Source organism: Xenopus laevis, chromosome 5L, assembly GCF_017654675.1.
Source record: "Xenopus laevis strain J_2021 chromosome 5L, Xenopus_laevis_v10.1, whole genome shotgun sequence".
Lineage (NCBI taxonomy): Eukaryota > Metazoa > Chordata > Amphibia > Anura > Pipidae > Xenopus > Xenopus laevis.
In genome coordinates this window covers 137,627,932-137,688,879 of record NC_054379.1, presented here as the reverse complement: position 1 = coordinate 137,688,879, position 60,948 = coordinate 137,627,932, and the positions used below count along the sequence as shown (strand labels likewise).

General features: G+C 41.6%; 2 protein-coding genes across 2 annotated transcripts; both read left to right on the top strand.

The window, feature by feature from the left end:
- The first annotated feature begins 4,431 nt into the window (after positions 1-4,431).
- On the top strand, positions 4,432-12,052 carry hes6.2.L (hes family bHLH transcription factor 6 L homeolog). The gene is made up of 4 exons (XM_018263923.2): positions 4,432-4,970; positions 7,422-7,517; positions 7,759-7,837; positions 11,322-12,052. The coding sequence occupies exons 1-4, from the start codon at positions 4,914-4,916 to the stop codon at positions 11,639-11,641; spliced, it is 552 nt and encodes a 183-aa protein (XP_018119412.1). The 5' UTR covers positions 4,432-4,913; the 3' UTR covers positions 11,642-12,052.
- Positions 12,053-42,825: 30,773 nt separating this feature from the next.
- Positions 42,826-48,102, top strand: hes6.1.L (hairy and enhancer of split 6, gene 1 L homeolog). Its single transcript, XM_018263921.2, has 4 exons — positions 42,826-43,013; positions 45,540-45,626; positions 46,404-46,485; positions 46,629-48,102. Exons 1-4 carry the CDS (start codon positions 42,921-42,923, stop codon positions 47,000-47,002), a joined length of 636 nt encoding a protein of 211 aa, XP_018119410.1. The 5' UTR covers positions 42,826-42,920; the 3' UTR covers positions 47,003-48,102.
- Positions 48,103-60,948: the final 12,846 nt, after the last annotated feature.

The following is a 60,948-nucleotide window of genomic DNA, read 5'->3' as shown; positions in this document are numbered from 1 at the left end:
TAATAAAAAAACAATAACATTTTAGCCTCACAGAGCAAACATTTTTTAAAGGAACAGTTCAGTGTGAAAATAAAAACTGGGTAAATAGATAGGCTGTGCAAAATAAAAAAAATCTTTCTAATATAGTTATTTAGCCAAAAATTTAATGTATAAAGGCTGGAGTGACTGGATGTGTAACATAATAGCCAGAACACTACTTTCTGCTTTGCAGCTCTCTAACTCTGAGTTAGTCAGCGACTTGAAGGGAGGCCACATGGGACATAAATGTTCAATGAGTTTGCAATTGATCCTCAGCATTCAGCTCAGATTCAAAAGCAACAGATATGACCCATGTGCCCCCCCCTCAAGTCTCTGATTGGTTACTGCCTGGTAACCAATCAGTGGAAACCAAGAGAGCTGAAAAGCAGGAAGTAGTGTTCTGGCTATTATGTTAGCCATAAGCTTCCAGGGTCGAAGCGGAAGAAGAGGAAGTCAAATAATTCAAAGTTTAAAAAAAAATTAAATGAAGACCAACTGAAAAGTTGCTAACAATTCTATAACATACTAAAAGTGAACAATGCCTTTCAATGTCTTCCATGTCCATGTACGATATAGAACCTGAGGTGAGATCCACTGTCACTATTGTAATGTTAGAGGGGGGTGCATCATTTTGATTTTCAGGAATATTAGGGGCCTTGGACATGCTGCAGTGGTGAGCAATGTAACCCTCTTGCAAAAGTGACGTTAATAAGTAAGGTAGAAACTATGGAATTTCCCTGGTACATTGCCATCAGGATGCCTAGGAGCCCATGGTCTATACAGATGCTATATAATGATGCTATATATAATGATGCTATATATAATAATGCTATATAATGATGCTATATAATGATGCTTCAGGAGACCTTTGCATTATCTACCATATAGAGACCTGTGGGCCTTTGCCTAGGGCAGTGATCCCCAACCAGTAGCTCGTGAGCAACATGTTGCTCTCCAACTCCTTGGATGTTGCTCCCAGTGGCCTCAAAGCAGGTGCAGGCGTGGAGGCAAGTTTTTGTTAAAAAACCAGGTGTACAGCCAAGCAGAGACTTAATGTAGGTTGAAAATCCACATAGGGGCTACCAAATGGCAATCACAGCACTAATTTGGCACCCCAAGAACATTTTTTATGCTAGTGTTGCTCCCCAACTCCTTTTACTTCTGAATGTTGCTCACGGCTTCAAAAGGTTGGGGATCCCTGGCCTAGGGTGTCCGTTTCAGTGGGGCAGACCACAGGTGCATACATGGTAAATGGGATCTGTTGTCTGGAAACCCATTATCCAGAAAGCTCCGAATTATGGAATGGTCATCTCCCATAGACTCCATTTTATCCAAATAATCCACACTTTTAAAGATGATTTCCTTTTTCTCTGTAATAATAAAACACTACCTTGTACCTGATCCCAAACTGAGATATAATTGATCCCTATTGGAAGAAAACCCAGCCTATTGGGTTTATTTAATGTTTACATGATTTTCTAGTAGACTTAAGGTCTGAAGATCCAAATTACAGAAAGATCCGTTATCCGGAAAACCCCAGGTCCTTAGCATTTTGGATAACAGGTCCCATACCTGTACTAAAAAAAGTTCCCAAATTCTGTCACCCGATACTTGGTGCTAAATCTGATGGCAGAGTCGAGAGGGTGGGGTACTGGTTTTCCCAACGACTGGTACATGTGCAGGACAGGCCGAAGCATATGCCAACCATGGGAGAAGGGAGTGGGCTCAGAAATAAGTACAGCCCTGACAACATCCAAAATACAAATGGTGCTGCTGTGCTGGATGGTTCAGCTCCCCTAAGACACTGCTGAATGGGCAGAGAGATCAATGTTCCAGAGCAACCCCATCTGTAAGGATGGAAAGAGAAGTTTAATGTAGTTGGCAGTGGGGCACAGCTACAAATCCCTGCTACTAAACACCTGCAATAGCTGAGCTGGCACTACATGCCCACTGTCCTGCATGAGAAGCACATGGCACTGTGTATACAATATAAGGAGTTCATGATTAAAATGCAGAGCTGGGTTTGTGTGTGCGCCCGGCACAGTCTCGTTGTATTCCCAGTCACATGCACAATACTTTTCCTGCTCTTTAGAAAATCACTTTGTTTTTCAGTTTTGGGCTTTTTTCTTCACCAGCATCTGGTGTCCAAGCTGTTGCTCCTTCACGGGAGAGGGGGGCATGGCCCAAAGTCTTGTCTCCTTCGTATGCCAAACACTGCTCAGAATTAAGCAGCATAAAATAGAATCAGAATTAAGCAGCCCTTGCTGGGAAGGAATAGAGTCAGCCAAACACAAGGAAGGTGAGCTGGGCACTTTCCCCTAGGGCTGAATTCTTTACTTGTTGTCCCAGGCTTCCCAGCAGACATCCACCTGGGTCAAAACATGGAGTCCGAAAAAGGAAGAACCGAGGCTTCACTATCACTAATAACGTGTAACAGTCATAGTATTCCTGGGTCACCCCACCCCACCCAGGGAAACATTAAAGGGCACCTGTTGGGCAAAAATATTATCCCCCACCAAAGGTGTGGTCTAATAGAGCTTGGACTCTGGTTGGGGGTAACTGTGTGTTTTTGTTTTTAAATTGCCCCCCTGCCAGCACCAGGCAACCTGCACTATGAGGGAGCTCCCGGTTTGATGGCCATGTTGGGGCACACGCATGCGCATAATGAGCAAATGCACCAACGTATTTATTATACGCATGCGCTATGTATGACATGGCCACTCCAACCAGGAGCTCCTTCCCGATGCGAATGTCCTAGTGCTGGCTGGCAAAAAAAAAACACTACCGTTACCCCCAACTGGAGTGCAGGCTCTATTAGCCCACACCTTTGGTGGGGGATAATATTTTTGCCCAACAGGTGCCCTTTTAGCAGGGGATGTCCAAGCCATAGGGGATGATAATAATATGGGCCCCTACATTTGTAACACTGTTATGAGCTGAGGGGGCCCAGAAAAAAGGTTGAACCTCATGGGGAGGGGCTAAGAAAGGTCTGGTTTCCACTGTTCAAGACTATCTGCAATTATCATTAATAATTTTAATGGATTTCACCGGGTACAGAGTGCTGGCAGATAATGGAGCAAATTCCCATCTTATTCTCAGAGGAAACTCAGAATGATTACATTTTTTCTCATGTGTCGAGATCTCAATTCGAACACTACAAAAGCTGAGTTTCTCATTACAAAAACTCTGAAATGCTGCCCTTCAGGGAACTAGTGGTGGCTTTTTGCCTTCCCTGGTAAAGTGCCACCTGAGCAAAAGTTCTTAAAGAGGTTGTTCAACGTAGAAACACTTTTTCAATTCAATTGTTTTCAGATTGTCCACCAGAAATAAAGACTTTTTCAATTGATTGACCATTTCTATTTGTGACTATTTGAATGTTTGTTTGTATGATAACTGGATGTGTGTATGGAAATTTTGAAATGTTTGAAATGTGAGTGAAATAATGTGTTGAATGTAGTTTGGTGAAAACGGCACTAGGTGGCAACAAAGGATTAAGTGTAATATTTACCTCCACCACTAGAGGGAACTAGAGGAACCAGTGGGAGTGGTTTTGTTTCCTGCAGGTGCAGATAGTTAGGTTTCTTAAGTCCAGGCACTAGGTGCCTTAGCCAGACAGGGCTAGATTAGCACGAGTAGCTGGTACCCCAACAAGGAGGCAGAGGCTTAGAAGCCGTGGTTCGACCACAGATGGGGCGCAGTGTGAGTGCAGGACAGTGTGGACAGTGTGAAGAAATTTCTACCCGGAAAGGCCAGAGGAGGCACTGGCACGGTGTCAGGCTGGCTGAAGGAGGAAGGTGGCACAATAGAAATTTCCTATCTGGCAGTGATGGGCAAATTTCTCCCGCTCACACCATCGTGAAAAAAATCGTGAAAATCAAGTGACGCCCACTTCCAATTTTGGAAATTTTCGGAAATTCGTTGCGAATTAGTGACAGTCTAATTTAATCGCCCATCATTACTATCTGGTGCTAAGTGGAGGGACGTCGTCCGCACGTCGGACTGCTTGACCACTGGGTGGTGCATAAAAATCCTTGGCTTTTGTTCGCAAGTCCAGTAATATGTTGGGATTGTACTTGGCAAATCTGTAAGCCACAAGAAGAAAAATTGGACCCACTTGTAATTGTAAGGAAAGTGAGTACTGCTGTACTAAACCAATAAAAAAAATATTTGTTCAAGTTTCACTTGTGTGTACTGTGCCTTTAAGAGTCGGACGGGCCCTTACATGCAGGGTTGGACTGGGGGGCCCGGGCCCACTGGGACTGCTGTCCATGGCCCCCCATCCCCCTACTCCGATGCGCCTCCTGGCGCATGCCCATGGAGGCGCTCATGCGCGAACGCCATCACGCGCATTCGCTGACTGCGCGGCTTGGGGCTCATGCACTGACGGCGCTGAGGGGTCTTCCGGAGAAGGGGTCTGGCCTGGTGGGTGCCCATGAGGGTCGGGGCCCACCGGGTTTTTTCCCGGTGTCCCGCCGGGCCAGTCCGACACCGCTTACATGCTTTAAGCAAATCCAGGTTGGGAACAAGTTTTTCCCGGAGAGCTCAGCTCACAGGACAAGCACTGCCTTCCCCATATACTATTTTATTACTTTGTTTACCTTCAAACCTTAAGCTCTTTATTGGCAGCTGCCTGGCTGGCCTGCATGGGTTACACTGTGTGGGGGGTGCCTGCAGGGTGGTACTCATCAGCCCAAGATGGACATCTGCCTCTCTGAATAGAGTAGGAAAGGGCAGCTATTCACATGCTAATGAGGATCTGTATATATAGCTAGAGCGGGAAAAGAAGACTCAGAGAAAGAAAGGGCTCCAAAGAGAGTAAAAGCAATATATGAGTGTAGCCATACTGGGGGGAGAGAGGGGACATCATACAGCTGCAAGTGACAGCAAGAGTGACCATGTCTGGGCCGGGCAGGAGCCACCTCAAACCCTGCAGTGCCAACGAGGAAAGGAAGGTAAGAGCTGCAGCTACCCACTCTGGTGCCAGGGAGGAGAGGGGACTTTGGAATTTATATATACCTATATACAGTATAGCAGCTGATCTCTCTTTGGGGAGAATCCCCCTAAATCTTCATCACACACACACAGCTCATAGCTACAGACTGACATACATGAGAGTGCAGCACATGCCGGTGGGCACATATACTCTATTACGTCATAAAAACGAAATGAAACTGCCCATTATTGCTCAAGGGCAGCACCTTGTACTAATCTCATGCTTGATACCCCTAAATTTCTGTACAATATATTCAGAAATGAGCACTGGAGCTTAACATAAAAACATTAGTAGTGCATGGGAAGGTGCAGCAGTTATACTTGCATTTGTATTTATGAGTTGGCACTGCCATACTGCTTGCCTCTGCTGAGACATTCTCTATTCAGCCATAGAGCTCTACCTGATTATGTCAAAGGCAGAAGTAGCCATGGATTAATCAGAGGGAAACAGTATGGCAGATCACACCTGTAAAGCAATAACACAGGTAATACCTACAATAGCTATGAACTCATGTAACCTCTCTATACTGTATTTAAAGAGACAGTAACTTGTAGCTTCTGGTTGTACAAAAAAATAAGCTAGCCACACATTTGATCCCAACATCATGTACCCAAATCGTTAAGCCCGTTCATCCTTATGGATAGACATAATGCACTAATTGAGACTGTGCGGTCTCTTGGCCAGACTTCTCATGACATTAGGGAGGTGTGGCCTTTTTCATATCCTGTTAGCCAGGGACCTCCCACATAATCTGATTGGGCATTTCCACTGACACTGACAGGACCTTCAGTCTAGCGTGTGTAGGATTCCATGGGAATGCACACTGGCCAATCCAAACCTCCACAAATATTTAGGCGGTGCTGCCATACAAATTCCACCCCTTTATTAAATGAGATCAGCTTTTGTGAAATAAAGGATTATTAAGGCCCTCCTATTACCTGCTCCAACCACCTGGTATGTCCATAGGGTGCCATTAAGTGTGAGACCCTGGCAAAGGACAAGGCCAAATCAACAGGTTATAATAGTTTGTAATTCAAGAAGAATTCAATTATAAGTTATGGAAATATGTGGCTGAATACATTTACAATAGCTAAGCCCTATTGTAATTAAACAAGCTAATTGCTGGCTGGTACATTATTCCCTGACTTTATTCTTATCTAAACCATATGTGTCTGCTAATGTAACCACCATGATTCTTCCTAGTGTGTGTGTCGTAACTGATGACAGTTGCTCTTGGGCCTGGCACCCTTGGGGCTCTATAAGGAGGGCATTTGATTGACTGCATATTCCCTTTCTTTAACAGGGTTTTTCACCTTTAAATTAACTTTTAGTATGTTATAGAATGACCAATTCTAAGCAACTTTGCAATTGGCCTTTTTTTCTTTTCTATAGTTTTTGAATGATTTGCCTTCTTCTTTATACTCTTTCCAGCTTTCAAATGGGGGTCACTGACCCCAACTAAAAAAAAACAAAAAAACTCTGTAAGGCTACAAATGTATTGTCATTGCTACTTTTTAATTCTCATCTTTTTATCCAGGCCTCTCCTATTCATATTCCAGTCTCTTATTCAAGTCAAAGTTGGACCTTAACAACCAAATAGCTGAAATTGCAAACTGGAAAGCCGCTGAATAAAAAGCTAAATAACTCAAAAACCATAAATAATAAAAAATGAAAACCAATTGCAAATTGTCTCCGAAAATCACTCTCTACATCATACTAAAAGATAATTAAAAGGTGAAAACCCCTTTAACATTGAACCTAGAAGTACAATGCAGTGCCACCGAGAGTTCTGAAAAGCACCAACTAAATTTATAGTTGCCATATTTTCCAAAAGGGAGTAACCCCTTGACTCAACACATCCTCACATACAGTATCAATTCTGGCAGTCACCCCCTCAACCTTGAACAGTCAGCTGACTTCTAAACTGTCATTACATTATCTTTAGCCAATCATATTCCAAGTGATAACATGCCCATACCTTAGAATAGGAACACAGGCTCGGACACAATATTCAAGCCTATGTCTTTTGCCTCCTGCTGCCCAAATTAACATTATGTCTGGCAAAGTCTGTCACTTAATCACACCCATTCTATCGATTTTAAGCAGCATCAGCCTTTCTTTGTAGGGATGAGCAGGTGTCCCTTTAACAATGCAGTTTATGTAAGACTTTGTGCCCAGTCAGCCCCCCTGGACGCAGTAGCGGAAGAACTTTGTACCCCCTGCTGTTACATTCCTTTCATTATCCATGGATCAGTATGTTACTGGGCTAAAAAAAAAAATAAGGGCAATTAGAAGCTGGAAACACTTAATGGAATACAAAGGGCCATGAGTGTTTTTTGTATGTCTGACACATTGTTGTCCTGTCTCTGCATTGTCCCCTTACAAGTCTCTATTCTCTTTCCCTTTGCAGCTCAGAAAGCCTCTCATTGAACGCAAGAGAAGAGAGAGAATCAACACTTGCCTGGAGCAGCTGAAGGAGACGGTGATCAAGGCATTCCATCTAGATGTAAGTCATGGCACTGGGACTTGGCAAGGGGGGGAGATGGCAATTATGGGCCATTACATCATGGAAATAATTAGTGACATGAGGTTAGAAAACATCTTATTGATATGATGTGCTTTACATCAGCAATTGTGTCTAAGCATCACTGTGATATTCTTGGACACTTCCTCGGGCTGATGTAAATGAGACTAATCCAAGTTTGGGCATGGTGGTTTCCGAATTATAATTATCCTCTGTTTTACAGCAATCCAAGTTAGAGAAAGCCGACATCCTTGAAATGACAGTCAGACACCTTCAGAACATCCAGACAAGCAGGAGCGCAGGTAAGGGAATTCAGAAAATCCAGCGCAGACGCTCAAACCCACCCAGCTAAGGTCTGTGACCAGGGGTGTAACTGGCAACTGCAGAGGAAGCAGACCCTGGGGCTGCAGGGGGGCCCAGGAGGTATAGGGGGCCCCATGAGGCCCTATTTAATGAGCAATTTCAATATATGTTGGTAAAACTGGACAACCTCTGGATATTTTGGGGCCCTAAAATAAATTTGCTGTGGGGCCCAGTAACATCTATTTACACCACTGTCTGTGACAGTCAGGTACCATAACAGGTGCATATTTGAGACAGAAGGTGTAACCAGTAGGAACCGCCAAACATTGGCTTTTAATATTATTACTGCTAACTGCCGATTGGTTAATTAGGGAACCCCATAGTAAAATTACTGCAGCTCCCCCCATCCTAAATTACAATAAATTCTTTAGGCAAATAACACAATGGCGACCATGAACTTTAAAGAGCAACTAAAGCCCATGGCAAAGTTAAAGGAGAGCTAAACCCTAAAAATAAATATAGGTTAAAAATGGCATATTTTATACACTGCACTTCAGTGCTGTGGGGGTCAAGAAATTCTCGACCCACCCCTGACCCTAACCCGCCCCCTCCCAACCCACGCCTGGCCCGCTGTTCCCCCTCTATTTATAGACCCATCCTGCAGTGACATCACAAAAGGAGTGGGGCAGGCGCTAGTCTATAAATGTAGGCGTTGGAAGCTGGTAGTGCTAGGTTGTGGGCAGGGAGAGCAGGAGAAGAGCTCAACCCGGACCCGGAGATTTTTTTTTTTGCTGTAGCCGGTCTGAACCCGCGGGTTTCGTGGGTTTTGGGCCGGCCCACGCATCACTACTGCACTTGTTGCACCAGCCTAAAGTTTCAGCTTGTCAATAGCAGCAATGATCCAGGACTTCAAACTTGTCACAGGGGGTCACCATCTTGGAAAGTGTCTGCTCTGAGCAGCTGTTGAGAAGCTAAGCTTAAAGGTCTAGCAAATTATCAGAAAATGAGGTTTGTCTGTAATATAAACTGATGCTACAGGGCTGATTATTAAATTCTGATGCTAATTGCACTGGTTTCTGTGCTGCCATGTAGTAATTATCTGTATTAATTACTAATCAGCCTTATATAGTGACATTACTATTCTATGTATACTGTATATTGTGAGTGGGTCCCTAAGCTCAGTAAGTGACAGCAGCACAGAGCATGTGCAGTGAATCAACAGAAAAGAAAATGGGGAGCTACTGGGGCATCTTCAGAGACACAGATATTTACTGCTAAAGGACTGGTACAGAAGCCCAAACCATGATGCACAACATTTCTAGCTACTTCTTTAGTTAGGCTTTAGTTCTCCTTTAAGCCATAGACATTAAGAATCACAACTTTAAAGGATAAGTAAACCTTAAAGCAATATAATATAAAATCACTTAGGGTGCTTTTCGAAGCACTTTTGACATCTTCATTAATTATCATTTTTCAGTTTCATAGCTATTTTAAGTATATGAGTTTTATAGCTTCAGAAGGAAAACAGAGAGGTGCTCTGGGAAGGTATGACTCATTTGACTGTATAATTACAGAAACTAACCAGCAGGTGGCACTTTTGCTAAAAAAATTCTTTATACGAGCAGTTCATAAAAACGTAAATAGCTCTGAAACTGAAAAAATAGATAAATAATGTAAATTGCAAAAGTGCTTAGAAAAGCACCCTGGGTAGTCTTACATTCAATTTGTTCCTTAACAAGTTTGCAAAAAAAGGATCTTTGGCAAATGATCAGCTCACAACAGGGGTCATGCTGACAGGTTGGGGAGAATTGTAGACATGGTTAGATGCAGAGCTCATCTTACACCTGCCTGAGAGAACCTGGATGATCATGACTAGATATTGGTGAGAAAGGCTGACTTTTTGACAGTTAAGTTGCCAACTTACTCTGAGTCTGCAGCCAATTTTGGCCTGAGTAGAGGCAGTTTTAGAGTCAATGTAGTAACACTGGCTGTTATATGAGCCAGCAGTAATGTCAGATGGGACTGTTGTGGTGGGATCACACGTTTTTATTATATGGCTGCTGTACCTATGCTCTTATACATTAACCCTCCAACATGGGTTCCCAGACCCGGACTGGCAATCTGTGGGTTCTGGCAAATGCCAGAGTGACTGCAGTAAGAGCCGTAGAAAGTCCCTATTTAGTGGGCTGGTGGGGGATTTTTGGGCCTCTGTGTACTTGTAATGCCAGGGCCTGTTTTGACTCTTAGTCCAGACCTGTGGGTTCCTTATACTGTCTGTGAACTTTAGGTGCCTGTTTTATATGATCGCTAAGGCATAAGGCACAGCTAACATACATGTATCTAGTTATTGTTTAATGAGCCATTGCAGTGCTGGCAGCTGGCAAAGACAGTCCAGGATATCACAGCTGGTATAAAGCCTTTAACTCCCTTTGTAAAGCATTAACAACATAAGCCTAATCCACTTATTTGCAGGTCTTATATAACCTGTTTGTGAGCGCATGCTCATTGCACTAAATGCAGTTTTAATTACCTAGAGATAATGGTGACTATGTGCTGAGGGGCAACAGCAAAATGCACATACAACAGAGCCTATACAATAATTTACACTAATTATTCCAAATAAATAAAATGTTTTTATTAGCATAGCTTTGTGCACAACCACCACCCAAGTATTTAGTATGTAGAGCATATAACTCCCATTATAGCGATATTAGAAGTCATCACAGAATTCCATGACCAATTAAAGGCACAAAGCTGCAGGTCAAGTGATCCATTATGTAAGGGTACCTTGTCTCTTATGATTGCACAATAAAGAGGTTGTTCACCTTTAAATGAACTTATGATGTAGAGAATGATATTCTGATACAATTTGCAATTGGGTTTCATTTTTTATTATTTGTGGTTTTTGAGTTATTTAGGTTTTTATTCAGCGGCTCTCGGGTTTGAAATTTCAGCAATCCAGTTGCGAGGGTCCAAATTACCCTAGCAACCATGCATTGATTTGTATAAGAAACTGGAATACGAATAGGAGAGGCCTGAAAGAAAGCAGGGTGATAAAAAGTAGCAATAACAACAAATGTGTATGTAGCCTTAAAGAGCATTTGCTTTTTTTGATGGGGTCAGAGACCCCCATCTGAAAGCTGGAAAGAGTCCGAAGAAGAAGTTATACCATTCAAAAACTATAAAGAAGAAAAAAAGAAAGTCATTTGAAAAGTTGCTTAGAATTAGCCACTCTATAACATACTATAAGTAAATTTAAAGGTGACCCCCAACCCTTTAGCAGGAGCCTGCATGGGAAAGATATAGATCTGGATGGAGACTGTACGATCATCAGTGACATTTTGATATAGAAGGTGGGAGATACATTATATTTTATCCAATATGCGAAGCTCATAACATGACTCCATTGGCTCTTGGTAATAAAGTGGTTCTGAGATTATACTTTCCTCTCTGCAACCTGTATTCTGTGTATTCTCCCAACAGGTGAAGCTTCCCGGGGGGTGGATGCTCAGCAGAGGTTCAGCACGGGATATATTCAGTGTATGCATGAGTTACACAGCCTGCTGCTCACATGCGACTGGATGGATCCAGCCTTGGGGGCCCGTCTGCTCAACCATCTCCTTAAATCTCTCCCCCGGCCGGAGGGCAGAAAGGCAGAGCTCGTACAAGATTATGAGGTTGACACTTCTTTGCCTGTTGAATATGAAGCAGAGAAAACCTCTGTCCCCCTCCACAGTGATGTAGTGCCAGGGCCAACACAATGCCCTCTCCTGAGATCCTTACACATGTGGAGACCATGGTGACACCTTAGGGAGTTGTGCACAGCAGCAGAGACCCTGTGTCCTTTCTGTGTTGTTATTCTTTATACCAGCATCTCCTCATTCTCTCTGCCCCCCTTTCCAATCCTTAACGTACCCTAAAGCAGAGAGTTGTTCCATGTGATTAGACTGGGTATAAGAGCAGAGAGGGAACCTGCTGTCAGTCCTAGATTGTCTATAAATATATGTATCTTATAGATATGATATGCTTTGTATAACACGTTGGGGCACTCACCCCATTAGGTGTACTAAAGACCAGGCGCTTCAGTGCCGACTTTGTAGCCTGCATTGTAGAAGGCCTACCCACTATTTATTGCAGATATTTACTAATATAACTATTCTATTTTCTACTGTCGGATTATTTACATCTTTTTTAATAAAAAATTCTGTATAATATGGCAGTTTCTCCTTGTACATAACCTACAATGATTTCACTGCTAATAGCAGCCGAATGTTAGCAGGAATAACACACATTGGGGTTTATTTATCAAAGAGTGAAGTTAGAGATCGCCACAGTCCTCAAGTGAAATTCCACCACTCTCCATTCATTTAAATGGGATTTTAAAAGAGTATTTATCAATGGGTGAAAGTAAAAGTTCACCCTTTGATAAATACGCCTTTCAAAATCCCATAGAAATGAATGGAGAGTGGCGGAAATTTCACTTAAGAGGACTGTGGCAATCGTTAACTTCACTCTTTGATAAATATACCCCCGTTGTCCGTCCCAGCACGGAATGAGGGGCCCTAGTCCAGATCATTATTCCTCCTCAACCAAACAGGTGGCATTATACATTGAGGCATTTTCCTGGCTCCTGCCAAACCTAGACTCGGCAATCTAACATTAATGCATTTTCACTGTTCCAGCCGCTGCTTTCCATTAAATAAATTGCCAATAAAAAATGCTCCAAATGAATGGTGCGTGTGTAAGTGCAACATAAGGCATTAGAATTAGCAACCTTCTCTTCTATAGTTTGGAATACAGCGCCATCTGGTGGTTGTTATGAATTCTGGCTAAAAGGACCATTCTTCATCTGTTTTATCTTCTAAATATAAAAAAGGACAGTTACAATTTACTTTGAATCCTGCCTGCCATTATCTTGTGTGGGTACAGGATGGCTCCGTGTGCTCCATTCTTTTTCTTTCAGGATGAATATGGTGTCTGCAGTCGGCATCACTGGGATAGGTTTGTAGTTTCCCCAATGTCAGTCCCTTCCAGGCGTCTAAACTGGCACGTTATTCAGACACAAAAGTTAGGGAGCCCCAGCCAGTGCTGTCATCAGTAATCATGACCCCCACCATTACACTATAACCCCAGATCCCACCCACTCCAGCACAAACAGTGACCTATAAATCTCACCTCCTGCAGTATTCCCTGATGGTGGCATCTAGGGCATTATAATGTATTATTTTAATAGTGCCAGAGTGTTACAAACCACATGCCTTTAATTTGATTAGACTAACTAGCCCTGAATGGAACAAAACTAGCCCTGAATGGAACTGCCCCCCACAGCAGGTAGTTTGGGGGCAGATATTGGTCTTTGGTCGCCCCTCTCTCTGTCTCTGTAGTTCAAGGTCCTTGGGGACAGGGTCCAATCAATGACAGTACAATAAAAGATTATGGATAATATTCTACAACTTGGAAAAAAAAGATCTGAACCCTACACATGATCTGGCCTGCAACGTGGTGAGCCAAATGTGGCTAATGATCAGATCATAGGCACTAGCTGTTTACTGCAATGTTTGGTTTTGAAGTGTGAGAGGAAACAGGTGACCCAGAGGAAACCCATTCAAACACAGGGAGAACATACAAGTGCTTGAAGCGCATTGGCTGGAATTAAACTCAGGTACCCAGCACTGCTACGCAGCAATAATAACCACTAGTGAACACTTCCCATGCATCTATTACTTCATGTATTATGGCAGCCAAAATATGGGCCAAAAAACCCCACTTGTATGTATAAACTTTATAATGCGTGCACTTTGTTTTTATAAGCCTTGAGGAAGTCTGCACTGGCTGACAAAACACACCGGGTCACACAGGAGTGCATGGAGGGAATCCGCAGTGGCTGTTTGTATCCTGAATAAGGGGCCAGTATAAGAACTTGCAGATGGAGGGATATCCATGGGCAAGGCCGCCATCAGGAGGGCACAGGGGGTTCTCCATACCGGGCCTGGGCCTTAAGGGGGGCCTGGCTGTGCTGCACTTTTCGAAAGAGCCGGGCCCCCCTTGACAGCGCCGAAGTCGCGGTGTCTCTTCTGAAGTCCCGAACAGCCGAAGACCCGAAGCGGCGAAAAGACCATAAGCCTACGACAATAGACGAAGTTGAAATCCTGAAGTGGCGAAAAGACTCAAAGCCACAAAAATAGCTAAACTTGTAGGGGGGCCCTGACCACCAATGTTTTTGTAAAAACTTTTATGGGGGCCCTGGCGCAATTTTTTATTTTTATTCATAGGGGGGGGCCCTGACCACAAATATTTTTTTTTTACTTGTAGGGAGGCCCTGACCCCCAGGACCGCCATCAGAAATAGCAGGGCCCCATACGTCAAAATTTCCTGGGCCCCCTGGGCTGCGCCCACCGCAAGCCCCACCTACAGGTCCGCCCCCCCACCACACAGTAAAAAAACAAAAATAATATTGGTAGCTAGGGTTCCCACATGTTAATAAAAAATATAAAGATATTGGTGGCCAGGGCCCCCCATTAAAAAATATTGGTGGCTAGGACCCCACATGATAAAAAAAATTGGTGGCCAAAATTGGTGGCCAGGGCCCCCACACATTATAAGAAAATTGGTGTCAAGGGCCCCTTAAACGGCCATGCCTTCCCGAAGTCAGCAGCTCTCAGAAAGATGTGGGACCCGGCTAATCAAGTAAGTGTGGCGTGGCCGGGCACCCCCTTACCCTCAGGGGCCCCCTACAACTCTCCCCCCTGTCCCCCCCTGATGGCTGCCCTGCTGACCACCAATGTTCCTCTGGCCACTATTAAGAAATGCGCATGTGCGTTGATGCGCCGTGGCGTCGGCGGGATAAACTTCCATTTATCCCACTCCAAAAGTACCAAGGTTCTATTCAACAGAGTCAGTGGCACCGTCCAAGCCACAAAATGTCTAAGGTAAAAGTAAAGTTCACTCTGGAGAACCACATTCGATTCAGTGTATTTTATTTAATTTAAACACAACATGTTTCGGACAGACATGTCCTTCATCAGGTGCTAATTACAATGTGTATTCACTCAAACTATTTATTAACCCTATACACCAACAAGTTCGTCAGCTCACCCAATTTAGCCAGACGAGCATAATTGCATAAAAACAATACCCAGCAGAATACTGCCACCTTGTGGCCTACTCCAAAAAGGCATAAAGAAATTGCACCAATAATTTACAATGTATCAGAGGACGTAATTCACATAAATAGTTACAATAAATAGTACAAAAGTTATCATATGAAGTAGTTACAATAAATAGTACAAAAAGTATCATATGAAAAGAGTATTCAGTGATCATACATATGAAAATAGCAACGTCACAAGTAATGTTAATAATAGTAAAATAGTTTCAAAGTCCTACCCTTAAGTTATATTCGATCCAATTTCATGTCAATAGTTTTTCTGTAAGTAAAGATTTCAATCTAAAAAAGAACAAAGTATAAACGATTATAGAAAGCACTTAAAGCTAAATGCATCATTTATCCCCCATGGTTCTAATGTATTTAAACTATCGATCCATTTGGCTTCACATTGAAGAAGCATTCTTTTTCTATCACCACCCCGTCAAGGCAATTTAATTTCTTCCAACACTAGCCATCTTAAACTATTGTGTTTATGTTCAAAAAAGTGTTTACCTACAGGGGTATGGGTTTTAATATTCAATGGATCATAATTTGAAATCGATCGCTTATGTTCACCTATCCTTATACGTACTTTTCTTTTCCAACGTACATCTTCCCACATGGGCATTTCAGGCCATATACCACATATTCAGAATTACAGGTGCAATACTGCTTAATCGGTAACCTGTTTCCTTTTAAAGGATGTATCACATATGCTCCCTTAATTATAGAATTGCAATTACTACAGTTTAGGCAAGGGAAGGTTCCCATCTTAGGTGGACCCATAAATCGAGTAGTATTTTGGGTGTATGTTATATCAGATTTAACCAATTTATCAGCCAAATTACGTCCTCACTTGTAAGAGAAAATAGGCCTTTCTTTGCAATATCTGTTTAAAGTTGGATCTGTCTGTAACATTGGCCAGTATCTGTATACAATTTTCTGAATTTCTTTGCTATTGGGGCCAAAAGTGGGATAAATGATGCATTTAGCTTTAAGTGCTTTCTATAATCGTTTATTCTTTGTTCTTTTTTAGATTGAAATCTTTACTTACAAAAAAACTATTGACATGAAATTGGATCGAATATAACTAAAGGGTAGGACTTTGAAACTATTTTACTATTATTAACTTATGACTACATTACTTGAGACGTTGCTATTTTCATATGTATGATCACTGAATACTCTTTTCATATGATACTTTTTGTACTTTTTATTGTAACTACTTCATATGATAACTTTTGTACTATTTATTGTAACTATTTATGTGAATTACGTCCTCATTGATACATTGTAAATTATTGGTGCAATTTCTTTATGCCTTTTTGGAGTAGGCCACAAGGTGGCAGTATTCTGCTGGGTATTGTTTTTATGCAATTATGCTCGTCTGGCTAAATTGGGTGAGCTGACGAACTTGTTGGTGTATAGGGTTAATAAATAGTTTGAGTGAATACACATTGTAATTAGCACCTGATGAAGGACATGTCTGTCTGAAACATGTTGTGTTTAAATTAAATAAAATACACTGAATCGAATGTGGTTCTCCAGAGTGAACTTTACTTTTACCTTAAACTCCCATTATCTATAAACTGCAATTTTCCTAGTAAGCTTTTGCACAAATTCCATTTTAATATATTGATCAGGGTGAGTGTAGTGGTTATATTTTGACGCCGGTCATTTTTATTTTGACACACAACGCCATACAAGTCTATGGGCGTAATTTCCTTAGCGAAACAAGGCGAAAAATTTGCCCATCACTAATAATTAATCTTTATTGGAGGCAAAACAATCCTATTGGGTTTATTTAATGCTTAAATAATCTTTTACCTGCTTACGGTTTGGAGATCCAAATTATGGAAATATTCATTATCTGGGACACTCTAGGTCCCGTGCAATATGGATAACAGGTCCCATACCTGTACATTTGGCAAGTTCTCCCTATTGGGCTGAACTTTGTGTATGTGGCCAGTAGAGGGCACTCCCATCCCATCCACTTTCATGACTTAAATAGCTCTTGTGTATATTTGATATGACCTGCCAATATTCCTGCTCTACCATGCCCAAACAGCTAATCAGGGATCAAGGAAGGGTGTGATGCTGAGGCAAACATTTACATCCCTCTGCCCCATTATCCCAACTTTTATTTTTTTTTCTTAGATCTGCCCCATTATCCCAACTTTTATTTTTTTTTCTTAGATCTGCCCCATTATCCCAACTTTGATTTTTTTTTACTTAGATCATATATTATTCTCATAAGCAACACCTGGGCCTCACCCATTTATTCACTGCCAAAATTACCATTTAGGTCACAGGTGTGCATATAATGTATATGCATTTATATAGCACCAAAGAAAAAAGCTGGAACCAGAACAACAATCTCTGTTCTACAGTATAACAACTACCAAGGACTCTGACAGTGTTGGAGTGATAAGGCTTAGGACCCATACAGGAAGCACTTGCACCCCAAACATTGGGAGGTGAATGACATGCAGGCTGCGGGTGTGCCTGGGGACATGTGGGTATGTAAAGGCAGTAGGTGCCACTGGTATTGTATACATCAGGGTCCCTAACATTTTTTACCCATGAGCCACAATCAAATGTAAAAGGAGTTGGGGAGAACGCAAGCATAAAAAAAGTCCCTGGGGTGCCAAATAAGGGCTGTGATTGGATATTGGGTAGCCCCTATGAGGACTGGTAGCCTACAGGAGTCTGTTCGGCAGTACAACTGTTTTTTATGCAACCAAAACTTGCCTCCAAGCCTGGAATTCAATAATAAGCACCTGCTCCAAAGGAGCTCAGGAGCCACTGGTTGGGGATCACTAGTGGACATAAACTAGTGTGAGAAGAAAGAATTCTAATGCTCAAGCAGGGAAAATCATAGGGGCAAGGTGGATTTTGCCCCTCCAAATTCTTATTTTAGTATGCTGTATATTGTGGCATGTAGATAAATACAGGCAGATACAAATGATCTATTAATAGATAGATAAACAGACAAACAGATAGATAGACAGATTAAGAAAGATAGATGATAGATAGATAGATAGATAGATAGATAGATAGATAGATAGATAGATAGATAGATAGATAGATAGATAGATAGATAGATAGATAGATAATAGATAGATAGATAGATAGATAGATAGATAGATAGATAGATAATAGATAGATAGATGATAGATAAATAGATACATAATAGATGATAGATAGAAAGATAGATAGATAGATAGATAGATAGAGATAGATAGATAGATAGATAGATAGATAGATATAGATGATAGATATAGATGATAGATAGATGCACCAAATCCAGGATTCGGTTTGGGATTCGGCCTTTTTCAGCAGGATTCGGATTCGGACGAATCCTTCTGCCTGGCCGAACTGAATCCGAATCCTAATTTGCATATGCAAATTAGGGACGGGGAGGGAAATTGCGTGACTTTTTGTCACAAAACAAGGAAGTAAAACTGTTTTCCTCTTCCCACCACTAATTTGCATATGCAAATTAGGGTTTGGATTCGGTTCGGTATTTGGCCAAATCGTTCGCGAAGGATTCGGGGGTTCGGCCGAATCCAAAATAGTGGATTCGGTGCATCCCTAATAAAAACGAAAACTAATTGCAAATTGTCTCAGAATATCGCTCTCTACATCATACTAAGAGTCAATTTAAAGGCGAACAACCCCTTTAATATTCCATTTACCATAAAGATTGAGCTGCAGAGCTGGGAGATGTTTTTAGGGAAGGGAAGAAGTAGATCAGGAGCCATTGAGTGAAGGTGCAGTTGTAGATAAAGAGGGGACGTTGGGTACAGAGCAGAAGAAAGGCAAAGCAGAGAGACGTCTGGCACAGCGGAGAAGAAAGGCAGGCAAGCAAAGAAATGCAGAACAATGCAGCGCAATTTACTGGCCGCAGAACAATCCAAAGCAGTAGAGGTTCCAGCAGATGGGTGAGAGCTAACAGATGGCTTAACTGGTACACAGTATAACAGCCACACCATATTTATGAGGGAAAGGTCTGTAGGGCACTTCATGTGCAGAATAGAATAGGATTTGGTCCCTAGAGTATTATGTGATTAGAGTGCTCAGCAATGTGCGAGCAGGACTCTGTCTCTGACTTTTGGATGGCAGTAGTGTAGTGCAATGTGTGCAGCTCTATGTGCAGCCGTGAGACATTGTAGGGACACATGAAATGAAGCAAGTCTGGGGCCCCCCATCTCTAAGGGATGAACACATCAATCAGGGATGTGCAATGTGTAACCCTCCAGCTACTGCAGCTCTACAACAGTGTTTGGCTGCCAGTGTAATACTTAAAGCTGCAGTTTAACAACAGCAGGAAGGATGCAGATTGGGCATCCCTAATGTGTATACAGGTGTGGAATTAGAATAGAGTTAGAGTTTTCTGCATAATACGGAACACTCTCTGTTGTATCACATTTATAAGGGCTCTATGCACTCTAAGTACAGCAGCAGGGCTATCTCACCAATTTTCTCTATGGAATAGTGATGTACGGGTATGGGACTTGTTATCCAGAATGCTTGGGAACCAGGGCTTTCTGGATAACAGATCTTTCCATAATTTGGATTTTCATACCTTAAGTCTACTAGAAAATCATTTAAACATTAAATAAACCCAATAGGCTGGTTTTGCTTCCAATACAGATACATTATATCTTATTTGGATCAAGTACAAGGTTCTGTTTTGTTGTTACAGAGAAAAAGGAAATCCTTTTTCAAAATTTGGAGTATTTGAATAAAATTGAGTCTATGGGAGACAGCCTTTTTGTAATTCGGAGCACTCTGGATAATGGGTTTCTGGATAATGGATCCCATACCTGTACAACTGTATGCCTTTTATGCTCTTTTCTACGTTTGCCCCCCACCCCAGGGCCCCTGAGAATCAGAACACCCTGACCAGCACCCTTTCTTCTGAAAAAACAGCTACTTAAGTGAAGGTACAATGACAAGTGGGGAGCCGGCTCTACAGATTGCGGAGAAAGCATGTTTACACCCAAAAAAATAAACGTTTTGAGTAGCGATGCACCAAATCCAGGATTCGGCCAGGATTCAGCCTTTTTCAGCAGGATTCTGATTCAGCTGAATCTTTCTGCCGAACCGAATCCGAATCCTAATTTGCATTTGCAAATTAGGTTCGGGAGGGAAATTAAGTGACTTTTGTCACAAAATAAGGAAGTAAAAATAGTTTTCCCCTTTTCACCATGCAAATTCGGATTCGGTTTGGTATTCGGCCAAATCTTTAGCGAAGGATTCAGGGGTTCTACCGAATCCAAAATAGTGGATTCGGTGCACCCCTAATTTTGAGTTACATATGAGTATTAACTGCAGGTCATGCCACTCTCATACATACCATACATATACTGATAAAGGTTAAATAAGGAATAGTGGGATCTGTTCAAGAGCTTACAGTTATATATGTACAGGCCTACAGACCTTCTCCAGTTGGTGCCAGAGCCTATTACAGTGACAGGGGTCATACAAAAGAAGTCTGTGGAACCCGAGGGGAAGTTCACTGCCCCATGATCTGCCACATCAGTGTATTAGTAACATAGTAAGCTAGGTTGTAAAAAGACTCTACCAAGTATAACCTTTTTTTGTCTATATATATATACATATATATGTCAGGGGTCCTAGCGGCTCCCAAAGGGAGTAGTCCGGACCAAGGAGGAAGCCAGGAACAAGAGTCCAAGATCGTGGTATCCGAGGGGTTAAACAAGAGAATAGTCAAAGTCCAGGCAAAGTTTCAGGAGACAGGCAGATCAGGTTTAAAGTCAGAGTTTCAGGCAGGAATCAGGATCAGGATAGCAATAGCAAAAACACACACAGGTTCTATAGCACAAGAAACCTATAATTGGGCAGGGTTTCAGTGTCCAGGGCGCCCTTTTATGACAATGATGACGTCATCATGCAGCGACGCTGCACCCATGTGTTCAACATGGGTGCCGCAACCTTGGATTATCATTGGGACCGCCGGGAAGGTAAGCAGCGCCGTCGGGTGCTTCTGGCAGTCCTGACAGTACCCCCTCCCCCACGGGGGGCCACTGGACCACCAAGTCTTGGCTTCTAGGCAAACTATTTGTAGAACTCCCTTACCGAAGGGCATGAACATCAGAGTGTTTCTCCCAAGAGCATTCTTCTGGACCAAAGCTATTCCAACTAATAAGGAATTGAAGAGAACCTCTGGAAATTCTGGAGTGTTATCTTTTCCACCTCGTACTCTTGTTGTCCATCCACAGAGATAGCAGAAGGGGGAGTCTGATCAGCAGAGAAGCTATTGGAAATTGCTGGCTTCACCAGAGAAACATGAAACACGTTGGGAATTCGCATCTCAGGGGGAAGCTGAAGTCTAACGGCCACAGGATTGATGATTTCCATGATGGAGAATGGACCAACAAACTTTGGACCCAACTTGGGAGAAGGTACTTTCAAACGAAAGTTTCTCGTGGATAACCAAACCTTGTCACCAACTTTGTATGGAGGAGAGGGCCTGCGTCTCCGATCAGCAGGTCTTGTGCACAAGAGCACTCTTCTCCAAATTCGATTTGGATGCAGCCCAGATAGCAGACATATGGGCTGCGTGGTCATCTGCAGCAGGGACATCAGACAATACAAAGTCTTGCGAAAAGGCCTGGGGATGTTGACCATACACAGTCATAAAAGGAGACCTTCCAGTGGAAGTGTGGCATGCATTGTTATGAGCAAATTCCGCCCACGGGAGGAGATCAGACCAATCATCTTGACAGAGGGAAACATGATTTCTCAGGAATTGCTCTAATGCTTGGTTAACACATTCGACAGCTCCATTCGTCTGGGGATGGTAAGCCAAGGAAAACTGGAGAGCGATACCCAAGTCTTTACATAAGGAACGCCAAAACTTAGCTGTGAACTGAGATCCCGTCAGAAACCATCTCAGCCACGAAGCCATGCAAACGGAAAATAAATTGGATGAAAAGCTGGGATAATTCCACTGCTGAGGGGGAGTTTTCATAAAGGGATGAAATGTGCCATCTTGCTAAAGCGGTCAATCACAAACCAGATCACAGTGTTCTCTCTTGCGGGTGAAAGTTCGACAATGAACTCCATTGCTAAGTGAGTACATGGACGAGAGGAGATAAGTAAAGACTGTAATAACCCACTAGGACGAGTATGGCTAGCCTTGGAAGTGGCACAAATGGTACAGGCAGCAACAAAGTCTTTAACGTCTTTACGGATAGTTGGCCACCAAACTAGACATCATAGCAACTCAAGAGTATTTTCAGGACCAGAATGTCCAGCTTGTCTGAAACAATGAGTCTTTTGTAGGATGGGCAGACGAAGCTCAGAGGGTACAAATGCCATCCCAATGGGAGTATCAGCAGGAGCAGAAGACTGGCCAGCCAAGATTTGTTCAGCAAATTGAGGAAACAGAGATGCAATAATCTTGACAGGAGGAACAATTGGTTCTTGCCAGGAACAAAGATAAGTCGTGGAGAAGCTTTGGGAAAGAGCATTAGCTTTTCTTTTCTTGAAGCCAGGGCGATAAGTCAGGATAAAGTTGAAGCAAGAAAAGAAGAGAGCCCACCTTGCCTGTCGAGGATTCAGTCTCTTGAGAGATTGTATGAACGCTAAATTCTTATGATCAGTATAGATCGTGACTGGGATCAAAGATCCTTTAAGGAGGTGACCCCACTCTTCGAGAGCAAGCTTGACTGCCAAGAGTTCACGATTCCCCACATCGTAATTCTGCTCTGCAGGAGAAAACTTTTTGGAGAAATAGGCACAAGGGTGTCGTTTCCCATCGACAGAATGTCTTTGGGACAGGATAGCGCCAGCTTCAACCTCAGAGGCATCCACCTCAATGAAAAAGGGTAATTCTGGATCAGGATGACAGAGGACCGAGGCAGAAGTGAAGGCATCCTTCAGGGACTGAAATGCTTCTATAGCTGGCAGGGGCCATGAGTTGGGTTTACCCCCTTTTCGGATAAGGGAAAGGATAGGTGCAATGCGAGAGGAGAACCCCTTAATAAACTGTCGATAATAATTGGCAAATCCAATGAATCTCTGAATCGCCTTGGTACTCAGCGGAAGGGGCCACTCCTGAATTGCAGACACTTTGGCGGGATCCATCTCGAAACCCTCTGGGGAGATGATGTAACCTAGGAAAGGGATCTTGGATACCTCAAAGACACATTTCTCTAGCTTGGCAAAGAGAGAGTGCTTCCTCAGACGAGAGAGTTCTTCCTTTACCTGGGAGCGATGGCCTACTAGGTCCTTGAAGAAGATCAGGATGTCATCTAGGTACACGACCACAGATTTACCCAAGAGATCCCGGAAGATGTCGTTCACGAATTCCTGGAAGACAGCGGGGGCATTACAGAGCCCAAAGGGCATCACAAGATATGCATTGTGCCCATCTCGAGTATTGAATGCCGTCCATTCATCTCCTTCACGAATGCGAATGAGGTTATATGCCCCGCGTAGATCCAACTTAGTGAAGACCTTTGCCCCTTTTAATTGGTCAAATAGTTCTGCAATCAGAGGCAAAGGGTACCGATTCTTGACAGTAATTTTATTAAGTCCACGGTAATCTATACAAGGACGTAGACCACCATCCTTCTTCTCCATCAAGAAGAAACCAGCCCCTGCAGGAGAGGTAGAGGGACGACTAAACCCCCGCTGGAGATTTTCTTGGATATAGTATTTCATGGTGGAAGTCTCCGCTGGAGAGAGAGGATAGGTGCGACCTCTAGGGGACATGGTTCCAGGAAGAAGGTCGACTGGACAGTCGTAGTGTCGATGAGGAGGGAGAAATTCTGCAGACTTTTTACAGAAGACATCAGAGAATTCCTTGTAGAAGGAGGGCAGCGTTTTCAAAACTGTCATAGAGATATTCACCCTCTGGAGGGGTTTAGCAGGAAGACAGTGCTGTTGACAGAATGGACTCCAACGAGAGATCTGCCCAGAGGACCAATCAATGGTGGGGTTATGCAAACGCAGCCACGGAACACCCAAGACGACTGGAACAGAAGGGCAGGAAATAATCAGGAACGATAACTTTTCTTTATGTAAAGTCCCAACCTGCACAGGTAATTCCCCAGTCGTCATGGAGATAAACTTGGATGCTAGAGGCCTGTCATCAATAGCAGTAACTTGAATGGGAGTAGACAATGGATACAGGGGAACATCCATATATTTAGCAAAGAGAGTGTCCATGAAATTCCCAGCAGCCCCAGAATCAATGAAAGCAGAGGCGACAATAGTCTTAGTGGTCAGATGAATCTGTAAAGGCAGAAGGAACCGGTGAGAATTCTCTTGGGAACTTGGGGTAACACCTCCCACATAAGTCTTTCCAAGATTACCTTGAAAGAGAGGGCCCTTAGGCTTTACAGGACAAGAGTTGGCAAAGTGAGACTGACCACCACAATATAGACAAAGTCCTGCCAAACGCCCCTGGAGTTTCTCCTGCTCAGAGAGACGTGCTCTTCCTATCTGCATAGGTTCCTCCAGAGGAATCACAGAAGGCTGCTGGGGAGAAGGAGGCAGCAGAGGTCTTTGGAAGCAGGGAGCCAATATAGGTTGGAATCTCTTGACTCAGTCCCTATCAACTTGATGCTCTCTTTGACGAGTGTCCATCTTGACAGCCAAAGCAATAAGGTCTTCTGCCTGTGTGTGTAATTCGCAGGAGACCAGGTCGTTTTTTAGGCGGATAGAGGGGTTAGAGAGGCCATTGTAGAATGCAGCATAATAGGCATCATTGTTCCAACTAGTCTCTGCAGCAAGCGTACGGAATTCAATATCATATTCCGCCACGCTGCGATTCCCCTGGCGAATCTGGAACAAGCGGGAAGATGCAGTCGCAATTCGACCGGGAGCATCAAACACCGTCCGGAATTCTTGGAGGAAAGCCTTGGCATCATCAATTAAAGGAGACTCTTTCTCCCAGTGTGGAGATGCCCACTTTAGCTCGCTCGGAGTCTAATTCAAAGGGTTGCAGGGCAAATTGGATCTAGCACTGGTTCACAAAAGCACGACAGGCTTGGGGATCACCACTGTAGAGAGGCGGTGCCGGAATACATGGACCAGTAGTGGAAGACTATGGAGCCGCGGCTGCAGCAGCAGCAGCTGCAGCTGATTGTTGTTGGCGTTAGAATGGATAATTTTTCCAAAATCACCTCGAACATAGGATTGCCAAGCTTCATACGCCTCCATGCAAGTGTGCAGACCACGAATGGCCCTGCCGATACCAGGCTGAGCTTCCTCAGTGGGGTCCATGGCCCAATTATAATGTCAGGGGGCCTAGTGGCTCCCAAAGGGAGTAGTCCGGACCAAGGAGGAAGCCAGGAACAAGAGTCCAAGATCGTGGTATCCGAGGGGTTAAACAAGAGAATAGTTAAAGTCCAGGCAAAGTTTCAGGAGGCAGGCAGATCAGGTACAGGTGATTTATGGTAATCAATATGGTGGTTAAGATTTGAGGGTATGTCCCTTAAAACACTAATAGTGAATGTTTTGTCAATAATGTGTGTAGCTATAAAGCTTCATGTTTGAAAAAGAAATGTTATACTCTGAGGAAGTGCCAAAGGGCACGAAACGCATCAGTAGTAATGGACATTACGCACTTTTAATGTTTGGTAAAATAAAGCTTTAATTCATCAGCATTAGTCTGTTCAACTTTGTATTTTAGATCAGGTTCAAAGTCAGAGTTTCAGGCAGGAATCAGGATCAGGATAGCAATAGCAAACACACCCAGGTTCTATAGCACAAGAAACCTATAATTGGGCAGGGTTTAAGTGTCCAGGGCGCCCTTTTATGACAAAATCCCGGCACCAGTGATGACGTCATCACGCAGCAACGCTGCATGTGTTCAACATGGGCACCGCCATCTTGGATTTTCATTGAGACCGTCGGGAAGGTGAGCAGCGCTGTCCGGTACTTCCGGCAGTCCAGACAATATAAACGGCCTAACTGCTAGTAACATAGTAACATAGTAAGTAAGGTTGAAAAAAGACACATGTCCATCGAGTTCAACCTTTTTTTTTTTTTTTTTTTTTTTTTTTATTAACTACCTATCTGCCAGTTGATCCAGAGGAAGGCAAAAAAACCCATCTGAAGCCTCTCCAATTTGCCTTAGAGGGGGAAAATTCCTTCCTGACTCCAAAATGGCAATCGGACTAGTCCCTGGATCAACTTGGACTATGAGCTATTTCCCATAACCCTGTATTCCCTTACTTGCTAAAAAGCCATCCAACCCCTTCTTAAAGCTATCTAATGTATCAGCCAGTACAACTGATTCAGGGAGAGAATTCCACATCTTCACAACTCTCACTGTAAAAAACCCATTCCGAATATTTAGGCGGAACCTCTTTTCTTCTAATCGGAATGGGTGATCTCGTGTCAGCTGGAAAGACCTACTGGTAAATAAATCATTAGAGAGATTGTTATATGATCCCCTTATATATTTATACATAGTCATCATATCACCCCTTAAGCGCCTCTTCTCCAGCGTGAACATCCCCAATTTGGCCAGTCTTTCCTCATAGCTAAGATTTTCAATACCTTTTACCAGCTTAGTTGCCCTTCTCTGTACCCTCTCTAATACAATAATGTCCTGTTTGAGTGATGGAGACCAAAACTGTACGGCATATTCTAAATGGGGCCTTACAAGTGCTCTATACAGTGGAAGAATGACCCCCTCCTCCCGTGACTCTATGCCCCTTTTAATACAGCTCAAGACCTTATTTGCCCTTGATGCTGCTGACTGGCATTGCTTGCTACAGCCAAGTTTATCATCTACAAGGACTCCAAGGTCCTTTTCCATAATGGATTTGCCTAGTGCAGTCCCATTAAGGGTATAAGTGGCTTGGATATTTTTACATCCCAGGTGCATGACTTTACATTTATCAACATTGAATCTCATTTGCCACTTAGCTGCCCAGATTGCCAGTTTGTCAAGATCCTGTTGCAAGGATGCCACATCCTGGATGGAATGAATTGGGCTGGATAATTTTGTGTCATCTGCAAACACTGATACATTACTTACAACACCCTCCCCTAAGTCATTAATGAACAAGTTAAATAAAAGTGGACCCAATACTGAGCCCTGGGGGACCCCACTAAGAACCTTACTCCAAGTAGAGAATGTCCCATTAACAACCACCCTCTGTACCCGATCCTGTAGCCAGTTTCCTATCCATGTGCAAACGACTTCATTAAGCCCAACAGACCTTAGTTTAGAAAGCAGTCGTTTGTGGGGCACAGTATCAAACGCTTTGGCAAAATCCAAATAGATCACATCTACTGCCCCCCCACTATCCAGAATCTTACTTACCACATCATAAAATGCAATCAAATTCGTCTGACATGACCTATCCTTCATAAAGCCATGCTGATTGTTGCTCATAATGCCATTCATTAGGACAAAATTTTGAATGTGATCCCTTAACAAGCCTTCAAATAATTTGCCCACCACAGATGTCAAGCTTACTGGCCTATAATTGCCAGGCTGAGATCGTAATCCCTTTTTAAATATTGGAATAACATCAGCTTTTCTCCAATCCATAGGCACCATACCAGATGACAGTGAATCTGAGAAAATCAGAAATAAGGGCTGGTCTAAAACTGAACTAAGCTCTCTTAGAACCCGGGGGTGTATGCCATCAGGCCCTGGAGCCTTGTTTACATTAATTTGTATTAAAGCTTTTTGAATCATATCCTGAGTCAGCCACTGACTAGATTGAGCTGAACCATTCGTGCAGTTATTAAGTGAGCCTGTGAACCCAGACTCCTCTATTGTATACACTGAAGAAAAGAACTGATTTAACACATTTGCCTTATCTGTATCTGCTACAACCATACTGGTACCATTATTTAATGGAGCAACACTCTCAACCTGCATCTTTTTACTATTAATATATTTAAAAACTTTTTAGGGTTAGTTTTCACCTCCACCGCAATTAACTCTTCATTTCTTTTCTTAGCCTTCCGGATTGCTGATTTACAACATTTATTACAGTGTTTATATTCATTAAATGCATCTTCTGTCCCTACAGATTTGTAGTTTTAAATGCCTTTCTCTTCTTTCCCATTAACATCTTTACCTCTGTATTAAGCCACACAGGATGATTCTTAGAGCTTCTACGTTTAGTCCTTAAGGGAATAAATTGAGAACAGTAATGATTTAATATAATTTTAAAGGACAACCATTTCTGTTCTGTGTTTTTAGCTGAAAACCTAATGCCCCAATCAATGCTCTGTAGGGCAGCCCTCAAGGCACTAAAATTAGCTTTGGCAAAATTCATGGTTTTTGTTGCCCCAGTATATTTTTGTTTTTTGCACCAGACATTAAAGGATATAACATTATGGTCACTATTACCCAGGGGTTCAATGACTTGCACATTTGCTATAAGTTCTGGGTCATTTGAGATCACTAAATCAAGAATAGCATTTTTTCTGGTAGGCTCCTCAACAACCTGTGCTAAAAAATTGTCGTGCAATAAGTTTATAAACTTATTCCCATTAACTGATCTAGCAGTACCGTTGCTCCAGTCAATATCTGGGCAATTAAAATCCCCCATTATCATTACTTTACCTAAACTAGTTAATCCAGAGGAAGGCAAAAACCCCATTTGAAGCCTCTCCAATTTCCCTAAGAGGTGGAAAAATTCCTTCCTGACTCCAAGATGGTAATCGGACTAGTCCCTGGATCAACTTGTACTATGAGCTATCTCCCATAACCCTGTATTCCCTCACTTGCTAAAAAGCCATCCAACTTAAAGATATCTAATGTATCAGCCAACCCCTTCTTAAAGCTATCTAATGTATCAGCCAACCCCTTCTTAAAGCTATCTAATGTATCAGCCAACCCCTTCTTAAAGCTATCTAATGTATCAGCCAACCCCTTCATAAAGCTATCTAATGTATCAGCCAACACCTTATTAAAGCTATCTAATGTATCAGCCAACCCATTCTTAAAGCTATCTAATGTATCAGCCAACCCCTTCATAAAGCTATCTAATGTATCAGCAAACCCCTTCTTAAAATTATCTAATGTATCAGCCAACCCCTTCTTAAAGCTATCTAATGTATCAGCCAACCCCTTCTTAAAGCTATCTAATGTATCAGCTAACCCCTTCTTAAAGCTATCTAATGTATCAGCCAACCCCTTCATAAAGCTATCTAATGTATCAGCCAACCCCTTCATAAAGCTATCTAATGTATCAGCAAACCCCTTCTTAAAATTATCTAATGTATCAGCCAACCCATTCTTAATGCTATCTAATGTATCAGCCAACCCCTTCTTAAAGCTATCTAATGTATCAGCCAACCCCTTCTTAAAGCTATCTAATGTATCAGCCAACCCCTTCTTAAAGCTATCTAATGTATCAGCCAACCCCTTCTTAAAGCTATCTAATGTATCAGCCAACCCCTTCTTAAAGTTATCTAATGTATCAGCCAACCCCTTCTTAAAGTTATCTAATAAATCAGCCAACCCCTTCTTAAAGCTATCTAATGTATTAGCCAACCCCTTCTTAAAGTTATCGAATGTATCAGCCAACCCCTTCTGAAAGTTATCAAATGTATCAGCCAACCCCTTCTTAAAGCTATCTAATGTATCAGCCAACCCCATGACCAGGGGCAGCTGGGAAATTGACAAAATGTCTAGCCCCATGTCAGATTTCAAAAATGAATATAAAAAAATCTGTTTGCTCTTTTGAGAAATGGATTTCAGTGCAGAATTCTGCTGGAGCAGCACTATTAACTGATGCGTTTTGAAAAATGTTTTTTTCCCATGACAGTATCCCTTTAAAGCTATGTCATAAAAAGCACAATGTTTGTCAGGTGCAGTACCCTCAGCAACTAATACTTGATGTTTAACAGATGCCCCTTCAGTAAATGGTACTTTCTGATTGCTTGGTATGACTAAACTTCTAGCAAACGTTGCACCTTTTATTACATAACTAACATAGCAGGGATAATCATGCAAGATGATGACAGCCATACATTATATATTAGTTGTACCCACTCTTTGATCTTTCAGCTCCAGCACTCACAAACAGATGGAGGCTGTCAGTACTAAGAGTTATAGTTCAACAATAGCTGAAGGGTTATAGGTTAAACAATCCTGCTCATAAATTTTATTTTGCCCCTGTTCGTGCCACAACTATTGACTGCACCTTGTCATGCATGAGCGCTCAGGCTCTGTATTTACATGAGACATAGGGGGTTGATTATCAAAGGTTGATTTTTAGAGTTTTTTATACCTCGAATGAACTCTCAACTAGAATGATATCTTATTTAAGAAAAAAACTTGAGTGGTAAAAACTCAAATCAGAGTTCGGGTTAATAAACAGAAAACTCGGATCGATCGAGTTTTCAGCAGGAAAAAAACTTGAATCGCTCAAATTGATCAAGTTTTTGGGCAAAACTCAGATAAAAACTTGAACATCATGCAGGCTATTACATCTTCAAATGGTTCAAGGGACCTCTGCCATTTACTCATACATGACTTTGACAGGTTTTAGATGGTGTATCGAGTTATTTCCAGGGTTGGGGTATAATAAATCTCAAGAAATTTAATTTTTTTTTTCAAAAAACCTCGATCAATTTGAGGTTTTTTTAACCTGAAAAGTGAATTTTCACCAAAAAAATCAACTCGGAAACCCGATAATCTAGCATGCTCTACATGTTGGCAAGGCAGTTAGCGCCTCTATCTTTTGCATGGGGCAAACTAGGGAAATCAGATCACTGCACCAGCAGCACCCTCCTGCACCCATAGATGCAGAACCAACCTCTGGATCAATAGTATAAAATGGACTTGATGACACATACATATAGCTCAATTTTCCTTTAATATCTTTACGCCCTTGTGCAGAAGTGTTACCTTTCCTGTGCAGTTTTAAAACTGAAACCCCCATATGTAATAAAAGGCACTAAGAGGCAGTAACCCATAGCAACCAAAAATCTGTTTGCTTTTAAACAGTTGATCAGTAAATGCTACCTGCTAATTGGTTGCTAAAGGCGAATAGATCTATTTAGTCCTTTTATGACATTTCTCCATATACGGCAGTTCTGACTGTGTAGCTCAAGTCCATATGGGGTGTTAGTTCCAGGGTACAAGACAAAGCAGCAGGCTGAAGTTCTACGAGGTTATGCATTTTTCATAAGCCCCCTCTATTGAAGTGCTGCTCCTTCATCCCTATTTAGGAGTCTTGAGAATTCGTCTGTATCACGACCCCCCTCTCCTCTCGCAGGGAGGCAGCAGCCTCGAACACCTGTCACAGCCCTGGGATACAGACTGGCCTTTATTGTGGGAGGCAGCTGCCAACTGCCATCAGCATCAAATTACAGGCACAAAGACTCACACTTCATTCTTGTGGTTCTGGGGCATGGCCGAGACAGAGCGGAAGGGAGGAAATACTAGCTGGGCAGAAAAACATGTTGCCCTGACACTTAGCAGATTAAATGATAAATACATACAAACAAATGGTATATGTCGCTCCTTGAGCCCCTCTCCGCTCCTTCCTCCTTGGACAAGTCCATGAACCTATAGGGAGAGTAAGATGGAACCCATGAAAGTGGCCATCATTTTATCATTAATAAACATGGTACAGGTATACGATCTGTTATCTGGAAACCCATTATCCAGAAAGCAACAAAATACAGAAAAGCCGTCTCCCATTTTATCCAAATAATCCAATTTTTTAAAAATGATTTCCTTTTTCTCTGTAATAATAAAACAGTTTTCTTAGGGAGATGGGGGAGTCTATGCTCTCAGTCCCAAAAAGGTAGCACGGTAACAGGGACGTGCCCCAATTCCCAAGGCACCGTTAAATAATAATTAATCAAAATATATGTCCCACATATATTCTGATTAATAATAAAACAGTACCTTGTACTTGATCCCAAATAAAATATATTTAATCCTTAATGGAAGCAAAACCAGCCTTTTGGGTTTATTTAATATTTGCATAATTTTCGAGTAGACTTTAGGTATGAAGATACAAATTACAGAAAGATCCATTATCTGGAAAACCCCAGGTCTGAAGCATTCTGGATAATAGGTCCCACACTGTAATAATAAAAACATGGTCTAAGAATAGCTCAGTAATGGGAGGGAAACTGATCAGGAACAACAGAATTGTGTTTTATATGGACACACCAATGAACAATAGTAGGGCAACAGGAGATCAGCCACCTAGATTTTTTATTTACCCTTTAGTTACTTTTACTTTAGTATGTTATAGAATGGCCAGTTCTAAGCACCTTTTCAATTGGTCATTATTTATTTTTCCTAGTTTTTTTAAAATTATTTGCCAGTTTTCAAATGAGGTCACTGACTCCATCTTAAAAGCAAATAATCTGTAAGGCTTCAAATGTATTGTTATTGCCACTTTTTATTACTCATCTTTCTATTCAGTCTCTCTCCTATACATATTCCACTCTCTAATTCAAATCAGTGCATGGTTGCTAGGGTAATGTGGACCCTAGCAACTAAATTTCTGAAATTGCAAACTGGATAGCTGCTGAATAAAAACCTAAATATCTAATAAAAAAACACAAATAATAAAAAAGGAAAGCAAATTGCAAATGATCTCAGAATATCACTGTCTACATCATGCTAAAAAGATAAACAACCCCTTTAAAGGGGAATCTCTGGTCAAAAGCTGTTTTATCTCTTTCATTTAAAGCAACTTTCCAATATACATTTACTAAACATGTCAATGGATTGAAAGTTATCCGGAAGTCTAATTGCTATTGAAAGCAACAATAACTATCTCATACACAACAATTACCTTTCAGCAAGGCCACCTTTCCAGTCCAAACGTAAGTGCAACTTCAATAATGTATAATACGAAAGGATACGGCCAAAGGCAGAATAACTGCTATGTGCATTTATTGATACTATGAGGCAAATTTACTAACCTCCGAAAATTCGCCAGCGGCGGCTTCGCTCACAGTGCAACACTTTACCAGGCGTAGATTCGCCAGGACAACGCTAATTCACTAAAATCCAAAGTTGCGTCCAGGGCGCCGAACGTTGGGAAAGTTGCGGTAGCGTTACTGCGCAAAACGAAGTTGCGCTACCGTTGCTTAATGTGCATACGGCAGGAAGCTAAAGTTGAATGGATGTATATGTTGCAGCAAATACATTACACTACACAAGCCCGGGAAACCTTATTAAAAGAAAATAAAGTTGTTATATTATTGCCCTACACATGAGCCCAGTGTATAGTTTATGTGCCATATGTTAGGAAATGTAGGGGGGAAGCCGGTTACCCCCAAAAAAATTTACGCTCTATCACCCGGAAAAAAGGAAAATGTTCAACTATTTTTTGAGGAACTCCTATCTACTCTATTGCACTTCGCCTGGTCTGAGCTGGTGAAGGCAAGTCTGGCACAAGAGGTAACGTTCAGTAAAATCCGCATCTTAGTGAATTTGCGTAGTTATGTTCATTCGCCAGAGCGCAAATTCGAATTTTCGCCAGCACTAGTGACTTAAGTAAATTTGTCCCTATGTGTCAATAAATGTACATTGCAGTTATTCTGCCTTTGGACGTATCCTTTCTTATTATACAATATTGAAGTTGCTATGGAAAGCAGTATCTGTCTGGCTGTTATCCGCACTGCTGGTTCTGGCTCCTGAAATGGAAGCCAGAAGATTAACAGACCAAGAAAAGAGCAGACTTCTGCTATATTGCTCTAGTTTATAAGTTTATTAAACAGATAAACACATCCTGCTTCCACCTGCAAATTCATTTACATATACAGTACCTTTCAACCCAGTGGCTATTAGTATTTTATTTATATTGGAAATTGGAATAAACAGCTCCATAGGTCAAGGTGCAATGGGTGGACATTCCCTCTAATATATATTCAGTTTTGACCAGTGTGAAAGCAGTGTAATCAGGTTGCTGAGTGCAAGGAACAGGAATTGTCTTTGCAATGGATGTTCTAATTACAATTTGAAATTTCTTACTTGTGTTTTTTTAGTTATTTTGCTTTTTATTCAGTAGCTCTCCGGTTTGCAATGTCAGCAATCTGGTTGCTAGGTTCCAAATTAACATAGTAACCAAGCATTGATTTTAATAAAGACTGGCATATAAATAGGAGAGGGCCTGGGTAGAAAGAGAAGTAATTAAAATAACCATTAGTAATACATTTGTAGCCTTACAGAGCATTTGTTTTTGGATGGGGTCAGTGAGCCCCATTTCAAAGCTGGAAAGAGTCAGAAGAAAAAGGAAAATAATTAAAAAACGATAAACGATAAACTTTTCTCATCATTGTCATGGCAGTTTATAATCATGCTATATGTCTCCTTTAATTGGCTCCTGATAAAAATTGACCCTACTGTGTGTGATAGACACCTTTGACTGTAAGCTTTACATGGGGCATAGACTGATGTGAATGATGTATAATATCTGAAAAATGCTGCAGAAATGTGTTGGTGTTCTGTAAATACAGGTATGGGATCCATTATCCGGAAATCTGTTATCCAGAAAGCTCTGAATTACAGAAAGGCTGTCCTATAGACTCCATTCTATCCAAATGTAATAATAAAACAGTTGCTTGTACTTGATCCAAACTAAGATATAATTAATCCTTATTGGAAGCAAAACCAGCCTATTGTGTTTATTTCGGGGCAGATTTACTAAGGGTCGAATATCGAGGGTTAATTAACCCTCGATATTCGACCAGGAACTAAAATCGTTCGACTTCGAATATCGAAGTCGAACGATTTAGCGCAAATCCTGCGATCGAACGATCGAAGGATTATTCGTTCGATCGAACGATTAAATCCTTCGAATCGAATGATTCGAATGATTTTAATCCAAAGATCGAAGGAATATCCTTCGATCAAAAAAATGCAGGCAAGCCTATGGGGACCTTCCCCATAGGCTAACATTGAGTTCGGTAGCTTTTAGCTGCCGAACTAGGGGGTCGAAGTTTTTCTTAAAGAGACAGTACTTCGATTATCGAATGGTCGAACGATTTTTAGTTCGAATCCTTCGATTCGTAGTCGAAGTCGTAGTCGAAGGTCGAAGTAGCCCATTCGATGGTCGAAGTAGCCAAAAAAACACTTCGAAATTCGAAGTTTTTTTAATTCGAATCCTTCACTCGAGCTTTGTAAATGTGCCCCTTAATGTTTACATGATTTTCTAGTAGATTTCAGGTATGAAGAGCCAAAGTATGGAAAGATTCGTTATCTGGAAAAGCCCAGGTCCGAAGGTGAAAGTGCTGCTGTTGTCATGCTTATAACTGATGCATCATAAAAGAATGGAGGCATAGGAAACCAGAGAGGCTAATTAGCCCAACCTTTCCCATCTTTGTTATAAAACACACTCACTGCTCTGCTTCTATCTGAAACAGAAATCGTTTGGGGGCTGTGTTTGCCTTTGAGAAACAGAGCAGCTGCTGGTCTTCACCAGTTCTGCTCCACCTCACCAGGTTCCGCTCCACCCCTCCATTTAGTAAATATGTGAATGTGTTGTGAATGACACCCATCCGCCCAATGACACATCTTCATGCAATGCACATCCTAATGTAAGTTGTATACTGGATCAAAACAGCATTGTCATTCGCATCCAAATTACTAGAAAGGCTTGTTTACAAACGCCTGATCCAGCATCTCACTCACAACTCCCTTCTCGACCCATTGCAATCTGGCTTCCGCCCATCACACTCGACTGAAACTGCACTCACCAAAGTAACCAATGATCTTCTATTGGCAAAGTCTAAAGGTCATTATTCCATTCTAATCCTTCTAGATCTCTCTGCAGCCTTTGACACAGTTGACCACACACTCCTCCTTGACATTCTACACTCAGCTGGCATTCGGGACACTGCTCTTTCATGGTTTACATCTTATCTGTCTGACCGTTCCTTTAAAGTTTCCTTCTCTAACTCTACTTCTACTACTTTCCCACTCTCTGTTGGAGTTCCTCAAGGCTCTGTTCTTGGCCCCCTGCTGTTCTCGCTCTATACAACTTCACTAGGAAAACTCATTCAGTCATTTGGACTTCAGTATCACCTTTATGCTGATGACACCCAACTCTACTTGTCTACTCCTGATCTTTCTAATTCTGTCCTTTCCCAAGTCACAGACTGTCTCTCTGCTGTCTCCTCCTGGATGTCACAGCGCCACCTGAAACTGAACCTTTCTAAAACAGAACTCATCATATTTCCTCCAAGATCTTCCCCTGTCCCTCAGATATCACTCACCGTAAACAACACCACCTTTCATTCCACCACACAGGCACGCTGCCTAGGAGTCATCTTAGACTCTCATCTGTCTTTTTCACCACACATTCAAACACTTGCAAAATCTTGCCGTATTCAACTGCGCAACATTGCTCGAATACGACCATATCTCAGTTCAGAATCAACTAAAACACTGATTCAGTCTCTCATCATCTCCCGCCTTGATTACTGCAACTTACTCCTCACAGGTATTCCAACAAGTCACCTTTCACAACTCCAATCTATTCTAAACGCGGCCGCTAGACTCATTCATCTAGCTCGCCGCTCAACATCAGCTGCTCCCATATGTATGTCCCTTCACTGGCTCCCAATCTCTTCTAGAATCAAATTCAAATTACTTACACTCGCATTCAAGGCCCTTAATAATGAAACCCCTCCCTATATTTCATCTCTAATCTCCAAATACACTCCTTCACGAAACCTACGCTCTGCTTCTGATCTTCGCCTCACTTCTCCTCTGGTCACTTCTGCCCATTCTCGTCTACAAGACTTCTCTCGGGCTTCTGCTTTTCTCTGGAACTCTCTGCCACAAGCTGTCAGACTTTCTCCTTCTTTCCAAACTTTCAAGCGCTTCTTAAAGACCCACCTGTTTAAAGAAGCTTATTCAATGTACCTTAATTAATTAATCATTGTTTTATCATAAATCACAAAATTGTTTCTAAAATCCTAATGTCTCAATTGTACCCTAACCTTTTAGTTTGTAAACCCTATTGTATTCTGTAATCCTTGTCTGTTATCCACCATTTATTCCGTTTGCTATAACTGCAGTAAAGCACTGCGTATCTTGACAGCGCTATATAAATAAATGATGATGATGATGATGATTGTCATTTCAAATTAAGAAAATAGAAATAGCCTCTTACCTCAACTGTACAAATCGGAATAATCCCTCAGCTCTAGTCTGTCCTCTCTTTATCCAACATATCACATGCAGAGCAGCATTTCCATTCCAAGGGATATAGAATGTGCACAGGCTAGGAACCAGATAGTACTAACTTAATGACGCCATACAAAGAAGCTTATGAACTCTCTATGTGAGCCAATTCTCCTGCAGACATCCATCACATCTAAAGCTGACCACAGATGCAAAAATAACGTCGTACAAATCTTCGTTTCGTGCGATTTTCACGATTGCGAAGTGTGGATTGTTCCAACATTTTTCATGCCATGGTAATCAGTTGTTTAGTGGATCTGACAGATTAGAAGATCTCTGATGGCTACTGATAATATCTCTGCATATATTGCCTATCTGACGATATCAATGGGCGACTGTCACTACTATTTGTCGGACATAACTTTCGTACGATTGCTGTCTGACAATTAATTACAGGAACATTATCTGATTTGTTCTTTGTACTAGTTTATTTAATCTGAATGGTTGGTTGTAGGTCGGGAAACTGCAACAGACGTGATTTTGTCGGACATAAGGATATATCTGCACATCTATAGCTGGCCATAGACGTGCACATACATTGTTATGGCAATATATGCAGAGATATTATCATTAGCTGACAGAAATCTTCTAACTAAATCTTGACTAAACGACCGATCACCATGGCACAAAAAATGTCAGAACGATCCACCCACAGTCCGAAAATCGTGCGAAACGAAGCTTAGTATGACTTTATTTTTGTGTCTGTGGTCAGTTTATGGCCAGCTTTAATCTGACATTGGGCATATTGATGTGGTGTTTTGCCTCTGTCCTTCTTATAGCCCCAGTCTCTAACACTGTTCAAAATAGTTTATAGGATTTTTTAATTTCTTTAGCAATCAAAGTTTGGTAATGGTCTAGTTACCCATAGCAACCAGCAGCAGGTAGCGTTTAACAGTCACCCATTTGAAAAGTAACATCTGATTGGTTGCTAGCTAGGCAAACGTATTACATATGTGACCCACATTAACATTAACACCAACTCTGTCCAAACTTTCCTAAATGGTGGGATGATTCTGCTGGCAAGCCCATACAAATCCCATGGACAGATGCACAAGTCCTGTTTGTTGGTCCTTCATGAGCCACTGCACCATAAAATTCATGTTTTTGGAGTTAAATAAACCCAAGCGATCAAGAATTTCTGTCTCCAAATCCATTATGTGCTGACGATTGATCTAAATAATTGTTTCCATCAAATTTCTTATAAAACATATACAGGTATAGGGTCCATCATCCAGAAACCTGTGGTCCAGAAAGCTCTAATTATGGAAAGGCCAATTCCCATAGACTCCATTTTATCCAAATAATCCAAATTTTTAAAATGATTTCCGTTTTCTCTGTAATAATAAAACAATAGCTTGTACTTGATCCCAACTAAGATATAATTAATCCTTATTGGAAGCAAAACCAGCCTATTGGGTTTATTTAATATTTACATAATTTTATAGTAGCCTTAAGGTTATGGACAGATCTGTTATTCAGAAAAACACAGGTCCCAAGCATTGTGGATAACAGGTCCCATACCTGTAATACTGTATATCTGATCCCACATGAATGTTATTCATACTTATTAGATATGGGTGCCTCCATGACACGTGGAGGTAGCTGTCTCAAAACATAAGCAGCTCTGTACAGTTCTTGCCAGTAGTAGCCAGATACACTTCATATACAACCTACAAGGAATAGAAACAGCTAGTACAGTATGTTGAATATCTCATAGACCTGTTAGCTGTGCCTAAAACTAAACATGGAAAAGGATGGGATGACCATCATGCCTCCTAAATTACCCTAATAAAATCTCTTTTCTCTGACACCACCACCACAGCAATAGATCCTGTGCCATGTGCCTGCTAATTGACTCTTTGCTCACATTCTCTAAGCACTTCCCTATTCCCTCCCCTGATACACCACTAAATACACTAAATATACTCGCTATATTGCCAAACTGTCCTGATTATAGAAATATAATCTACCCTTCATCCAGACTAAACATTGCTTAGTCAGTCCTAATGCCATAAAATTCACATCACGGGTCATACCAAAGTTCTGCTCAATAAATTGTTCGAAATACCTAACATTGAAGTCTATGGAGCCATTCACACTCATGCCTGTGATGATTAGTAAGCCAAAACTTGCAGCTTTTTAATGTCCCTTCAGTGTCAGACTAGCCCACTGGGATACCAGGAAAACTCCCGGTGGGCCCAGGTGTCAGTGAGCCCTCCTGCTTCTAAACATTTGGCCTATTTCATGGTCATTACCAATTTCTATGAGAACAAATAGACGGATTAATAGATTATAATATGCCTTGTTATTAAAATGCCAACTACAAGACGTAGCAGAATTGCATTGCTGCCTATTCCGTACAAACAGATAAAATCTAATGGAGCCTGAAAGACTGAAATTCATTGGGGCAGATTTACTAAAGGGCAATGTGGCTAACGCTAACGACTTTTCGCCAGAAATCACATCCGCAGGGACATCAGCAATTCACTAACAGGAGCAGACAACAATTCCCTAGTGATAGAGACGAATGTTAGCGATCGTTCGCACTCTATCGCCAGGCGACTTTTCACTCACATGAAAGGTTTTTACTCTGCAAATTCACTAAAGTGCGGACTGAACTGACTGTTACCTCTTTTGCCACCTCAGAGCTGGCGAACTACTAAAATGAAGCTAAATCTCCCTCAATCTGATGTCACTTACATCATGTCCTGTCTGACGAAAATTCATTAAAGTTGAAAAAATGCTGGCAATTTTTCCTTTTTTTAAGCAGGATTGCCTGAAAAAGTCCTAACTTAAACTTTTTTGGGTTAACATTTTTCCCCAGACATTTGAGGGCCATGGAAAATTAATTGTACAGTGGGCTCATGTCTAGGGCATTATATGATCTGTTTTTTAAGGTTCCTTGGACATTTGTAATAAAAAGTGGCCACTTTAAGCATTTGCACCAACATCTCTAATAAAGACGTCCATACAACTTTAATGTACCTGCCCTATTCAAATTGACCTCAGTGTAAGATCTCTAGTGACTTTTCGCTAGGCATAAACGAACGCTAGCGAATCTTCACGTTGAAATGCTTGCACTGAAGTACTCTAGCTAAAAGTCGCCAGCGTTTGGCACCAAGGACGCAACTTCGCATTTTAGTGAATTAGCATAGTGGTAACGAATTTGTGCCTTGCGAAGTGGTGCAAAGCGGTCGATGCCGACAATTTTCCATTTAGTAAATCTACCCCATTGACTTGTCGGATGTAGCTGCATGAACAACAACTAAATCTGATTCAAAGTACATTACAGCTGTGAGAATCAGATTGGGATGATGCGTGACAAGATTTTGTGAGTCAGATAAAGTCTGACCCCTCCAAAATCTTATAACAATCTCCCATGCAATTTAGCCCTAACTGCTATAGCCTTTGCTTCTGTTTGACACCTACTCTTTGCATGTAGCTCTGTACTTCCTCAAGCTATAAGCTTTTCAGGCACTGATTTCCAATTTATATTCTTCTTAATCTGCATGTATTTCTGTCTTGAATTGTGATTATTTATCTACTGTATTGTGAGTATGCCCAATTCTTCGATTCTAAATAATCCAGAGAGTACTGAAATTGGTGCAGACCAGGAACTTGCTTTTTTTAGATGTGTCCCTGGTTTTTACAACGATCTTGCAAAGTGGCACTATGTAATTCACCTATATAAATGTGCATCTGTTCCCTTTTGATACAATATATTTCATGGCATCTCATTAATGTACCTAGTCAATATATTCTTTTCAGGTGACATTAGAGGCATGTTCTCACACCATTCCTTCCCTGCTATGTTGCTTCTCTCTTGCAAGCACTATTTGCATATATTGTCCATTAAGGCCGTGGCATACTGGGTGATTCATAGCCAAGGGCTAAGAATTTCCCTGGGCTATTTCCCTGGGCTTGTCCTACTGAAATACAAAAACTTGATGTTTCTGAATGGTAACCCAGCCAGTGCTAAAGATATACAATACTAAAACACTAAACTGACCCAGTTGAAGCAGTTAAATACATGTATTTCCAGTGTATGAGATGGGACTCATGCTGAGATTGGCTGCAATAACAATGTAGTTAACTGGTTCCGAGCCTTTATTATTGTTATTCTCTAAAGCACTCCACACCACCTATAAAGGGGTGATTGTTCTGTTTAGTGCTAGGCCTCATGAATGGGGAGCATCACACAGGTTGAGGGGAATTCTCCCTGTCTAAGCACAACAGGTGAGCTGCAGTACAGGTAACAGCCTCTTGGGATGCTGGGAACTGTAATACAGCGTATATATGGCCTTGAGAATTTGTGACACATTAAATACAATAGAGAAGAGTAATAGGGTGAGTCATTAAGCCCCAGCACATGTAGTAACTGGATAGGTGCCTCTACCAGCTGTATTAAATCTCTGAGAGCCCCACACACTTGTATTTACTGCAGGGCCTTGTTTTCATGTTATAGTATTAAAGGACATCAAGGCTGCCATCAGGGGGGCACAATTGTCCATGGCTTCTATATGTTAAGGGGGGTTCAGCCGTGCTGCATTTCCTGGATTAGCTGGGGCCCCCTCGAACTGCTGAAGTAGGAGCTGAGTTTCGCCGAAGTTGGAGCTGATTTGCGCTGCCGTAGGAGCCAAGTTGCGCCAAAGTGGAGCAGATTTGCGCTAGAGTAGGAGCCGAGCCATTAAAAAAACTCTGGGCACTAATTTATGGCCCTGGCCACTATTTTTTTTTTTTAACTTGAGGGGGCCCTGGCTGCTGATGGTTTTTTAAAACTTCAGGGGCCCTCACAACTGATGTTTTTTTTTTTTAAAAAATTTCAGGGGCCATAACTTGGGGGTAGGGTTGCCACCTTTTCTGGAAAAAATACCAGCCTTCCTAGATTCTTGCCCTTTTTTCCTATTAATAACATTGGCATCAAGCATCATTTTTACAGGCCAGGTGGCAACCCTACTTTGGGGGCCCTGGCAACTGATGTTTTCTTTTTTTATGTGAGGGGCCCCAGCCTTCCTATATATTTATTTTTTCCCTATTAATAACATTGGGATCAACCATCATTTTTACAGGCCAGGCCAGTAAAATACCGGCCAGGTGGCAACATTACTTGAGGGGCCCTGGCAACTAGGTTTGCCACCTTTTCTGGAAAAAAATACCAGCCTTCCTATATATTTATCTTTTTTTCCTCTATTAACACTGGGATCAGTCATCATTTTTTCAGGCCACACCAGATGTTGGTTGATCCCAATGTTATTAATAGGGGAAAAAAGATAAATATATAAGAAGGCCAGTATTTTTTTCCAGAAAAGGTGGCAACCCTACTGGCAACTGATGTTTTTTTTTAGTAGGGGCTGGCCACCAAGTGTTTTTTTTTTACTTCTACAGGTCTCTGGCTACCAATGTTTTTGTCCAGAAAATGTTGTTGTACGGCCCTGCGAATTTTGATGGTGGCCCTGAAGGGAAGGTGATAAACTAGAGAAGAAACCGCCCGTGTCCCTATAGAACACCATAGGTAGAATTGAGTGCGGGTGGTTGTTGCAAACTAAACATATTCCCCTCTGTAGCTACAGACTCCTCCAGCCCCATCAAGCAGCTGCCGACCGGGACAATGCGCCGCGCTCCCATTGGTCGGCGGCGTACGTGACGACACCAGCGGCCTACCATTCACATGGAAATGAGGCGCAATATATGGAGGCTGCGGGCAACCGCAATGTGACGTCACAAAGAGATCCGTAGAACGTCCTGTAACAATCACATGGAGCGCAGGCAGAGGCAGGCGAGAGATATATCTGCTCCGTACCGATCCGTGTGTCCTTATTCATCTACCATGGAGCGAGGGGACAGGCAGGTGAGAAAGACGCGACGCGGCACTGCTACTTCCGGTGTGTGTGTGTGTGTGTGTGTGTGTGTGTGTGTGTGTGTGTGTGTATTAAACCAACAGGCCGGGATTGTGTAGCTTCCATTGTGCGCGCTGATTGGGTTGCAGCTTTGTACTCGTTATACATAGCCTCTCGCACCCGCACGGGGGTGTTTTTGTACTTCATTGTGCCGGGCTGTCTCCGCTTCCAAGGAACGAGGTTACGCGTTGTACGTGCTAAACTGTTGCACCCAATTATCGCTTTGCATTTGTTGGAGCGCTCGTCTGGCTTTGCTGTGCCCTAGGCTTCCCGTGCCTCAGTATTCCATACAGTCAGTCCTGCCGGCGGCTTTATTATGCTTCTGTTTGTATATATTATAGATTTATTTACTGACAGATGAGAGCTGGCAGTTGTAGTTCTAATTTGATTGGACATAATAGATTTAATCTCTGTATCTCTTTACTTGGACTGTGGACATGAAGCCTTACATGGCACTGGTTATAAGGGGTAACCTGCTTTTGTTGTTGTTGGAAGAAACTTGAACTGCACTTTGTGGCAGTGTTACCTTCATGCCCTTCGCAGCTTTTTTTTTATATATATAATACACAAAAGCCATGAATATCCTGTAAATTATATCCTTATAAACGGTGAGTTCTGATGTCATCAGTTATAAACGGTGAGTAGTGATGTAATTTCTGTCACATGACTCACTAAAATTTGTGTATTATAATTAATAAAGTACCCCCAGTTGTAAAATATGAGGATATTATAAGTTGTCTCGGAGTTCCATGACCTGTATAAAAACACTCGGCCTTCGGCTTCGTGTTTTTATATGGTCATGAAACTCCTCGGTAACTTATAATATCCTTATATTTTACAAGAGGGGGTACTTTATTCACTATATATATATTTTTTATATAATATAGAAATTGAGCAGGCACTTCTAGGAACCAATCTGGATGTGGGGTAGATTGTAACACTCCAATAAAAAAGTGTTTTTCACAACACCCGTGAGTGCTCTTAAATGATCCAATATGCAAACCCTTGAAGTAGCACCCGGGGCTTGATGTTTTGAGGGTGAGTGCCGGTTCTACTATATATCTATATCTATATCTATATATATATATATATATATATATATATATATATTTTAGAAATTGAGCAGGCACTTCTAGGAACCAATCTTCAGACTTTTCAATTAAAGTATTTATTTATTGAAGAGCACTAGGACACAGCCTAACGCGTTTCGTATCAAACGCGTTAGGCTGTGTCCTAGTGCTCTTCAATAAATAAAATACTTTTTTAATTGAAAAGTCTCCATGGAAGATTGGTTCCTAGAAGTGCCTGTTCAATTTCTATATACGGTTCTCCTCTCCCTCAGCTGAAGGTTCAGGCCGGTGCACCTGGACCCCTTCCCTAAACCGGTTGAGTGTTTTTCACTTTCAGACCTGTAAAGATTTACTGCATCTACCCATTGGTGTTCATGATCCTAATTCAAAACTTTCCACTATACACGAATGTGCAGTTTTGAATGGCTTTAAGGTTAACTTGTCAAACGAGTTCCTATAGAAAGCGATGTCTGTTTATAACTTCACCAGAGTTATTTCTGACTCCAGAAACCATTTAGTAGAAGCCAGCTCTTTAACTGACCCGGAGGAATCCACTTTTGCTACATAGTCCGAACTAGTGAAACGGAAAGATAAACAGATACTGCTTTTAGTTATACTTAAACATAACTAAGCAACACTGACGAGTTTTCATTATTGTATAATAATAAACGGCTAGTAGTAGGATTAGCGAGTTTTTTTTTTTTAGTAGAGAGCATTGTTGCTGCCTTCTGAGTATAATTCAGTATGTCTGTTAGATTTGTTTGTGTCTGTTTGAATTGTTTAGTGAACCACAGATATAAAGATTTTTAAAAGATCTTTTCATTATCGTGAGACCAAGCTTATCTTGAAAAGATTGTTTAAATGCACGATTTGTCCATCAACGAAAAACACCATTTCAAGCGATATTGTCTAGTTGAAGCCAGGAAAACTGAGGGGAGCTGCCTGCTTGGCCCTGCAAACAATGTCTATGGCCAGCTTTAGTGGTCTTGTGTTGACAAACGACTGGAACTTCGGAGATAATGGGGCTTATTTGCTAGCACTGGGCTAACCTGCTTTAGTGCAGTGACCTAAAGCCACCAGATATCTGCTTTCAGTGGTAATAAATGAGCCCTAATCACAATTAAAAATGCCTAGGGTAAGGAGACAGATGGATAAAGGGAGACTGTGTAGATCATGGGCTTCTCTCAGAGATCCAAACTAGACAGATGCTGCTAAAGGGCCACTCCAAAAATAGTGTCGTGGGGCAGTGGATCTAATGCAAAACTGCCCTCCTCCTTATTGTTCATGTCAGGGATTCCTTCTGATTGATACTATTTCTCTCATGCCCTGAATGTATCATTGCCCAAATTCCTTTCATGATGTTAGGTCGGTATATAACTGGGCATCTGTTTCTTTTTTTTTATACAGACAAGGAAACCTCTGGTTGAGAAGAGGAGAAGAGCTAGAATAAATGAGAGCCTACAGGAACTGCGTGGGATCCTATCTGACAATGAGGTGTGTATAGAGGCTCACATGAACAGCCTTACTGACACGGTTACACCTGCTGCTTATATGTGCCAACATATGCCATAGAACTGTACAATAATTGGGTGTTTGTAATATACAGATTACATACAAAACTACAACTGATACAAGAGTTGAAGAGGGCACTTCCCAAAAGAGCTTAGTCTGTAAGGAGAAGGGGTATGAGACACAAGGTGTTGGGATTTGTGTGCGTATATGTGTATATAGGCTAGTGTAACATAAAGCGTTGTATTGAGAAAAGGAGCAGGCACTTTAAAAGACCAATCTTCCAGACAGACTTGTAAGATAATTAGTAGTTAATTTCGGTAAACAAGCATAGCCTTACGCTTTTGTATCTTTTAGACAATCGTAGGCGCTAATTGTATGAAAGCTATGAAATGCATAAGGTTGTATCCTTGTGTACCAAAATAAACTACTAATTATCTTACAAGTCTGTTTGGAAGATTGGTCTTTGGAAATGCCTGCTGAGGGTTCAGGCCGGTGCACTTGGTGAGTTTATTTTTTTTTTAAAATTTTTGAGACCTGAGAACTTCAATTTAACTGCTATCAACCAGTGTTCATTATTTAATTTTAACAATCACAGGTGGAAACTATAATTTCTGAGTAATATTATTGGGGGGGTTCTCATTTGTTACATTATGTGCTTGATCTGTACACTCCCCCATTAGTGAAGCTTTACAATGAATATGCTCCCGTGCTACACTCTTATGTAGATGTTTACATTAAGCCATTGCAATTTCTCTTTAGTTTCAGACAAAAATAGAAAATGCAGAGGTTCTAGATCTGACTGTGAAACGCGTTGAGCGGATCCTTCGGAACAGAACTGCTGGTAAGTGTGCGTGTCTCTGTTGTGAGTGGTGTGAATGTACACAACGTCTTGTCCTAGCGGAGTCGTGCACGCGTGCTTGTGTGTGGTTTGGCTAATGTTTCTGATATGTAGTGCCTATACTCATAGTGATTATTTATTTACAGAGGCTGATCGGTTACAACGCGAGGCCAGTGAGCGTTTCGCAGCAGGCTACATCCAGTGTATGCATGAAGTTCACACCTTTGTATCCAGTTGCCCTGGCATCGATGCCAGTCTGGCTGCTGAGCTTCTGAACCACTTGCTGGAGTCTATGCCCCTGAGTGAGGGCAGCTTGCAAGACCTTGTGATGGATGTACTTCTGGATTCCCCCAGCTCTGAAGAGGGATGTGGCTTGGGAGTGCTGGGATCCTCCTCTGAGGACAGCTGCTCGGATATGGAGGAATCCGAGGGTGAAAAGGCTGGAATAGATTCCGTTCAGGACAATGGCCGGACCCCTGAGATTCAGCCCCCGGCTTCTACTATGTGGAGACCATGGTGACCAAATGAAGGATAAAGAGCATGGGGAGCCATGTTCATATACTAGCGTTAATGTACATTCACTATGGAAGAGCTACCACCTGTCGTTTCTTTATTTTTGGATGCCTATAATAGGTACTCGACCTATTTTAACACTTAAAGCAAAGGACTTAGTACCGTTTTATAGGAAGACCCATGAAAATTCTTCCGCTGCCACTACCTTCTGGATGTTTTTCACTGTGACTGTTGGCTGATGTTGGAGCATCCCTCTGGAGATACTTTCCATTACATTGTTCTAGTGTATATGAAGATTCCATGTTTATACTGTGCAGCACGGACATCATCGTTGTAATGCTATCCATTGTATTAAGCAGCAAGAATGGAGGTGCCTTCTATTTACAAGCTGGGTATTCAGTTTAGGTTGGGGTACATTGGCCCACTGCCTACTCCAAGAACCACTTCTCCATAGTGGCTGCTTCATGGTCTGTGAAGGGAGACGAGATGGGATTGGCCCAGCAATCCTGGCTTTCAGCCATCTAAAGATTGTTGGGATACAACTCTCGCTAACTAGAATGACAAGTTACACTTCAGTAACAGTTTGAGGGCCATGTATCTCTCCCCCATTTTCATATAGTTAGTAGTCCCGGGCTGTATATGCATAGTGTTAGTGCATTGAGATTTCATCCCTAGCAGGGATTTCTAGTCTTTGGGTAACTTGAGGTTCTACCTTCAGTGAAGGAGACTGTAGATATTTGTTCGGATACCGATTTGAAGGGTGCTATAAGAAACAAACGTCTTTGACTTTGCAGGTATTTGTATATATTAGGAAGGTAACGTGTTTTTTTTTTTTTTTTTAAATTTCCTTTTCCCCATTCCTGTATATATAGCTTCTTATAGATGAACGTGTAATACAGTTGGGATCGGGTGCTCATTTGTGAGAGATGTACCTGTATCTTATAAATATATTGTCTTTTGCTTCCTGACAAGCACTTACTGTTTGGTCTTTAAATTTCTCGTCTTACTCTTTTTTTAAGTAAAAAAAAAATGCTGAATGTACTAGTGTGTTCCTACAGATAAGAGACTGCATCAATCGCTGAATAAATTAATGATCTTCAAACTTCACTTTATTTTGTGTGCGTGTGTTTGGGGGAGCCATGTCTGGGATGATGTGACAGAATGAGGGTTAATTAAGTCAGTGTATGCAGTGTCTCAAATACATTCCTTATACAGGTATGGGATCAGTTATCTGGAAACCTGTTGTCCAGAATTACGGAAAGGCCTACCATAAACTACATTTTATCCAAATAATCAAAATTTTTAAAAGATTCTTTTTTTTTTCTCTGTAATAATAAAACGGTACCTTGTACTTAATCCAAACTAAGATATTGGAGGCTGAACCAGCCTATTGTGTGTGTTTTTTTTTTTTTTTTTTTTTTTTTTTTTTTTTTTAATGTTTACAGGATTTTCTACTACACTTAAGGTATGAAGATTCAAAATAAGGAAAGATCCGTTCTCTGGAAATAACCGGGCTTGAGCATCATGGATAACAAGTCCCATACCTGTAGTCAATTCCACACACACACAATCTGAAATATATGTATCACTTTACACATTAGCACAATAATAAATTGCAGCTCCCACATACAGCAGTCAAAGTAGTTGATGTGTCTTGGTGGGGTGCCCGTTACTTTAATTTGTAAGTATCAATCAAGTGGTGATGTCACAGACAAACACCCCTCCCCCCCCCTCAATTCACAGGCTTGTATGGGCATCTGAATATATAATAATAACCAGGTACAACTTGTGTGAATCAAAGAATTTTCTTGGGTGTGGGAGAAATAACATTTTGGCTTTTGCAGAGTAAAATGCTATTCTATATCACAAAGGACCTGGCAAAACTAAGTGCAGCAGTTTAATAGCACAGGGGGTATAATAGTTTTAGGGGAACTAAAGACTGAAAATGTTTTATAGTACAACATTAATAACATTTCTCTTTAAGGGGTTGTACACCTTCCAAACACTTTTTTTCTGTTTAATTGTTTTCAGATTGTTCATTAGACTTTTTAAATTACTTTCCATTTTTTTATTTTATACTGTTTTTTTCAAAATCTAAATTGAAAGTTTAAGGTTCGTGTCTCTGGTGTTTGGCAGCTCAGTAATTCAGGCGCAGAATCTAAACTGTTACAACTTTGAAACATTTAGTTGATACATTTCTCAGTAGTAGTATTAGCAACCTAATTTCAAGCAACTTTGCAATATACATAAATTAAAAAATATGCAAAGTCTTCATGATTTTTAATGGTTTGGAACGGTTCCCTAAGCCTAGCCCCCTGCTGAGCTGGCTGACTACCGTTACTTTGTATCAGCAGCCATCTGTCCTCAGCCTGCATCCTCCAAACCCCACAATTCCCTGCACACGTGATTTCAATAAGGAACAGAACGTCCCAGTGCAATGCATTGTGGGTTATGTAGTTCCTGCATGCTGTCTGTAAGCTGTGGAGAAGTTGTTACAATTTGTAACATCAGTGTTTAGTCCCTCCTTCCCTGCCAGGATTTCAAATGATGCAGAAAGAGAAAAACTGCTGGATTTCAGCATAAAAAATGGCATTTATTCATACTTTTTGAAAAACCAGGTAACTGTGATGGGTACATAAGGGGTTTCTGTGCTATGTGGGAATCTTTATCAAATTTTGGTTTGGAAGCCGGGTTCCTCTTTAATGAAACTTAGGGATTCTGCTCACCAGGGACGGAGATAAGAAATGTATCAACTAAATTTCCCCCACTTTGAAGTTATACATATCAACTAAATGTATCACTTTAGAACAGTTTAGAGGGTAGGCGACCCCCTCCCCCCTCTCCCATAGCTGCTTTAGAAAGTGAAGAATTACTCTTTACATTTTAATATTAGAAAAAATGGTCACATAGAAAATAGAAAGTAATTGGAAAAAGTTATTTCTGGTGAAATATCTGAAAACAGGGGGTAAATTTACTAAGAGCACAAAAATTCGCCCGCGAAGGCTTCGCAGCCATCGCAACACTTCGCCAGTAGAAAATTCGCTTTGACAGCACTGATTTACTGAAATGCAAAGTAGCGTCCAGGGCGCCGAACGCTGGTGAATTTTTGCTAGCATTACTTTGGCAATGTGAGCAAATCAAAGCGAAGATGCGTTAGCGTTCAATTCTGCCTAGTGCAACTTCGTTAGAGGTCTTCGCTCAGGCTAATTTGCATACGGCGGGAAATTATAAAGTTGAATGGATGTATATGTTGTAGCAAATTCATTACATTACACAAGTCCACGGAACCTTAATAAAGACAATAGAGTTGTTATATTGCCCTACACATGAGCCCACTTTATTAATGTTAATGTTCCATATGTTAGAAAATGTGTGGGGGAACCCGGTTAAAAACACTGTATCCAAAAGGATGTGAGGATCTCCAAAAATAAAGAAACAAATGTAAAAAGTGAAAAATGTATTAGGACATGAAGACCTAATGCGTTTCGTGCCTATTGGGGCACTTACTCATAGGCTCCCGGTTACCCAAAAAAAATTTTAAGGACTTTTGCAGGCTATCACTCTGAAAAAAGGAAAAGATGCCAGTGTTTTTTGGACTTAGAAACTTTTTCCGCTAAAAAATATGATGTAAGTAACAGAAGAATGAGGAAGATCTATGCACTCCAGTGCACTTCGCTTGGTCTGAGCTGGCAAAGGCAAGTCTAGCGAAAGAAGTAATGTTCAGTCAAATCTGCATCTTAGTGAATTTGCGGAGTAACGTCTGGCGATTGAGTGCAAATCATCGCTAGCATCTATCTCCTTCACTAGCGAAGTGACGCCTGCGCCCGTAAATCGGTGAAGTCCCTGAAAACGGTAATGCTACCGAATCTTTCTGCCCTCTAGTAAACCTGCCCCTAGGTGTTTGAAGGTGAACAGTCCCTTTAACAGAAATTCTATAGTACTATACTGTAATATAGTTTCCTAATGCCTCAATGAAACCATGTCCTATTCTAAAGTCGCTGGGGAGGCAGTGTTCATTTGCTTTATTTTTTTCCTGAGCGCTGCTATTTCCTGCTGAGGGAGCCACGGGTGGGGGTAAAGTTGGGCATTTCAGGGAATAATATGCTCGGCATCGTGGGGTCTGTGAGTTTAGCATTTATATTCTGTATTATTAGATGCTGCGCCCTTGGCCAAGTACAGAATTAGCTTCTCATTTGGCAAGAGCAGATCTATGCCCAATTTGGCAAACCCAGGTGTTTGACCAAATTGGGCTGGTCTGTCCCTTTGTTATTATAAAAAGAAGGGGGCCAGAATGTCTTTCTGGTCATGCTGGACCCCCTTCTTTCTATGATTACCATGGAGTAACATGGCACCACTATTATCCATAATAATTATTGGAATACAGGTATAGGATCCGTTATCCGGATAGCTCAGACTTACAGAAAGGCCATGCCCCATAGACTTTAACCAAATAATCCATATTTTTAAAATTTATTTCCTCTGATAAAACAGTACCTTATACTTGATCCAAAGTAAGATATAATGAATTAATCCATATTACAAGCAAAACCATCCTACTGGGTTTATTTAATGTTTACATGATTATCTAGTAGAATTAAGATATGAAGCTATATAAATAAATGATGATGATGATGATGGTGAAGATCCAAATTACGGAAAGATCCATTATCTGGAAACCCCATTCTGGAAAACAGTTCCCATACCTGTACAAGGAGTGCTCTTAAACCGTGCACCATCTGTTCCTTCCCTTTGTCAAAAGCCAACCATCACATCACAATATGGCCTGATCAGACCCGTTTGGAAAAAAAAACCATATCCATGATCCATTACAGCTTTGCCTGGCAGAATTTTCAGCCTTGCTTAATACTGTAGATATGGATATTTGTGTATTAGATATAGAATGAAATGCCCAATTGCTCTTTGAAAAGTGAATCTTATAAAAAAAAGTTACCTGGTGCCTCTCTAATTACTCTGTTTGGCATCACCAAAGTGTTGACTTTATTCCTATACAGGTGTAGGATCTATTATCTGGAATGCTTGGGAACTGGGGGTTGCCGGGGATCTTTCTATAATTTAGATCTTCATCCTTAAAAGGGAGAACATTTGTTATTTTTCCTAATTTATTTAATCTGAATGGTTAGTTGTACAACGTTACATTGAAACAAACAATCTTTTGTCCGAAGTTTCCTCGTGAGGCAACTTTGGAAAACATTCCAGCCGGAGGGAAGGCATTTAGGGGAGATAGTCTCCTGAAGAAGAGGCGATTTGTCGCTGGGCGACTAATCTCCCCCAGCAGCCTTATCTGCCACCACCCTTATAGAGCATTTCTCTTTTAGATGGGTTCAGTGACCCCCATTTGAAAGTCAGAAGAAGAAGAAGGCAAATAAATCAAAATCTATAAAAATTAAGGCTAATTGAAAAGTTGCTTAGAATAAGCCATTCTATAACATACTAAAAGTTAAATTGAGTTAAGGTGAACCACCCCTTTAAAAATAGTTATTTAGTTATACATATATCTGTGTTAAACATATTAAGTTCTCATCCATCCTAGTGAAACATTTAAAGTGAAATGTACACTGTTATTACAGCAGTCTCAATATAAAGCACAAACATCAGTTCTGAATTGGAAAATGTGTTTAGAGAGTTACATATAAAAGGATAAAATTTGGCAGCTCAGACTTCCCCTTTATATATAATAGATGTCATGCTTTCCCTCAAGCTACGAACATTCATACTTTAGGGTAATATTGGAAATAATCTTGCATTGAAGCATATTATGGGTGTCCTGGAGGTATGGATCCCATTCTGTGCAAACAAATGTTAATATGAGCTGGGCTGGTGTGGGTTGAGGTGAGGCTAGTGTCCTCCTCCTGAGGGACATGTTTCCTGTAATTACTGCAGTGTTTGTACTAAAGGCAGGAGCAGGAGCCAGCAGACCCACAGGAAAGGTGCCTCCTGCTTTTCATGCGCCCTGTTTGATGTGCTAATGAGGACCTGTTCTGCCATAATTGTCAACTCCACATCAAAAGGCAGAGCTGCAGAGTGTGTGTCCAACCTGTGAGCCTTGTTTTTGGCAGGAAGCACAGCATTCCCATAGGAAGTATTTGGAAATCATGCTATATGAATGACACACAGAAGTGCAAGCTAAAGTATCCACTAGCCTCCCATCTGTAAATGAACTCGCTGCTTCATTGTGACAACTGCAGACTTCATGAAATAGTTCACAAAACAAATGATTTTATGGATACACACCCCCTTTGGGCCCACCATTTGTTTAATCTCCCTTCAAAAAGAAGTAAGAGAGTCATTACTATAGCTATGAGCCATCATATATACCAGGGCTACCCAACTCTGGGGCCCTCCAAAGGAATTTTTATGGCAACCATAATCCAGATCTTGAAAAATAATCATCTCACAGCAATGAGCTCCACTGTTCCAGAAGATAGCATTTACCAAATGTTATGCTGACGGATGTTCAATTAGGGCCCTGCTGTATAGTACTGTGGCTCCACCCATAGGGTGCAGGCAAACCTCAGGTGTAGATTGGGAGAGATTTTAATGGCATGTAAGCTAAAACATCAACTACCAGCAGCATTTTGTATGCGGAAACATCAACTACCAGCAGCATTTTGTATGCTGAATCATCAACTACCAGCATGCCCTGACAGATTCATGGTTTATTTAAAGCTAGAGCAAAAAGGGCAGGTCCTCTGATGCTTCCACCATCACAGGGCTTCTCTGGGGACATAGAACCTCCCTAAAGGTGTCCAAACACTGTAAGATTACTAGATTGGCTAGGTTGCCAAACAAGTGATTCTTCCCTCCAACCCTCTTGGGTGGGTGATATCATGGTAATAGGGCCAAACTATAGCATTTCAATGAAGGGAATACAAAAAGTCAGAGCGAGGACCACATCAACCTCAATCTGACAGAAAAATCAAGCCTCCCCAATCAAGATCTGGACGATTTTTGGCCAGATATCGACCAGGGAGGCCTGTTGGACATTTTTCGGGTCGACCTGCACTCCGTGTACCTGCACATAAGCGGAAGCTGTACTTTACATTGCAGATAAATGGAGCTGAGGAATGGAGTGGATCCATTTCTCTCAGACTGAAAAAAAAATGCAGACTGAGAGCAGTGGAGCTAACACTCCATGTGCCCTCAGCCCAAGAATTAAATACACTTTTACTGTCCTAGCTACTTCGGGAGCTGAAGCAGGATGACTAATAATCAATGTTTTCATTTATCCTTAACTCTGTAATGAGAGGAATGGGGACCAGAACCAATACTGGCAGGAATGTTTATGTGATTTTTACACTCACTTTTCTGCCTGGGAACATAATCCTGATTGCTGCCCAGGAGCCCTCTGCTGGTACAGGCACTACACTATTCTTCCAAAGGAACTCACCTTTAACCCTTTGCGTGCTGGCCACCATTTTCCACAAGTGGGATCTGCTGAAACGGAAAATTACTTAATCGCATCTTGACATTGCTTTATGTTTAGAAAAATTAAAAAAATAATAAAATGTGCTGTTTGCATAAGGATTCAATACTTTTAATATTCGGTACAGCAGCCCTCTTTTGCAGCAATAACAGGATAAGTGTGTACCAGCTTTGCACACTTTTTGGAAGGGGTTTTAGCCCATTCACCTTGGCAGATTTGCAACAGATTGCCCAGGTTATTTTAATGCTGCCTGTAGATTTTCCAACAGATTCTCAGTTAAGCAGAGATCAGGGCTTTGGCTTGTCTAATATGCTGCCCTCCCATACAAGACTGTTGTTGAGTTGTGTCATTAAAAAGGGAACTACGGGACCAGCAGCATAGCGACTTGGCAAGGGGCCCCACACTCAAAAAATGTTCAGAGGGACCAGGCTTAGATGGTTTAGGGGTGTGCTCAGTTTTTACTTTCCTTAAAAGTAGCCCAAAATGGTTGAATGACCCTTAAAGGAGAGAACTAAACCCTAAAAATTAATGTGGCTAAAACTGATATATTTTATATACTGAACTTATTGCACCAGCTTGTCAATAGCAGCAATGATCCAGGACTTCAAACTTGTCACAGGGGGTCACCATCTTGGAAAGTGTCTGTGACACTCACATGCTTAGTGGGCTCTGAGCAGCTGTTGAGAAGCTAAGCTTAGGGGTCGTCACAAATTATCAAGCAGAAAATGAGGTTTGTCTGTAATAAAAGCTGATGCTACAGGGCTAATTATTAAATTCTGATGCTAATTGCAATAGTTTCTGTGCTGCCATGTAGTAATCATCTGTATTGATTACTAATCAGCCTTATATTGTGACATTTATATTCTATGAGTAATGTATATTGAGAGTGAGTCCCTAAACTCAGTAAGTGACAGCAGCACAGAGCATGTGGGTGAATCAGCAGAAAAGAAGATGGGGAGCTACTGGGGCATCTTTGGAGACACAGATCTGTACTGCTAAAAAGCTGTGGTTTCCTTGGGCTGGTACAGAAGCCCACAACATAATCTACAACGTTTCTAGTTAGTTCTTTAGTTAAGCTTTAGTTCTCATTTAATATACTGTGGCAATTGACATATTGAAAATGCAATAGTGTGCTACTTGGAAACACTTGGGAAGCACTGTACGTTATAGCAGAGATATAGGGATAGGTTGTAGGAAGCCAGCTGAGTGAGCAAATAGATTGGGATCTGCTATCAAATCTGTTTTCATCTTTCCATTAGACCAGTCCAAGGCTCTGTGTGAACACAAGGGAGACTAGGGAACTGTGAGACTAGGGAATTGCAGACAGGGTTGTGAGACCCTAATTAGCATTAGATAAAAGACCTCTGCTATAGAGGAGCGGCCCCTTCCCCACACACTAAACTAATGATCTTCACACTTCCACCAGGAAACACATTATCCTGACTATGTCACTCAGCAGATCCCTGCTGGGCGCACTGATAATCTCAAAGATGCAAGACCGGCAGCTCCCACCTAAACTGCCCCTTTCATGTATCAAATGGAGCATTTTCGCACTTACCCAACATATCTCTAATTTGGGACACAAGGACTGAGAACTGTGCCTTGTTCCTTTTGCTACATCAAAGCACCAGCATTTGTACTGAGTCTGACAGCAGAGCATTGGCCCTTGCATGGGGCTGAGATGCAGAGATAAGTTGTGGGTAGCATTTAATGGTTATTTGGTTTAATGGTCATTCTTTGTTATTTAGGGAGCTAGCACACAGCAGATTTAGTCGCCTGGTGACTAAACGCCTCTTCTGCGGGCAACAATCTCCCTGAACTGCCTGCCGCCTGCTATAATGAGAATACTCCAGCGCCAGTGCAAGCGGCGCTTCGATTTCATTGAAGTGCCGCGAGTGCATTGGCACTGGGTTTTCTCATTATAGCAGGCGGCAGGCAGGGGGAAGGCAGTTCGGGGAGATTGTTGCAGAAGAGGCGATTAGTCGCCAGGCGACTAAATTTACCTGAATCTGCCCGTGTGCTAGCTCCCTTAGTGGCAAACCTGTTTTTTTGATCTGCAGTTATCATTATTATCACTTGTTTATAAAGTGCCAATATACAGTATTCAGCAATGCTGAACAATAAGGGTGGTGGCAGACGGGGAGATTAGTCGCCCAGCGATAAATCTCCTCTTCTGCGGGCAACTAATTTCCCCGTACTACCTTCCCACCGGCAACAATAGGAATAGGAGGCAACCTCTTAAATATGAAGAGATCCTGCCGGCGATTCACATTCTTGCCGGTAGGAAGGCTGTATGGGGAGATTAGTTGCCCGCAGTAGAGGAGATTTGTCGCTGGGTGACTAATCTCCCCGTCTGCCACCACCCTAAATGGGAGAATGCAGTAAACCAGTGGCGCATGTAGCTATACAGCAGACTCTGTGGTCTCAGGGGGGCCTGGACCATGGGGGTCTGCTGTTTTGTAGTTCCCCCCTTCCCAGCCCTTCTCATACCTTTAGGGCTAGTCCACACGAGGAGATTCGGGGAGATTTTGTCGCCTGGCAACTAATCGCCTTGTCGTTTGAGCGACTATCTCCCCGAACTGCCTCAGTGTTTTTCCCCATAGGCTACAAAGAAAAATCGCCTGCGCTAATGCACACGCGGCGATGCGTTTTCAATAGTCGCCCAAAGTTGCTTCAGTGAGGCAACTTTGGGCGACTATAGAAAACGCATTGCTGCGTGTGCATTAGCGCAGGCGACTTTTCATAGCAACCTATGGGGAAAAACGCTGGGGCAGTTCGGGAGATAGTCGCTCAAAAGACGAGGCGATTAGTCGCCAGGCGACAAAATCTCCCCGAATCTCCTTGTGTGGCCTTACCCTTAGAATTGCAACACAGGGTGATCCGACGCAAGTGGAGTAGAAGGAGGTGCTGTTCGCACCAGACCCCTTATAGAAGATTTTTTGCAGGGGGGGGGCTGGCGCAACCAAGTTACACCACTGCAGTAAACATACAGATTGAATGCAATTACTGATCAATATAGGAGATAAATAAGGCCCTGTTCAATTAAGCATACAATCTAGACACTATTCTAATTGTTGTTGTTGAACCTGCCCAACATCCAGAAAGCTCAGAAAGGCTTCTCACATAGAGTCCATGTTAAGCAAATAATGCTACATGTTCTAAATGATCTCCTTTCTCTCTGTAAGAATAAAGCTGTACTTTATACTTGATACCAAAGGTAACAACCTGAAATAGAGGCAGTTGGGGTAAGGACCGCATAAACAAGCCGACGCGGTCCTCGATCCGATGTGAAAATTAAACCCGTCCGGTCAACACCTGGATGATTTTTGGCCAGATATCAGTCAGAGTGCCCCATACTGGTGCAGATAAATTGCCGACTCAGTCTAGAGGACTCGAATTGGCAGCTTAAATCTGCTCGAATCCATATTGTTGGCAAAACAATCCTATTGGGTTTATTTCATGTTTAAATGATTTAATTAGTAGACTTAAGTTACGGTGATCTAAATTATGGAAAGAGCCTTTATGCAGAAACCCCCCAGGTCCCGAGCATTCTGAATAAACAATATATAAATCCCCTTTTCATAAAAATTGGAAGCTATTCCATACATATTAATAGGCTATATTAATCCATTTTACTAGTATCTTATCTTATCTAAAAACAAAATCCCTAGAACCTTGTTGGCCCGTGTCTTCCTGCAGTGTATACACTAATTGGAAGTAATTGTTTTCATAACATTCAATCTGGTTTACACAAAACTAAACACAATTTCAAGGCTCTAAATTACAAAATAGGAGCTACAATTGATTTAGGTACATTACCTGCATTGGTGTGCAAAGGATTAAACAACAGCTTAGTGTTTTAGGGGAGATGGGACGTCATTGATAACTGACCCTTATACATTTCATCTTCCATGGGCAGCTAGATGAGTCAAGGATTCTTACACTATATACCCATGCTTAGATGCCCAGGAGTCACTGATTTATAAGCAGGGTCAGTATGTGTTTATGAAACCTCAGAATTTAGGAGGGCCCTAAAATGAGAGGCCCAGTAATTTCAAGTTAAACCAAGCCTGTTTGCAACGGTTTACAGTAGTAAATATACCATAGCATAAGGAATGTAACTTTCCCTATTTTTCTGATTTTGTTTGGATAGTGGTTTGCTATCCGTGACCTCAGTCTGTGTATAAAATGGGTTTTATTATGTGTTCTGATGTTTGTGTAGTATTTTTTGTATATTTGAGTTTTTAAATTTTATAAATACCATTATTCTTTCAGATTTTATAGGACATTGGCGATGAATCTGAACTTGTGCTATTTAACCCTATCTATGAGTGGCATGATCGTTTTTAAATTGGCAGGATGGTCTTCACATCAATATTTGAAATGGATTTTATGAAGATGTATCACGTTGGTGATTAACCCTCACTGGACATCACGCTTACACTGGTTTTTGGATGAATTTTAATATATATTTTTTCTGTACTAATATTCTGTTATTTATTTAATAGCCTATACATGTGATATTATGCACTTGCACTTTAATTTGTCCATTAATTTATTGTCTTGTATAAATCCATATACCTGCTAGCACAGTCACTTTAATGTATTTATTCTGTAGTCACATTGGTACAATGTGGCTAATGGATTGTCACGATAAGAGATTTATTTATTATGTACACATGTTTGTGTTGGATAATCAATTGCACTGTCACTTTAAATTTATTGTATTATTTTAATGGGGTTAATATGCGGTTACAATAATAGGTTCAATGTCTGATTTCCCATTTGGTGTGGAAACGCTGGGGTTGCTAGGATACGGCGTGATTGCTAGGGCATACCTTATTGCGTAGGTTTAATGCGCCCATGCGTTCCACCCACTCTTCTCGCGCTACTTTAACCTGAGGCAATGTACGTGTAGGGAGCCGCGTCACTACGCTGGATGAGTCATCGGCGGAAGTGACGTAGGCGCGTGTGACGTCACAGATCCGGAAGCTCGGGTAGCGCGCGAAATCGCGAATAGACGCATAATTGAAGAGGGTATTTATTTTATCGCTAATCCCTTTACACATCAGAATCCCTTTGACAAAGGCTGTTTGCCAAAACGTTGGGGCTATTCTCATTTTGGCAGGTGTATCCGCTTCTTGTAGCTACTTTTCTGCCTTCTCTGTACCAAAGGGTGGTATGTATACTATTATCATGTGGAGTGTTTTGTCTTTGTAAACATTATGTTACTGTTAAATTGTTCTTCTAACTAGTAAAACATTTTTTATCATACCGCCTGAGTCAAATGATCTTTTTTGAGTGTGCAGACCTGATTTTTTGGACATGTTATATTTGGTTGCTCTGTAGGGGCGACTCTAGGTTTTTTTTGAACCTCTTACTGCATATTTGCTTTTTTGTAGCTTTAAATAGGTGTGCCCTCCATTTATCTGTATTTTCGCATAAGGAATGTAAAACCCAGCTCAGAAGAGGGATTCAGAGGCTTGCTTAGCAATGGACTCATAACAAATAGGTCTGCCACTGACTGTTGTTGACTATAAAAATGATGCTTCATGGCAATGATATTAATAGGGAAATGAAATTAATATACAGGAAAGTGGGTATTTTATTCCAGAAAATGTGGCAACCCTAATAAGAAGAGGAAATACTGGCAGGAGGTTATAGACTGTTTGCTTAAAGGAGAACTAAAGCTTAACTAAGGAAGTAGACTAGATATGTTGTACATTATACTTTAGGCTTCTGTACTAGCTTTGGGCTTCTGTGTCTCCAAAGATGCCCCAGTAGTTCCCCATCTTCTTTTGTGCTGATTATATAGTACACATAGAATATAAATGGCACAATATAAGGCTGATTAATAATTAATACAGATAATTACTACATGACAGCACAGAAACCAGTGCAATTAGCATGAAAATGTAATAATCAGCCCAGTAGCATCAGCTTATATTACAGGCCAACCTCATTTTCTGCTTGAAAATTTGTGACGACCCCTAAGCTTAGCTTCTCAGCAGCTGCTCAGAGTTTAGTTCTCTTTTAAAAGTGTAAATATTGGGAAATACAGTTATCAGCAATCTAGCTTACTGGTGATTTTCCTATGTGCTTGGTGCCTATCCCATAAGGATTGTTACAAAAAGGATTAAATAAAGGATAAATCAGATTTGTGTCATAACACTGCAGCTCCCGCCAAGTGCAGATGGCCTAGCGCTGGCAGGGGACAATTAAAAAAACCCAAAAAACTACTGTTACCCCCAATCAATGTGCGGGCTCCATTAGCCCACACCTTTGGTTGGTAATATTTTTGCCCAACAGATGCCCTTTAAGGGTACTGCCACACCAGACAAATTCTCGGTCAGCGGATAAACACAGATAGAGAATCAGCCCCTAGGCTTGAATTAGCCTAACCCTGTGACTGCACCAGAAGCCACTCATGCATTTTGGGGAGTAAAATCTGCTCCGTGTGCTGCCTGCACCCAGGCTGACACAGTGGCTGATTCTGGTGTGGCAGTACC

Bases quoted from the DNA above. Each gene is read 5' to 3' on its own strand.
- hes6.1.L (XM_018263921.2), top strand. From the start codon at position 42,921: ATGGAGCGCAGGCAGAGGCAGGCGAGAGATATATCTGCTCCGTACCGA. The intron at 43,014-45,539 runs GTGAGAAAGACG...TTTTTTATACAG, and splicing joins TGGAGCGAGGGGACAGGCAG to ACAAGGAAACCTCTGGTTGA. The intron at 46,486-46,628 runs GTAAGTGTGCGT...ATTTATTTACAG, and splicing joins CCTTCGGAACAGAACTGCTG to AGGCTGATCGGTTACAACGC.
- hes6.2.L (XM_018263923.2), top strand. From the start codon at position 4,914: ATGTCTGGGCCGGGCAGGAGCCACCTCAAACCCTGCAGTGCCAACGAG. The intron at 7,518-7,758 runs GTAAGTCATGGC...TCTGTTTTACAG, and splicing joins TCAAGGCATTCCATCTAGAT to CAATCCAAGTTAGAGAAAGC. The intron at 7,838-11,321 runs GTAAGGGAATTC...TTCTCCCAACAG, and splicing joins CCAGACAAGCAGGAGCGCAG to GTGAAGCTTCCCGGGGGGTG.